General features: G+C 38.8%; 2 protein-coding genes across 2 annotated transcripts in view; both read right to left on the bottom strand.

Moving 5' to 3' along the window:
• The window catches only part of LOC137618032 (5-phosphohydroxy-L-lysine phospho-lyase-like), a 55,790-nt gene extending 54,118 nt beyond the window's left edge, over positions 1-1,672 (bottom strand). Inside the window, exon 1 of the mRNA XM_068347952.1 lies at positions 1,342-1,672. Within this exon, the coding sequence (XP_068204053.1) occupies positions 1,342-1,436 (95 nt within the window). The 5' untranslated portion in view covers positions 1,437-1,672. The remainder of the gene's footprint in view (positions 1-1,341) is intronic.
• Positions 1,673-20,805: 19,133 nt separating this feature from the next.
• On the bottom strand, positions 20,806-71,714 carry Vha44 (V-type proton ATPase subunit Vha44). The gene is made up of 10 exons (XM_068347949.1): positions 71,556-71,714; positions 60,536-60,692; positions 57,553-57,706; positions 47,809-47,995; positions 47,589-47,687; positions 34,952-35,113; positions 30,795-30,888; positions 28,933-29,030; positions 25,651-25,780; positions 20,806-22,197 (listed from the first exon to the last, which is right to left on the bottom strand). Exons 2-10 carry the CDS (start codon positions 60,671-60,673, stop codon positions 22,099-22,101), a joined length of 1,161 nt encoding a protein of 386 aa, XP_068204050.1. The 5' UTR covers positions 60,674-60,692; positions 71,556-71,714; the 3' UTR covers positions 20,806-22,098.
• Between the last annotated feature and the right edge of the window lie 375 nt (positions 71,715-72,089).

Raw genomic sequence — 72,089 nt, 5'->3', positions numbered from 1 at the left:
TCTCTTGCTTGAGGGTACACTCGGACACATTATTCTATCTTACTTCTCTTCCTCTTGTTTTGTAAAGCTTTTTTTAGTTTATATAGAATATTCTATTTTTCTATGTTTCCTTTCCTCATTGAGCTATTTTTCCTGTTGGGGACCCTGAGCTTATAGCATCCTGCTTTTCTAACTAGGGTTGTAGCTTAGCAAGTAATAATAATAATAATAACCTGGAGATAAATCCTGATTTAATCATAAAAGCTGCATGTATGTTCAATATATAAGACATCTACCTAACTATCTAATAAATATTTTCAATATAAATTTCTACTTTTTTCAATATTTAACAAAGCTAAAGACTTTTCTGTTGCGTCATCACAATTTTTACTAGTGTACGCAATCCGACAAAATGACATCAACATTTTGGATAGATATCATCACCACCATCTCCAACGCTTACTGACGCAAAGGGCCTTGGGTAGATTTCACCAGTCGTCTCTATCTTGAGCTTTTAAATCAATACTTCTCCATTCATCGTCTACTTTACGTTTCATAGTCCTCAGCCACGTAGGCCTGGGTCTTCCACCTCTTCTGGTGCCATATGGAGCTCAGTTGAAAGTTTGGTGAACTAATCTCTCTCGGGGAGTGCGACAAACCTGACCAAAACATCTCCATCTACCCCTCACCATGATCTCATCTACATATGGCACTTGAGAAATCTAATAGCCCAGGCCTTCATTCAACTAATCATGAAACACTGCAAGGAAAGGTTGGACTTAACAAAGCATATTGCCATTTCTCATACAACCACAGGGAAACTATACACAATGTTGTTTTGGAAGGGCCAAAATATAAAGATCTGTTTTAATAGGGTCAAAATATAAACATCAGTTTTAAAAGGGTCAAAATATAAACATCTGCTTTAGAAAGGCCAAAATATAAACAACTGTTTTAGAAGGGCCAAAATGTAACCATCTGTTCTGGAAGGGCCAAAATATACATATCTGTGTTAGAAGGGCCAAAATATAAACACGTTTTAGAAAGGCAAAAATATACACATCTGTTTTAGAAGGGCCAAAATATACACATCTCTTTTGGAAGGGCCAAAATATACACATCTGTTATAGAAGGGCCAAAATATAAACAGCTGTTTTAGAAGGGCCAAAATATACACATCTGTTTTAGAAGGGCCAAAATATACACATCTGTTTTAGAAGGGCCAAAATATACACATCTGTTTTAGAAGGGCCAAAATATAAACACCTGTTTTAAAAGTGCCAAAATCTGAACAGCACATCCACAGCCATATCGAAAGGCAAAGCATCAATGCATTTCTCAAAAAAGCCAAGTCGTGCTTACCTTCTCTTCCTGTTGGTACCATACGGTTTTTGGGACTTGCACATCTCCATGATTTTTCTATAAGTCCCATTATAGCCAGTGACAGATTTCATCATAGCATTATCTATCCGTCTCCCAGCTATATATTCCAAATTCTATTCTGTACTTTTTATCTGTCCTTTTTTAGGAGGATTGGTTCACTGTTCACAGTTCAAAAAGTTCTTCTTCTTTTTGTGTTCACTTCACCTTGCATGTGTTTGTCCACGCATCAGTTGCAATTTAATGTTGACATGTGATAGAGTTTTTTTTCACTATCATATAACCATTGAACTCATTTCATTAATAAAATTAACTGAAATAATTGAAAAATATCATTAAAACGAACACTAAAGTTGCATTATATATAAACAGTATATTGTAAACAGTACATACATACATAGGCTACATATCTAATGTGTATATATATATATATATATATATATATATATATATATATATATATATATATATATATATATATATATATACAGACACACACACACACACATATATATATATATATATATATATATATATATATATATATATATATATATATATATATATATATATATACTGTATATATATTTGTGTGTGTGAATGAGTGAAATCAATGGAAATAACGCATTATGGGGATAAAATAGGTATCAGAAAATGAAAATAAGAAACTTGTTTGAAACCAGTACTGTACGTTATCGTACTGACATCCTTAGGAAAAGAAAAAAAAATATTCTTACGGACTGATATCGCACACATATACGTTTAATATCTAATTTAATATTGTTGATGTTCTTGTGATATTTTATTTTGATTGTTCATTGCTTCTCTTGTAGTTTACTTATTTCCTTGTTACCTTTCCACCAGGGGGGATACTTTTCCCTGTTGGACCCCTTGGGCTTATAGCATTCTGCTTTTCCAATTAGGGCTGTAGCTTACGTATATAATAATAATAATAATAATAATAATAATAATAATAATAATAATAATAATAATAATAATCTATTTGATTTTCTGGCGTACGTAATACAATAAACATATTAAATATGACGGTAAAATCAATCAAACGTTTTAATCATTTATTAGAACGTGTTAAAATGAGAGAGAGAGAGAGAGAGAGAGAGAGAGAGAGAGAGAGAGAGAGAGAGAGAGAGAGAGAGACATTTTGGTATGAGTAAATGGAGTGCTGTTTACATGGTTGTTAGAAATCTTTATTGCTAAAGTGATGCAAGCGGTCACGGAAAGGAAATTAAATGTAGGCCTACACGCTCAAGAAGCCAATATTAGAATGCATAAAAATACTGCTGAACCAACTCTTGTTTATGGATGTGAAGTGTGCATGCAGTGTGAGAACAAATGATAATACCATAAAGGTTTAAAGGCCACTCATGAATGGCAGAGGCAAGGGACAGTGACACTGCCCTCGAGATTGACCATACAAATGATCAGCGCCCAAGCTCCTCTCCACCCAAGCTAGGACCAAGGCAATGGCTATTGATGACTCAGCAGATAGACCAATAAGCTCCCCCAAATGCATCCTTAGCTCACAAGGATGGCGAGATTGCAGCGACCAAAGAAATAACGAGTTTGAGTAGGACTCGAACCCCAATCTGGCGTTCACCAGTCAGGGACGTTACCAAATCGACCACCACAACTCTGCCTATTCATGAATATCGATCATGAGACCGGGCTGATCTGGATTAAGAGGCCATACAATACCAAAGGGCAGCTAGATGAGTATCCCACTGCCATATCAAGCAAAATGAAGATGTTGTACAGCAAGACAAATGAGAGAAAGCGAGAGTGGAGGAAGGGCAGAAGGATAAAGTGGAAGTGTAGCTGATTGTCCAAAATGACATAGGCCTAGTGCACTACTCTCCTATTGGGTGCTAAAAGAAATTATATTGTAACTGTATGCAGACAAATTAGTAAAAAAATTACTGTATGAATTATAAGATGACTTAAAGAGTGTTTTGGTGCTGAAAAGTTTATAACATTTGTAAGTTTAAAAGAAGTAGGAAAGAAAACCCTTAAGAGTGTTCTATAGATTACGTGGAAGGCGCCATGAAAATTCATAACTCATTATTATCATCATCATTCTTACTAGCTAAGCTACAATCCTGGTTGGAAAAGCAAGATGCTATAAGCCCAAGGGCTCCAATAGGGAAATATAGCCCAGTGAGGAAAGGAAATAAATAAACGACATAAGAAGTAATGAACAATTAAAATATAATATTTTAAAAGAATTAACAACACTTAAACGGATACTTCATATATAAACTTATTTCAGCCTGTTCAGCTTAAAAACATTTGCTGCAAATTTGTAGATGAAAAGGAGCATCTTGGCAGTGCTGAAAAGGGACATTGATAGTGCTGATCAGACTGAATGGATGTTATACTGATAATTCAAATGTTTTACGAGCAAAGCAGAAAAGAAGACCTTGAGAGCCCTACGTATATTGAGTGGAATGGATGAAAATAACTAGAAAATGTTTGGAGAAAGGAGCAAAGGGAAACATTGAGATTGCTGGATAGATTTAAAGGAATAGGCCTACTGTACTGATATTTATAAGTGTTTGTTAAAACAGGATTTAAACTCGACCATGTACCCTGTAGCCTTTACCTTGAATGCTGCTTTTTTTTTTTTTTACCTTAGATTACCTTAAAACCTTTTCCAATTTCCTTGACATTTAAGCTAGTAAAACCGAAATTACCTTAGAATTACTTCAAACTAAGGTAATTACCTTAAAAAGTTTAAACTCTGTGTAGAAAGCAAGAAAGGAAAACACTGACAGTGATGGATTAAATGAATAAAAGGAACATTGATAAATCCGCAATGTTTGGAGGAAAGGAAGACACTGGAAATACTCGATCAATTCAAAAGGGGAATTTAAAGTTAAAAAATGTTTGGAGCAAGGAAGAAAGGAAGATTTGAAAGTGTTAGGTATATTGACAACTAATTAGTGTTTTCAGAAAAGTGATAGGGACACTAATTCATGGGGTGTTTGGATGAGAGAGAGAGAAAAAGCATCTTGAAAATATTGCAAAGATTGACTGGAAAAGGCACTGATATTTCCTAAGTGTTTGAATTGGTCCTACCAGTATTAACTTGTGCTTCAGAAACTTGGAGCCTTACTAAAGCCTTAGAACATGGCTAGTAACAACTCAAAGAGCAATGGAAAGAAAAATCATGGAAATAACACTAAGAGATAGAAAAAAAAGCAACATGGATACGAGAGCAAACTAAAAACAGGATAGTTTAACATGTAAGAAAAAGAAATGGACATGGGTAGGGCATATGATAAGAATGTCAGATAATACACGGATATTAAGGATAACAGAATGGGTCCCTGGAGATTGTAAAAGCAGCAGGGGAAGAAAAAGAAGACGATGGATCAACGAACTAAGAAAAATTGCGGGTGTGGACTGGTACAGAAAAAATCATAAACAGACGCAAATGGAACATTTAAGGGAGTTCTGAGTGGACTAGTAACGGCTGATGATGAGGATATATATATATATATATATATATATATAGGGCCTATATATATATATATATATATATATATATATATATATATATATATATATATATATATATATATGTGTGTGTGTGTGTGTGTGTGTGTGTGTGTGTGTGTGTATGTATGTATATATTACATCGAGAGCAAAACCATAGAATTACACAATGAGGAAAAAGTTAGAAGCGTTTAGACAGAAAAATGGAAGAAAACAAACAAAAAAGGTTAAGCAGGATACATAAAAGAACAGCTAGGATACGAAGGAACTTTTATAAGACCCTTTAAACGACGCCTACAGTGGGCTGAAAGAGGTTAATTGACGGAGAGACTTCCTACGACTTTTATAGCTTTTTATTAACCCGCCCCTATCACCAAATTATATTTGGGAAATTACATAACAACCTCATTGGATCATTCAACATTTAGGTATTAAGATGCAAATGGTACTTTAGTATTAATATTGTGAAACACACCATAGACCTATGCCTGTCTCAAGGAGAAAATACTGTAAATGCACTAAAGGGAAGTGGCTGCATTTACTTCTGGCTGGAGTAGCTACCTCTGCATACGGCTCCTATTTCTAGACTTGACTCACTATATGCTAGCTAGTCTCATCAACAAACTGCCTTCCAAACAGAATAACTTGTTACATAGGCCTAATCCCATCATATATGATACACCTCGGGCTACGCTTCAGAGGAGAGAGCGCGTGGAAACCAGAGTTGCAAATATACGATTAAACTTTCTTTATATATATATATATATATATATATATATATATATATATATATATATATATATATATATATATTGTAATGTCAATCACTTGTAAATTGGCAAATATCTAAATATAATTCTTATCACAAATTCTTTTACTCTTTACATCACTTAAACTTTCATAAAGAAAATGCTTCGCACTGCAAGAACCTACTCCCTTTTCTGACAACGCACACAAGTCATGGATGAAGAAGCCATGCTGTAGTAAATACTTCCATATCTAGACAGATGAATCATCACTATTTGCAAGTTCACTCCTTGCCTTATTATCATTGAATACTTTAAAATTCCTACCTACTGCCTTTTTGATCTCGTGTTATATGGAGGATTAAAATTTAGTAAACCGCAACTTACACCTATTCAATAGTTAAACTGCTTATTACTTCTCTTGTAGTTTATTCATTTCCTTATTTAATTTCCTCACTGCAACTATTTTCCCCTATCGGAGCCCTTGGCCTTATAGCATCCTGCTTTTCCAATTAGGGTTGTTGCTTAGCTAGTAGTAGTAGTAGTAGTAAAGTAAATCTAGGTTCTAACCTTCCAACACTTCAAGATTAAGGTAGTAGGTGTGAGCTGGAAGCTGCTTTCCACGAGATGAAACTATCAAACTCAAATTCTCAATATCAACATTGACTTATGGAAATACCACAGTTCCTGGTCATCATACACACATGAAATTAACCACTGCGTCACTAGCTAGTCATTATTATTATTATTATTATTATTATTACTTGCTAAGCTACAACTCTAATTGGAAAAGCAGGATGCTATAAGCCCAGGGCCCCAACAGGGAAAATAGACCAGTGTGGAAAGGAAACAAGGAAAAATAATATATTATAAGAACAGTAACATTACAATAAATATTTCCTATATAAACTATAAAAACTTTAACAAAATAAGAGGAAGAAAAATTAGATAGAGTAGCATGCCCAAGTGTACCCTCCAGTAAGAGAACTCTAACCCAAGACAGCGGAAGACCATGGTACAGAGGCTATGGCACTACCCAAGACTAGCGAACAATGGTTTGATTTTGGAGTATCCTTCTCCTAGAAGAGCTGCTTACCATAGCTATAGTCTCTCTTTAGACAGCCAAGGTAGAGCTATAACTGTCATTACAGCCTACAACCAATATCATAATCTAAAACCAAGCGTCACCCATCATCTTAAATAGGCTACATGACTGACACCACGTAGAGGCTCTTCAAGTCAGTAGTGTAGAGAATCCTAAGAATTTTATTTTTCCTTGATTCTTATCCTCACTGGGCTATTTTCCCCGTTGGGGCCCCTGGGCTCATAGCATCTTGCTTGTCCAACTAGGGTTGTAGCTTAACAAGTAGTAATAATAATAATAATAATAATAATAATAATAATAATAATAATAATAATGGAAGATACCATTTATCTTGAATGCCAATGCCTAAGGGTAGAGACTGTTTTGACTCTTGCTTTGTAAATTTGCATTTGTTTATTGAAAGTAACTTGATCCCAGAGAGTCATGAGAACGAAAACACTCTTGTAAACAGCAATTGGCAACTCAGAGCTTTGAAGTGATAGAAGAAGTTTACCAATGTTATCAAGTTCACGAAAGATGAAAAGACAAGAAATTTGGCAATGATCTAATTGGTCATATCAACTACATTGGGAGAATGAAAAAGAAGGTTTGACGGTGTTCGAAGCTGTAACATTCAATAATGATATTTGGAGAGAACCAATTTGTATAGTGTTTCCATTATAATCACTAAGAGTTGCGAGAGGTGGCAGGGCGTTGAATAACTAGCGATTAATACTTAAATTAAACTCGAGATAATCCTCATACAATGTGTCTACATCACATCTCTGTAAAGGGAGATCAAGGTTTTGCGCAGCTATAGTTTCATATTAATATATTACTTTCTTGTTTTCCAAGTGCTTCGATATATTGTGGATTTGACAATAAACGAGCAATATGCGGTGTGGAATGCTGAATGGTTTGGACTTCTTATTATTGTTATTATTACTTGCTAAGCTACAACCCTAGTTGGGAAAGCAAGATGCCATTAAGCCCAGAGGACCCAACAGGGAAAATAGCCCAGTGAGAAAAGGAATCAAGGAAAAATTTAAATATTTTAAGCACAGTAAAATGTAAAATAAGTATTTCCTTTAAAATCTATAAAAACCTTAACAAAATAAGAGGAAGAGAAATTAGATAGAATAGTGTTACCTGAGCGTACCCTCAAGCAAGAAAACTAACCCAAAACAGTGGAAGACCATGTATACGGTAAAATGAATGTGAAGGTCTTGTATATTAAGGCTCCACTGCAGTATAGAACCATAGCAACTATACCGATTAATCTAAGTATTTATAAGGAAAATAATGCATTAACCATATGACGAAAGACCTTTAAATCCTCCTTCGAACAATACAAAATCAAACCATTGTTCTCTTGTCCTGGGTAGTGCCTTAGCTTCTGAACCATGGTCTTCAACTGTCTTGGGTTAGAGTTCACTTGCTTGAGGGTACACACGAGCACGCTACTCTTAATCTTATTTCTCTTCCTCTTGTTTTGTATAGGAGATATTTATTTTAATGTTGTTAATCTTCTTAAATTATTTCATTTTTCCTGGTTTCCTTTCCTAATTGGGGTATTTTCCCTGTTGGAGCCCCTGGGCTTGTAGCATCCTATTTTTTTCAAACTAGGGTTGTAGTTTGGCAAGTAATAATAATAATAATAACAATAATAATAATAATAGCGCCAAGGAGATAATAAGCTAGGCCTATATTTCTTTCTCCAAGAACAATAATGGGAGATAAATGGCAGGACAGGATTAGAAATTAAACTATAAGAGAGATGATCTCATAAGTAGATGAGATGATCTCATAAGTAGATGAGATGATCTCATAAGTAGATGAGATCATGGTGTGGGGTAGATAGAGATGGTTTGGGCATGCTCTTCGCACTCCCTAAAATAAATTAGTTCACCACACGTTCAACTTTGCTCACACAAGGTACTAGAAGAGTTGGAAGACCCAGGCTTACATGGATGAAGACTATGACGCATAGAGTAGATGATAAGGAATGGAAAAGTATTGAATATCTAGAGATGACTGGCAAAATCTAACCGAGGCCCTTCGCGTTAATTGGCGTAGAAGACGATTTTACGTAAATCTCAATTTGAAACCTATTTTAATGATAGCTTTCGGTATTATTGCACTGTATTACAGGGTAATGTAACCTAGGGAAAAAACTACTATTTGTTCTATATAAAAAGGTCCGTTTTCTTTTATATATATATATATATATATATATATATATATATATATATATATATATATATATATATATATATATATATACACACACACGCCGTCAATGGGGGACCCAGTGAGAACTCGATGTTTTGGGTGGGGAAAATATACTGGGGAAACGGTATATAATGGTAAAACAAGCCTTTTCTTCTCTTATACATTGCCTTCTTGGATGTATAATAAACCGATGAAAAAATACGCTAATTATCTACATCCTAGTAATGTAAAAACTTTACCTAATAAACTATATCAACCTTAGTATCTACTGACAATTTAGGCAACTCAACCTTCTGCAGTAAAGTGCGTAAGTGTTTCAGTTTAATAAAATTTATATCGGAAATATATTAATCATCTTTTCACTTTGTGTATAATCTTAACTTAATAGTACCTTGTGATAGACATATGTCCGTGACGTTCTTATAACAGAGGAGGATAAACGGATGAAATGCTAAAGTACCTGTCATTTTTTTCTGACATTTAAAACCACCTCTCAGCCAATTCACCCTTATCCTGAGGAAACATCCTCCTTTAGAAATACACTACCACTGTATGATTGTAGCATTCCTATACTGTAATCTTCCACAATAGTGATGCATTTGGGTTGATAGAGATCACTCAATGTTCCATGCCAAGCAAAATCAACACAAACATATTTTGTCCAATAATTACAAGATAAATCAGAGTGATAACCCGAACACACACTATGGTCGCAGGCCGCAGCCTGAGTGAGTGACTGGGGGGTCGCACTGTTGCCAACTGTGTTGGACATAAATGAGCTAGATTGAGGTCTGAAATGCGCCATAAATGCGCTAGGAAGAGTTTTCTCCCTGTATGTGAATTTTGGTGATGATATACTTCGCACACAAGATGAACGAACACCAATAAAGTCGAGTAACAACTATGGTTTCATTAATTCCACAGAGAGAGAGAGAGAGAGAGAGAGAGAGAGAGAGAGAGAGAGAGAGAGAGAGAGAGAGAGAGAGAGAGAGATTGTACAGAACAAGTTCATTTTGGGATATTCAACTTCACCTTATTAAGAATTGATTGCGCCTTACCTACACACATTATACCTATCTATCTATCTATCTATCTATCTATCTATCTATCTATATATATATATATATATATATATATATATATATATATATATATATATATATATATATATATATATATATATATATATATATTTCAGAAATGCACCGAACCAATTAAATTTGCGACAAAAAATGCGCTATGCGCAAGAATACAAAATCTATGCGCTGTTTGTGATGCCAATGTACTGGATCTAGCGCATTTCGTGCTAAGTTGGCAACACTGGGTTGGGCGGACAAACATACAGGATTGCCAGATGTATGAGCAATAAATGGCACAGACACCGCAGAAATAGGACAGAAAAAGGACTAACGCATTTTATATTTATTTCAGCTTCCATGTTATTTTAATATTTGTGTGTTTGTGTGTGTTGACATTTTAATATTTGTGTGTGTGTATTATTCCTAAATTACTCTTTCCTTTTTTTTAATAAAAGAAAATCCAGATTGCAGTATGCTATTGATAATTATTAGCACAATAAGGGTATTAAACTCGCCTGTCGATTATTTGTATGAGGATATGATTAAAGATACGCTCATATAATTAAAAACCTGTATGAGAACATGATTAGAAATACGATCATATTATTAATTACCAGTTTTAATATTGATACTTAACTGACAAAATTTCCTCAAACGAACATCTTCACTGTATGAAAAGAGACATTTTGTTACTTCAAAGCTTCGTTCGTTTGATTTATATTGCCTTGTCGTATGTAAGACACAGGCTCTTGCGTTGGCAGCCCGTAAAACTTCGAAGCTTTCGACAGCACCTTTCCTTATGGTGCAGATGCGTTCTAAAGAATGGCCTCAAGAGAACTTGTGCTTTAACCCATACCTTGCCTTAGTTTTATTTAACACTGGTTACATAAGGAAAACACCCGTTCGATAAACGATGCGCTGGAATATAGTATGAGTTCAGTACAATAATTGCCAGTTCTTTATATTTTTTTCTCTCCAATTGTAATTTTATGGTACAATACCTTCGTCTATAATTTTATAGGTTCAGTAGGTATTTTGGACTGGGGTAATTCCTCTTTCAATGAATCTTTTATTATAGTGGTTTTCAACTATGTGGATATCAAAACCCTGTTCTCATACTAAATTTCTTAGGGGGTGATAGTGAAACTAATTTCATTTGACTAAGGCATTTTTCTGGACTTAAATATTTGATTTAGTTAATTTTCATAGTAGTTGAATCGGGTCTTTTATCCATTTGGCTTTTGGCCTCGTGCAAAGAAAAAAAAATAAGATAGCGTCGCTAATTGCTATTTTCTTCTTAACAGTTAGAGAGCTAGGCCTACACAGCATGTCGTACTCAAACTTATCCCAATCATCACTGAATAACCTGGGAAACTGACACTATCGGATGTCTATGTACAATTTTTTGGAGTAAAAACTCTCGAAGATCTTCCAGTTCTGAAAATAATTTAGTAGGATCAGGATTTAAGGCTTGGAAAAAAGCATTGAGTGTTTCAAAATTTTGGATAATTGGGCAAGCATAATTTAAGTATAGTTTATTAGCTTCATCAAGAAATATTTCTCTTAATATTTAGGCATTATAGCTATTGTTTACAATTGAGAGACTGTATTCCTTCAGGTCTTCCCACTATGTTAGAATTTGATAAATACACTTCTCCATCACTGTGCTTATTCAGTGGTTACTTTCCTCTTGGAAAGGGAAGGAGAGACTTTAGCTATGGTAAGCTGCTCTGCTAGAAGGACATTCCAAAATAAAACCATTGTTCTTTAGTTTTAGGTAGTGCCAAAGCCTCTGTACCATGCTCTTCCACTGTCTTGGGTTAGGGTTCGCTTGCTTGAGGGTACACTCGGGCACGTGGTTCTATCTTATTTCTCTTCCTCTTGTTCTTTTTAAGTTTTTATAGTTTATATATGAAAGATCTAATTCATTGTTGTTACTGTTCTTAAAATATTCTATTTTGATTGTATTACTTTTCTTGTAATGTATTCATTTCCTAGTTTCTTTTCCATACAGGGCTATTTTTTCCTGTTGGAGCTCTCGGGCTTATAGCATCCTGCTTTTCAAACTAGAGTTGTAGCTTAGCTTCTAATAATAATAATAATAATAATAATAATAATAATAATAATAATAATAATAACAACAAAGCCTTTTCTGTAAGCAATGCCAGGCTTTGACAAGTAAATTATATGAATTTTATATGTGGGCAAATATCTCTGAATCTTAAAAAAAAAAAATCACCGGCTTCATTGTTTAGCCTCAAACCAATGCAGTAGTATATATCAATGTGGTTTGACTTAGGAAAATCAACAATTGCATCAAATAAACTCTGACCCGCCGTAGAGACATGTATTATACTTAGAAAAGCAGTGAGAACTGTTTGCTCTTTTTTGTAGAAACACTTAATAGACGCGTAAATGATTGGTAACACTGATGTATGTGAATTCATCTATCTGCAGTGCACATTTAACAACGCGAACATCATCAAGCAGTTCTTCAAATAATGGTACAGATAAAATATTATTTATCAAGAACATGCATTTTGTCTTATGTAATTGAACATTTTACAGTGCACTTCCTTTGCCATATTTTATATTATTTGTTCGGTTTGATGATTTTCTGACTACGCACTGCAGTGGCAAGCTGTTGATATGCTGTACTTAATTTCAAATTCTTTACATTCTTTTGGAGGGTCTGATTTTTTCTTGAAAGTATCTATAATCTTCAGAGAACTGTCGAAAGAAGCCGCGCATTTATTTTCCTGTAGTTCAAATACCGATTACTTAGTGTTTGATAGAGAACAGCCGGATCTCAAAATGGACATTTTGAGATCGATCTTTTTTTCTTTCGAGAAAACTTGAGGACAGCCGCATCTCTGTTCTGTTCTGTAAAGATGCCTTGCCTTATGCAAGACACGGGCTCTTGCGTTGGCAGCCCGTAAGAGAATTTGATTGGAATTTAGTTCAATTTACTTTGAAAGAGGGAAGGCGCATCTCAAAAAGGCCAGACTGTTCTTAAAAGGACAGACCTGGTAACCCTGGCCATTGGTAAGTTGGCTGGACTAACCAGGTAACTTAGCCGTAACTGTCATTCGTTTGCTATATTTCTAAACATTTCCTTTCTCTTCTCTTATTTGCTTTTTATTTATCACCCCAAATTGTGCTATGATAATTCTTCTTAATATAAAACACCCGTTATTGTGTATACACGCATTGTTGATGTGGCAAATTAAAATAATCGGTAATCGAGTTTATCTTCATACGGCTGCCAGCGTCGCATGCTTCTCCAGAATCAAATCTCATTTATATTCATTTATGCTGTTGATCATACACAGTATATATATATATATATATATATATATATATATATATATATATATATATATATATATATATATATATATATATATACTGTAAATAATGCTTTCAACACCCACATCAGCTCTAAGAAACATCATTAAAGAGGAGGGAACATTGTTTGTGTCTGAACATCACGTGACATCATCATCACGTGCAACGGTGCAAGGTGGAGGCCGCTGCTCTCCCTTGCTGGGAATCAGGTGCCTGTGGAATACTAGGAATCGGAACTCCTTGCTTTTCAAAAGGATTGTTATTTTTAGTCATCCGTTATTCCGTGATGAAGGGCTATCTATCAGCCGCCAAATTTATCTCTCATTACTGTTTTCTGTTTGTTTCGAGTCAGTAAGTAAGCAATGTAACAGAAAAATTAATTTATAGTTTATACATGTCTGTTTTTTCTCAGAACACAGATAACATACAGTGAGAGTTAATATAAAGTAAAAAAAATGTATATAAAACCCGTATTTTGTGTTACCCATTGCTTGGGTAACATCGACCAAAATTATTCTATTAACATAGATTTGACTTCATTGTAATAACACATAACATTGCGTTTTTTCCCGTAAAAATAAAATACAATATTCATAGAGAAACTTCATTGTAATCTGTAATCATTCCGTAAGAATAATTAAATATTGAAATAAGAAAATAATATTGGTTAGAAAATTTGAAAGAATAATCATATTTCCCAAAGATGTTCTCAATACTTTCGATTAGTGATAAATTACTTCCTGGGTTTTCTAAAAGGCTTCTTTAATATTTACTCTGTCGGTTAATTTCTTACCTTAACAGTAATTACTTCAAAATCATGGCCAGATAGAAATGGAGGGATCTCATTTTTACTTAAGGGGGTTTATGTTCCTCCTATTTATATAATCAAAGCTGTTTACTATGTGTATGATATCTATGATTTTCTAACATATATTATGTGGGCACCATAATAGCTTCGTTACTTTGATCCTCTTTAAAGTTAACTGGGTCTCTTACCCAAAAATTACCTAACAACTTTGACATGAATATTGTTGTAATGCTATTCTTGTGTCTTTTGGTTTTCTTTAATTTTTTGAATTGGGATTGGTTCTGGGATCTTAGTATCAGTATTTTTCGAGATGTAGAGATTACCGTATGCGTTCGTTGGGTATATAGTAACTGTAGGATACAGCAAGGTCTATAGATTAAGGCAGGACTCGCTTAGCTACGTTACATGACTGGCATCTCCAACAGGATATAGAGTATTAGAGGGCTTTGGAATACATATTTGCTATCTCTATTTTACATTGATCTGTTTAAAAGTCTAGGAGTGTCTTACAGCTACAACATTACTTTAGTTTGCGTGGTGCATAGGCCTACCATACTTTAAAAAATAAATCTCAAGCCATTGACTGTACCCATTATTACTATGTAGAGATTGTGGAAATTCCATGCCAAACAAATGAGCGTTTACAATATTTAATGGCATTATTTGCATTAGGGATTTCTACCTCATCAAATATCAATCTCCCCTATATAATAAAGAGCAAGGACAGGAATCAGGATTAGAAATGAAACTAAGAGCTTACTCAAGTGCCATATGTGGATGAGATCATGGTGAGGGGCAAATGGAGATGGTTTGGGAAAGTTCTTCGCACCCCCCACCCCCAAGAGAGATTAGTTCACCAAACGTTTAACTGGGCTCAACAAGGCACTAGATGAGTTGGAAGACCCAATCTTACATGGCTGATGACTATGAAGTGTGAAGTAGATGATGAATGGAGAAGTATCGATTTAAAAGCTCAAGATAGAGACGACTGGTAAAATCTAATTGAGGCCCTTTGCATCAACAGGCGTAGGAGGAGATAATGATAATACCGCCCCCCCCCCTCTCTCTCTCTCTATATATATATATATATATATATATATATATATACTGTATATATATATATATATATATATATATATACAATATATATATATATATATATATATATATATATATATATATATACATACTGTATATATATATATATATATATATATATATATATATATATATATATATATATATATATATATATACTGTATATATATATATATATATATATATATATATATATATATATATATACTGTATATATATATACATATATATATATATATATATATATATACTGTGTATATATATATATATATATATATATATATATATATATACAGTATATATATATACATATATACAGTGAACCCTCGCTACTTCGCGGTTCGACCATCGCGGATTCACCACTTCGCGGATTTTTTCCATAACCCATATATATACAGTAATATATATATATATATATATATATATATATATATATATATATATATATATATATATATATATATATATATATGTATGCATGTATTTATGTATATATGTAGGTATGTATATGTGTATACATATAAATATATATATATATATATATATATATATATATATATATATATATATATATATACACACACACATATATATATATATATATATATATATATATATATATATATATATATATATATATATCTATATATCTATATATCTAAAGTAGGAAGATGTGATGTAGTTCTAAGGGAAAAGTATGGGAAATATGTCTGGGTAATAAGCAAAGCTCTACCTCCAGTTTGTTTCTACATTATGATCAGAGATAAATGTAAACAAAACATTGGTTGCCATTTTTTATCGTGCTTTTTAGCATGTTTAGGAAATGCATGATATAAAATCACCTTTAATATTTGTGCCTGTTTTAGTTTAGGGTACTGTAGTACATGTATTAAGTGTTCTGTACATTAAAGGGTAGTTTGTTAACAGTACTACGTACAAGGGAAGGTTTTAAAAGTCTGAATATACATGTTGAATAAATAGGTAAATATGGTGTCACTACTTCGCGGATTTTCACCTATCGCGGCCGCGACTGGAACCTATCTACCGCGATAAACGAGGGTTCACTGTATACATATATCCATCCATCCATATACCAAGGCACTTCCCCCAATTTTGGGGGGTAGCCGACACCAACAATGAAACAAAACAAAAAGGGGACCTCTACTCTCTATGTTCCTTCAGCCTAATCAGGGACTCAACCGAGTTCAGCTGGTACTGCTAGGGTGCCACAGCCCAACCTCCCACATTTCCACCACAGATGAAGCTTCATAATGCTGACTCCCCTACTGCTGCTACCTCCGCGGTCATCTAAGGCACCGGAGGAAGCAGCAGGGCCTACTGGAACTGCGTCACAATCGCTCGCCATTCATTCCTATTTCTAACACGCTCTCTTGCCTCTCTCACATCTATCCTCCTATCACCCAGAGCTTTCTTCACACCATCCATCCACCCAAACCTTGGCCTTCCTCTTGTACTTCTCCCATCAACTCTTGCATTCATCACCTTCTTTAGCAGACAACCATTTTCCATTCTCTCAACATGGCCAAACCACCTCAACACATTCATATCCACTCTAGCCGCTAACTCATTTCTTACACCCGTTCTCTCCCTCACCACTTCGTTCCTAATCCTATCTACTCGAGATACACCAGCCATACTCCTTAGACACTTCATCTCAAACACATTCAATTTCTGTCTCTCCATCACTTTCATTCCCCACGACTCCGATCCATACATCACAGTTGGTACAATCACTTTCTCATATAGAACTCTCTTTACATTCATGCCCAACCCTCTATTTTTTACTACTGTACTCCCTTAACTGTCCCCAACACTTTGCAACCTTCATTCACTCTCTGACGTACATCTGCTTCCACTCCACCATTTGCTGCAACAATAGACCCCAAGTACTTAAACTGATCCACCTCCTCAAGTAACTCTCCATTCAACATGACATTCAACCTTGCACCACCTTCCCTTCTCGTACATCTCATAACCTTACTCTTACCCACATTAACTCTCAACTTCCTTCTCTCATATACATATATATATATATATATATATATATATATATATATATATATATACTGTATATAGAGAGAGAGAGAGAGAGAGAGAGAGAGAGAGAGAGAGAGAGAGAGAGAGAGAGAGAGAGAGATATGTATATATATACTGTATATATATATATATATCTGGTCACATCCAGCAACCTTGCCAGACATATAACTTTGATCTCTCTCCCCGTAACTCGGGTGAAAGGGTGTGCGTGTGTGCATATCTATTTAGCCGTCATTTTTATGGGTTGGATACACTAGTTACTGTATATATATATATATATATATATATATATATATATATATATATATATATATATTATATATATATGTATATATATATATATATATATATATATATATATATATATATATATAGCCTTACAAAAATCAAATTAGAATTTTTAGTACACACACACATATAAGTTTGATAAGATAACTGGCTGGTAATGGTGACTCATACGAATTTCAGGCATCAGTCATAAAAATGCAAGTCATCAACATTCAAATTGGTAATCATCGAGATAAGGTGGAAAGTGGCTTGTGAAATGTGCATTAACGTTATATTCCTATTTTCTAATTCGTCATAATGATCGACTAAATTTGATATGTATGAAGATGCAATGGCATCTCATATTGGAGCAAGTTATTTCGCATGACATTCTCATAATGTATAATCAATAGATCTTATTGGGTTGCCTGGTTGGAACATTTTGATTAAGCCATTTACTTATTGAATCAATTGATGATTTTTTATGCTTTAAAATTTATTTCATTTTGTTAAAATTCTTGATACTACACAGGCAGGTTAATAGAATGCACTAATTCCCATCGCTTATATAGGTTAATACCTTGAGAACCCCAAAGTGTATGAAGCTATGCAGGGGCCACTACAATCTTAAAACCAGTACCTAGCGAGCGACAGTGTCTGCTCGTACATACCTCTTACCCATTATGTACCTATTGTGTGAAATGCAAGCAAGATGTGCATCTGCTTGATCAGCTTGCAGAGGGGACATGAAGCCATGGCCCCATGCTTGTAGACGTAGGCTACTACAGTGGTGTTCTCACTCACCAACACTACTGAATACCTCTTCAACATTCTTGGAATGCTCACAGAGTTTTTCCAGCACTTTGATGAGAACAATAGATGCTATCTTCTTCTGATCAAACTCCTGAGATAATCAGGTTGCCTAGGTGTGTGCCCCATCCCTCCTTTGATGTATCCAAGAATAGCTGAATGCCTGGAGGTGAGAGGGACTTCCCTAATGAGGTTTTTCTTGTTCAGCTACCAGACAAGATCATGCCAAGCCTTCTACCCCACTGGAGCAGGCAGATTTGGTGATCCCTGTAGGCTGACCAGTGATCCTTCCAACACCACTAAAGGAATCCCTGATGAAGCACCCATGAAGAAAGAGCTTCTCCAGCGAGGAAAGGTGGCCAAGAAGACTGCCATCACTGAGCTGGGAGTACTGTCTTGAGCTTGCTGTTGTGATTGTCTGAAGGAAAGAAAATCACTGCTGTGTATATCAGCATGCCCAAGTACTTCAACCTCTGCTTGGTATTGCGATATTACCACTGGTCAGGACACGATACAGCTTGAAGGGAGGCTATGGTAGACAATTCCATGGCTGCCAACACAAGAGGCTGGGAAGGATGTGCCTTCCATCTTGTGTGTGTCAAAGGAGAGACCCCGTTAGTGCATACACTGACAGATCAACCTGAAGAGGTGAAAAACACAGCATTCTCTGGCACATATAACCTTCTCTGCTTTGTGAGTGGAGGGGGCAAGATCTTGTTTCACCAACTTGAATCGAAAGAATTCTCAGATCCACAGATCTGATCATCAATTCGCCAGGCGAAAACTAATCAGATCTGACCAAGGTAGCTCCAGAGATCATCTCGACCCTTAAGGGGTACCGAAGTGCCGATCAATAACCAAAGTTCTCTGTGAATGAGGAGCCAACGTTGCCTTGCCAAGTACATAGCATTAGGCAATGAGTGCATGAACATCAATAAAGGAACACTCCGACCCCGGATTGTCAGTCTCCATCAGTACACCATAAAGGTACTATCTGGTACCTTAAAGGTAGACACATCCTGAGTATCCTCATACCTAGCATAGGTAGAGGGTGTGGGAGGCTGCTCTGGAGGCTCACTCTCTCCTCATAAATACTGTACATGCACTTTGATCCAAGGACAGACCCAGAAGTGTAATAAGGGCCTCATGATGGACCAGGATAGCTGACAACAACAGGGGAAATATCTCTGGTCTTAGTCATGGCTCCTTCATCCCTAGCCCTGTGTATGGAAAAGGGACATTTGATTCTCACTCCAAGTATGGAAGATGGCGGCTTGGCACAAATTAGCACAGGAGTAGAATGGTCTCCAACATTAGTATTGGTTCTCGGTGATAAAATTTTATTGGTTGCTAGATGATTTTCAGCATGAGGGGCTATGACACGTTCAATATAGCCTGAAACCGTCTCACCCTTATACACATTGATTTGTACCTAGTACATTGAAACTCTAGTCCTAGAGGATGGGAGAATATATTTCTTTACTACCTTTATTGTGTGTTGGACTCCCTATCTTAGCTTTTTACGGGAAACTCCTTGGAAACCACACATCACTTTCCCCAAAATTGGAATTCTAATAAATTTGTTATTTTTTCCCCCAAAATGGAATTTTGATAATAAAATTTGTTATCTTTATACTCGTTTGATGTTCATAATGCTTTGTCCCTGAAGCCTCAATGCGATGTTAACCTCCCCAAAAGAAAAAATTTTCTCATTATTCTCAAGAGGACACGCCTCCTGCCCACCAAGGCGGCATCTAGCGACTGATGGAAATTCAAGGTAAAGCCTTGCCTTAACTAACAGGTCACTCTCAAAGTCGCAACTACAGTAATATCCTGTCCTATTTGAGCTCGTTAGTCAGTGGGAAGGAGGGTGGGCATGTACAGTATATGAAAATTAGGAGAGTATAAAAAATAAATTCTACCATTAAAATTGAATTTTTTTTTATGAATCTCCCCTAATGTTCATATTTCTGACTCCCACTTTCTGACAGAGGTGGGTCATGAAGGAAAAAGGAAGAAAATTAAAGTCCTAAAATAACAGAATATTAAGAATGAAATTTCTCATTTCTATACTCATGTGATATTCAATTTATTTTTGTCTCTGGAGGATTAGAATGCGAATGCTACTCCTGAAGGTAAAGATTTTTTCTATTTTCTTTCCTTCCGATACTCTAGTTCCTCTAGTAAAGCAATGAGATCAGCATCAAGCAACCACAACATGCTGCACACGTCTGATAGCTTCTTCAGTCAAACTTCAAAGTCGAAATAGGACTACTTCCCTATACTCATGACACCACTAATCACTGGTGTAAAGGTTGTGCATGTATATGAACATCAGGCAAGTATAGAAATATTATACCAGCATATATGGCAGTTTTCTTGGAAATATAAAAAAGTACAGTTCTTTTACCACTTTATTCACAACATTGATTATCAACTATTGACCAATCTGTACATACAAGTCTGTAGACTGTTACCCAACATTAAAATGTTCCAAAAGTCTACTAATATACATAAAATATACATCCAGTAATATGGCCTTCCTCAAGATATCACCACAGTTAGATAGTTCATGTATACTCTTTGAAATTTTATATAAAAGTTCAAAAAATTATTGAAACCTCTATAATTTAGTAGAGCAATTCAGTCTCAACTTATTTACTGAGAAAAATTCACATAATATTTTTTACTAATCAAAAATACCTTATCATTTCTATAATTAGAAGCTTAAGTGAAACACATTGTTACATCATTAAAGGTAGTCTTAGAACTTCACCAATAAAAATATTTTCTTTTATCAACAGAAAATTTCCATAGTTCATACGACTACGTACGATAAAATCATATATAGAAAATGTTCAAGAATCTGGCTGCTTTTATTGGCTAAAAATTACAGAAAAACGTACTGTACTAAAAATACACATTACGGGTAAATCAGCAGTGTACTATATCCAGAAGATATGGTTATTGTAATAACAAGTTCTTATGGCTGGTATTAAGTTTTTAAGAATTAGCTTAGTGATTGCAAAACCACTATTTTTTATTAAGGTAATAGAATTACATAAATACAAATGTATTAGTTCAGTATTTCTCCTCTGCACTCTTAGTATTGTCAAGTACAAATTTTTTATCTTGCTGAATTCTAATAATTTTTTCATTACTGATGATCTTTCTTTGCTACGAGTATAAAATAATCTTTTCAATTTAATTTACAGTAAGTAAGCATTAAATACTGGAACAGAACTTTTCTAGGAATGTAGGGAAAAATATCTACAAAAAATTATTCACAACTATCAGAGGCCATATTTTTGTTCGTAAAAGGGAATGTACAAAGTAAAAGTATATTACACATTAAAATGTCCATGACAGCATGAAAGGCAAGTTTTGAAATAAATTTTTAATCACACGATTTAGGCTTTCACAACCTATTGCTAAAATTCTCCGTCAACTTGAGTTTGTGCATGTTATCATCAAGTTATCAATATACCAAATCCTCAAGAAGTTGCACATCTATTTACATTTTTCCCTTTAAATACATACAACTGCTTTACATAACTTGATTTCAAACAAATTTAGTTACATCTGTTTTATGCAACATGTTAAAAGTTAATAGGAAAATGAAAACGGAATATAACATATAAGAGCTCTGGACATATAACAACACATGTTTACTTGAGTATTGCCAGGATTTTTCTATGGCCTATGGTCACCAATCATGTCTGTATTGATCTTGAAAGACACATATGGGTAGTATTCACTCGTGTTGAAACCTAACCCAGGGATGTCCACACTCTGCAACAAAATGAAATATTGATATTGAATCAAGTCGTAAGTTTTAACAGAAGATATGTATACCTACATGGTTCTATGTCCTGCTTTACTTTTCCTTTTCTATCTATTAAAAAAATACTGTACATTATTCAGGATGGAATCTATTTTTAAGAACAATGTACAGTATTATATTACTATTAGATACAGATATTACTCACTTACTATGGGTTTCACAGACAGTGCAAGAGCGATTTTTTGCAATTATTCTGTAACGAACACTCGTATCAGTACGAGATTTTACTATAGTGTATTACACCCAGTAATGAAATTTATAGGAGTATCATGAATCATTTATTGTAAATAATAAAGACTTTTGTACCTATACCAAGAGGCAAAACTCATTAGCCAAGCAAGAAAACGAACACCAGGTTGGAAGAGCTCCGCCTGCCTACAACCCCCTTCACCTCCAACCCCCATTTTCTTCCTCCCCTCTCCTTTCTTTCCTCACCTGCCCTACGTCTTTCCTTCTCTCTTTCTCTCTCTCTGAATGTTGCTTTGATTTAAACATATTTTTTTACGATTTTTTTTTCTATCAATCTAATAATTATTTACATAACCAATACCATAGAGAGAGAGAGAGAGAGAGAGAGAGAGAGAGAGAGAGAGAGAGAGAGATGAGCAAACCAGTGAATAAAGCAGTCAGTCATCTGATAGGTAACAACCGATTGAATTGTTCCATATCTACAACAATAAATATTATAATTAGATAAGATAGATAGATAGATAGAGTGCTTGATATAAAAAAAAAAAATCATACAAAATAAGTTGCAACTTAAGCTACCTTCTCAGAAAGAGAGCATGAAGGGAAGGGAAAGAACGGAGAGGGATGGATGGCGTGGAGGTCGAGAGAGATAGCTTGAACCAGGGGGAGAGCAGGTGAGGGATGAAAGGAGAGGGAGGGAGGGGGTGGAGGTAGAGGTTCTGTATATTATTGTTCGGTTTTGTGACTGGATGATTGAGATTTTACCCTTTGGCATAGGGGCAAGTGTCTTTATAATTAATAATTAACGATTCATTATACCCCTATAAATTTCCTCACTGGGTGTAATACCCTATAGCAACATCTCGTATTGATACGAATGTTCGTTACAGAATAATTGCAAAAAATCGCACTTGCACTGTCTGTGAAACCCATAGTAGTGGTTTATTTGTTTAACATCTGCCCAGAGTTACGACGAGTGTGCACCGATGCACAAGACTCTTCTGCCAACTAGGGCCTGATTGTCTGCAAGCCGTAGCAATGAGGATAAGGACACAAACACTCCTCAGGGAACATGCACAAGGTTGACGAGCTGCCCTACGTACTCCTACAAAAGGAGGTACGCACTTGACTGGAAATATGCAAGGCAGATGAGGGTTGTCTCCGAAAGCGAGCTTCCATTGCTTGCGAACGTCCGAATAAGCAAGCCCTATCCTATAGGGACTAAGGCCTAAGGCAATAACCCTGAAGGATTGTATCTCTCGAGATTCCTCTCGACTCTTTGTGCACTGAGTGCGCGATGGCAAGGAGCTGCGTCTGCACGCTCCTAAGAGCTCAACTCCGAAGAGCTAGAGAGAGACATAGATAAGTTTAGCGCCAACTTATGAGGAACTTCAGGAGACCACTCAAGAGAGGAAGTCCTTTCGCGTTGGCGAGAAGGGCGACCTGCCTCATAGAGTGGAGCAACAGTTTGAACGCGTTTCTCTTGGTGAGGGAACTCAGTGCGCTGAGTGCACAGAGAATACCGAGCAAGATCAGCTGGCACGCACACCCCAGGGGGATCGCAAGCTGAGCAGGCACTCCAGGGAGATCCTGCCGACAACTCCTCAGGTGGGCAAGAAGTTGTGGAGGATAGACTCCAGAGGTTCTGGAGGAGAAGGCTGTGGCCAACCCTTACAGAGACAGATGTGCGCCTCCGCTGTGCTCCAATCTTCAGCATCTCCAAGACCTGTTCATAGAGGGGGAGCCCAAGACTCGAGATCTCCAAAGAAGGCCAAAGTTGACGCATGGCATATAAAGTAGATAATACTCCTCTTCAGCGGTGGGTGCTGCCAACTCACTAGAGAAAGCAACAGGTCCCTCCGTACCCAAGGGTTGCCCAGGAATCAAATAGTCATTACTGCTACTCGTTCGTCCTCCGGAAGAGACCAAACGAACAGATGGACAAGACGCTAGATTAAGAAGTCGGGATTTCTTCGAGCTCAAGGACGACCCTGAGGGAGAAGAATCCCTTTTAGACTACTTCTACCGTCACTTACCGTACTGCTCCCCCTGGGAGGATGACCAATCTCGACACTTTTCACTAGGAGACGCCTGAGTGCATGAGTTTTGTTAACACCCAGGAAAAAGAAAATGAGAATTAGTTTTCTACTGCGACAAACAGTTGCCACAAGAACAACCTTTGATGCCAGGGCAAACCTGCCTCTTAGAAGTCCTCAGTAAGACCAGATACACCTGAAATAGAAAAAGGAAAAAGTGAGTTTATGGCCAGTCTTTAAATAGATTTTTAACAGGAGAGAGACAGCAAGTCTGCTCTTCACCAAGCCAAAAACAAAAGTGGATAAATAGACTAGCGGAGTGCGTGAGTAGGGTAGTTGGTCTACCCCTGCTTACAAGCGGCGGGATGTTTACCCCGCGCAAAAAGATTAGGGATAGTTTCTAGCTACACCGGAACAACATATCCTTAGTAAAGAGTGAATGGTTTGTATTTGTGTGGGAACAAATATATATCTTGTGGATACATAACACCATTCTCTAAGGTATCAGCAGCAGATTTACCTTTGAGATGGCATTTCTGTTGCTGATCTATGTATTCCTACCTCTGAAAGAATACAATGTATGGCCTTCTACCATTTCAAGTACAAGTTTTTAGCCCCCCAAGAAAATTTTATTGAATGCTTTAAATGACCTTTGATTAATTTCTTCAGGGAAGTATGAAATATCTAAGAAACATGAAACTAAAAAAATTTAAGGTTATAAACCTATTACAGATCACACACTTCTTTTAGGGCTTCACAAGTGAATCATAACTATTATTATTATTATTATTACTAGCCAAGCTACAACCCTAGTCAGAAAAGCAAGATGCTATAAGCCCAAGGGCTCCAATAGGGAAAAATAGCCCAGTGAGGAAAGGAAATAAGGAAATAAATAAATGATGAGTTAACAATAAATCATTCTAAAAACAGTAACAACGTCAAAATAAATATGTCATATATAAACTATTAACAATGTCAAAAACAGATATGTCATATATAAACTATTAACAATGTCAAAAACAGATATGTCATATATAAACTATAAAAAGACTCATGTCAGCCTGGTCAACATAAAAACATTTGCTCCAACTTTGAACTTTTGAAGTTCTACTGATACAACTACCCGATTAGGAAGATCATTCCACAACTTGGTAAACTTAACTAAAGAATACTCACTTCACCAGCACCACCAGTAGCTGAGGAGTCAAGATGAGAATATAGCTGATTCAGTACATCTCTTAATCTTTTCATACTTTTCTTGTGCGGATGAACTAGGATGGCTTGGAAGTTTACAGGTAATCCATACCTTTGGGGATGAAACAATTTCATAAGTTACTTTCAAGAAAAAAAGATAAAATTTATTTTCAATACCGGCTAGAGAGTCACAGGGCTAATATCTATGGAGCAAGAGCTTATTGACCTCAATAAAAAATAAAACTTTACTCTCTCAGTACCTATACTGTTTCTTTCCCCCTGGAACCATCCAGCACAGTATTCGGACTCATATTGCTGGGTTAAAACTGCACTCGGTGGTCCAGGAGACCTACCCAAGCCTTCCTTCTCACACTATTGAAACCATTAAGGACCTGTCACTCAACTACCATATATCAGAGTAAGTGACTCGCAATTAAGTTTAAACAAATTTTTTTTTCACTATTACAAAACTTATTTCAGTGAAACTTACCTTTCATTCAAAATGCTGATTATCACAATTCTTAGGTGGAAAGCTGATATAAAATAGTCATACGCTTAAATTTTCAAACAAAAATTTTGTTACTCATCTCAAAATAGAAAATAATCATACTTTTGAATTTTCAAAAACGCACTTTGTTAAATCTCACCTCAAGAAGTAAATCTTTTTCTTGGCCAAACATCTCATCAGGAAACAATAATAGAGTTAAGCTATATAATTTCCCTTTCCAGATTTGATGGTACTTAAACATTTCCGCCCTACAGAATAAGAGCTCCATACCAAAAATCAACTGAAGCTTCAAAACCACCAAAAGTAAAATAATGTACTAATACTCACATTACAGGGAAAAGTCATTTTAACCTCAACTTTGTAGCCCATATGAGGAGAAGAAAAGGAAATGCTCTCGAACAACAAATCAGTAGATGAGGAGTTGGAAATAATAAGAAAAGAAACTGAGGATGATTGCGTAAGGTAAGGGAATTGTTCCATACATGAAGCAATTTGCAATTGAAACCCAGCAATTTCTATTTCTTCTTCTCCACCTCTATCCCTACAGCAAGGGATTGGTTGCCTGATGCGCCCTCTCCAATGCCTTCTATCAAAGGAATCCTCTACCAACCCTCTTCTCTCCATATTCACCTTATCTCACCATCTAATTCTCTGCCTACCTCTTACTCTTCTTATCCTAACAGGTTCCTCCTAAGCACTCCTCACTACCTCCCCATCATCCATCCCCAAAACGTGTCCATATCATCTCAAATTCTGCACTTACATGCAAATTCTCATATTTTACTTTAATTCAAGACTAACCCACAACATACCTTGGCAATGCTAGAAGACAACGACAAAAGTTTAATACAGAAGACAATTTAAATCACCCAGAAATACAATCCTCTTTTTCATTTTCTTCTTTCTATCCATCAGCTACTAAATTTAATTAAATATGGCATAATCCCTCAACATATCACAGTTTGCCTATTGCTTCCTCTGTATAATGCAATTATATATATGTAAATCTATATCGCGAGTTTCTGAGGGAAAATTTATGTAATTTTATATTTCTGATTTTAGCAATCTAAAAAAATAGTAATTTTTAGCCCTATAAATTAATAAACTTAACTAAAATAATAAAGGAAAGCACAGAAATTCAGTTTGGTGGCAATAAGACGAAATGCGTATGTGCCGGTTACAGGAATCGCACATCTGTGAAGAAAACAAATGTTGTGAAGCATGAGGAGAGTAATCTAGCTTGCCTAAATGATTCATACAAGGCATACTAATGGCCGGTGGAGGAGATACGATCAATCAGTGCATAATGATCAATAACTTGGCCACTGATTGGCTGTCAGACCACAGAACCACTGTAAAGTAAACTACAGCATTAAGTAACTTATGCTGTCAAATTTACTACAATGCATACATGTGGACATCACTCTACATATCTGGCTACGTTGTGGTGTTTTTATTAGATTTTTGTCTAAAATTGTAAATTGCTTTCAAGCCATACAAGGTCAGCTAAATGGTCTGCACCTTCAAAAGTTTCAAGCAGTGAACCCAAGTTCAGAGGAAGATGACTGCTACAGTGGAGACGAGGAAACTGATTGACATGCTGAAGAAAGGGAAAAGCTACGTAGATGTAAACCACTCTTACATCATCAACGAATCTCTCGTTCGCTACATTAAGAAGGACCAAACGAATATAAGGACAACTGCAACTGTCAATTTTAAAAGGACAGCAAAAAATACTGATAACGTCTAGCAATAAGGCAATCGCAAGGACAGAATTTATGTATCTTCAATAGTATGTTCTGATTTTAATTTTTACATTTACGTATACAGTATGTAAGAATGTGTCTATAATAAAAGTAAGTTTTATTTCAAAGTGTTTAAGTGTATAATGTGTTTATAAGACTGTTAGGAGGATTTATAAAGTTATAATTAATAAGGACAATAAAAAAATATGAAAAATAATAAAAATGAAAAAAATATAATGTACAATTTTGCAGCTACAGTAATATGCATGTTTTAATCAATTAAAAAGGGGGAGTGTCTTGGAACATAATAACTTCGATACACGAGGGATTACTGTGCTCTGTTCTTTGTTTATTTCAAACAAATGGAGGATTCTGAACACCCTTTGTCAAGATCACACTGTTGAGCAATGCACGTGAAGCAGCATACACGGTATGAGTGTCTATATCTCCAAACAACAATCTATTTAAGGAGTATCTAACACAAAATATGTTATATTAGCAGAAAATATATTTAGTATATTCTGAACAAAGTCCTATATACGTAAAACAAATCAAAAGAAAATTAACACCAGGCACGGTGAGAGGCAAAGATTGACCTGCACAGATATGAGGAGGGCTTAAGTAGGATTCCTGCAGCACTGAGCATGCTTTTAACAGAGCAATATAATTCATGATACTGAGGTAGTTGATTCCTGGAGGGGAGAGATGTAAGGGCTGAGGGAGAAAAATTTTCATATTTATTCTAAAGTTGAGAACCTCATGCCCTGTAGATATTAGCCTTGTGACTTATAGGTAAACTTCATCATAATTATAAAACCTATTATTATATGTTTCACTTCCTTTGAAAGTACTGTACTGTATAGTATGCCAACAAGAATATTACACATAGATTCTTGTACAGTATCTATTGTTTATCCAGCATACTTCAGGTGAAAAATTAAAATCTTAATAAATCAACCAAAGTGTATAAAAAATGAGATTAACCTGAAAACTATAAATAGTAATACAAACCTAAGAACTGATTCAACAAAGACTCTGATGGCCTTTACATGTATCCAGCATATGAAGCATTCACTGAAGTTTACTTTAAGCCATCTTACCAGGGGACCCTAGAAGAAAGTAAGTTTCTCATTACTGAATACAGCATATATATACAGAGTTTAATACATACACAGATATAATTTCTTAAAAGCAGATTTCCTTTAAATTAATGAAAATGCTATTAAGAATAAGATATATACAAAAAGATAATGAAAAAAAATCTATCTTTCATTCAATGAGACTGATTTTAATGATTGTTTCTGTTGTCCTATATTTCTGCTTTCTCTATTCAAATCTTCTATTATCTTTTGTTATTCCAATGACACACTAAACAGAACTATGTTATCTGCAAATCTCAAACTGGCACAAAAACTAGATGAAAAAGTCTCTATGGTGATGCTCCCTTTAGTCTAATTGGAAATTATGAACGATATCCATGTCATTTCTCATGCAAGCATGATGATATACTTATGAGTTGTTGTTGCTGTTGTGATGGATCGCTGGATTGATGGTACCCTGTACATAGAGCCTCCTGGATTGGCATGCTGGGAGAATATATCCCTCTGGAACTCTTTGTAAGTGTAATAATCATGCATGCCAGTGTTCCCATACAATGGCTACTATTGCACTTAAATTTCAGCTAGTTTCTCTTATTTCTCTTCCTCTTGTTTTGTTAAAGTTTTTATAGTTTATATATGAAATATTTATTTTAATTGTTGTAATTGTTCTTAAAATATTTTACTTTAATTGTTAATTACTTCTCTTATTTCCTTGTTCCCTTTCTTCACAGGGCCATTTTCTGTAAGAACCCCTGGGCTTATAGCATACTGCTTTTCCAAATAGGGTTGTAACTTAGCAAGTAATAGTAATAGTAAGAGTCTTGCTAGGTGGATTGATATGAAGAGTAGTACGTAAATACCACTCTCATCACCATCCCCTTCTACGCCTATTGACGCAAAGGGCCTCAGTTAGATTTCGCCAGTCATCTCTATCTTGAGCTTTTAATTCAATACTTCTCCATTCATCTTCTACTTCGTGCTTCATAGTCCTCAGCCATGTAGGCTTGGGTCTTCCAACTCTTCTAGTACCTTGTGGAGCCCTGATGAAGGTTAGGTGAACTAATATCTCTTGGGGAGTGTGAAGAGCATGCCAAATACCACTCTACCCATAGTTAATTTACTAATACAAGTAAGTTCTTTTGTAAACCTCAAATCATGATTACCATAACACTGCCATTTTCTATATTTCTTCTTTACACGCTTATGACCATTTTTCGTTCTACAAAATACATAACGGTTTTTATCCATTACCTCCTCTAAACAGAAATTATAATAAAAAAAGAGATGTTACCAAGGACCAATGCCCAATCATCTTTTAGAAATACATCTAGTTTAAACCAATTGAGCACATACACACAAAAGGTAATACTCTATATAACACAATACTGTATATCATTCATAAAAACATATCTTAAATCATATCTAATATTTAAGGCATATTAAATTGAGACTTGCAGTTAGTATGTACAGTATTCCATTTCACCAAGAAAATTCTACTCATAGTGGAATAGTCTCATTTGAACACTACTTGTCCACCAAAAATGCATTAGTACATAACGTGTCCACCAAAATTGTGCAAAAAGATGAAAATTTTTGCTCGCAGATGATACAATGCTCGTATATCATTTTGAAATTTAATACTGTACTTGTAATAGGATTTTCTCAGATTAAGTTACATGTGAACCGCGGTACTACTGTTGCATACAGTATATATATTTCCTATCTTGGCTACGTGAAGTAGTTGTTCATTCAAAATAATAATGTAAAACTTACAAAGTGCCTTTTCTTGTCATTGATGAGTTTGGAGAGTTCATTCTTACCAGCAGTCAACTCTTCTTCATTGTAAGTAAAATCTCGCACAACAAATCTGGAAAAAAAAAAAAATCATTATTTCCTTGTGTATATAGTGAATTTGAAAAACCATAATTAAAATCTTGGTTCCACCATAAAAGATGGAAACTTGAGTAAAATTATATTTCAAAAGAAAAAAATGCTGTAACGTGGTCTTCCACTGTCTTGGGTTAGAGATCTCTTGTTTAAGGGTACACTTGGGCACAATATTCTATCTTGATTCTGTTCCTCTCATTATTTTGATGTTTTAATCCTCTTTTTATTTTAATGTTTTTATTATTTTTAAACTTATCTTGTAGTTTTTCCTTATTTCCTTTCCTCACTATACAGTATATCTCCCTGTTGGAGCCCTTGGGCTTATAGCCTCCCACTTTTCTAACTAGGGTTGTAGCTTAGGAAGTAATAATAATAATAACAATAATAATAATAATAATGATAATAATAATAACAATAATAATAATAATAATAATAATAATAATAATAATAATAATAATAATATCTTCAATACAAAAAAGTGGAAAATTTAAGAAATTCCAGAACATAGCAGCATAAGTAAGCACAGATTAAACCAAATAAAACAAGACTTAAAATTAGGAGTAATTCTTTTATACTATTAAAGTAGATCATTATAATTTTACAATATCTACTGGTCATACAGAAGTGGTCACTCAGTTGAGGAGGATCTCAACCCAATGACAAAGGTTAATGACTACAAATCTTGAGTTACACTGCCATTTTAATTAGCATGGACAGAATTAGTTTTAGCTGAAATATGTCTATGAAAAACCCAACATTGAAAAAGTTTCATAAATTTTAGTTATCTTAAAATTTATACATATTTAGATATTCTTTATGGGCTGATATCAATTAACAAAGAAATGGAAATAAATATTCATTCAAACATAGCCTTGAAGAAAAGAAGAGTACAGTTCAATGAACTCTCGACCAGTTTCTTATTAAAAAGTTGTTGATGCTGACAATCCAACAGCCATCAACGTACGTGATGTAAACAAGGATATTGAATGTAAATATTGGTAAATGTAACACCTAAGTTTATTTCATACATATACCAAGGCACTTCCCACAATTTTGGGGGGTACCTGACATCAAACAAATGAAACAGAAAAGGGGACCTCTCCTCTCTACATTCCTCCCAGCTTCATCTGTTTATTTCATACTATTGTAAATTAATTTTAATAACTTAATTTGTTATTGATCTTATAAATTCTTTCCATTTTATACTATCTTAGAGCAAATCACATTCACAAACAGAGGGCTTGCAATGTACTGTAAATGTGCTAAATTGAAAACATCTACATTTACAATTACAGATGTACATTTATACGTAACATTAGATTACTTTTTTTGGTACAACATTAAAAACTAAAATTTGTTTGGAAGCTTAGATTCTTATTAAAGATATATTATTCAAATTGTATTTATAAAAAAAAACAGAACTGGAAATGGTTATTTGTGGTTTAGCCTAGTGACAAGTAAATTTAGACAAGTAAATTCAACTAAAGTCGTTTTTAAACTTGAATCGCGTCTCCTAGAACCAATTACCAACGTAAGGTGAGGTATACCTGTACAAGAGTATCTACTACTGTATTCAATATCAAAGTCAGGCAAACTAATGCTTTCTGAATCGTTCCAATTCTAGTACATTTACTGACAAAGCAAGTGCCGGTAATTAGTGGTTTTATAGATCACAGAGATGAACAGTATATTGGGAGGAGAGTGATGGAAATGGAGGTACAGGGAACGAGAAGGAGAGGGAGACCAAAGCGAAGGTGGATGGACTGTATCAAGGATGACCTTCGATCAAAGGGATTAACCGGTGATGAGGTATGGGACAGAGGTAGATGGAGAAAGCTGACCAGAAACATCGACCCCACATAGAAGTGGGAAAAGATGTAGACAAAGAAGAAGAAGAAGATAGATCACAGATAGTTTTGAGAGAAAAAAGTTTTGCACATGAGCTAATAATTAATCATCTTTGTCTATAAGATTATAGAAAACTGTACACAATAAGCAGTCTTAGTGGATCATGAAGAGACGACACAAAAGACAAGTAGTACTATAACTTAACTCATACAACTTATTTGGATACCTTCTAGAAATAAGTTTCCTTAATGATTAGATACCTCATCAGAGTTGATGCCTTCCTTGGTATTACCCTCTCTTCGCCTTCCCGAGAACCACTAGGCAAAACTTGAGGAGTTGTGCTATGGTCTAACACTGGGCAAGTTAGGCTAGATTTTCTGCCTTTGTCCAAAGACTCACTGGCTTCTTAGATTGACCAAAACAAGCCAAAGATGATAAGATCTTATGAAGCTCATTACTATCAAAGTTTGAAAGCTTGTTAACCCTTATACCCCCAATGGACGTACTGGTACGTTTCACAAAACTCATCCCTTTACCCCCATGGACGTACCAGTACGTCCTTGCAAAAAATTTTTTTACATTTTTTTTGCATATTTTTGATAACTTTATGACAAACTTCAGGCATTTGAAAAATAATAAGACCAACCTGACCTCTCTATGACCAAAATTAAGGCTGTTAGAGCAATTTAATAAAATATAATGCAAAAAGTGCTTGAAAAAAAAAAAACACCTGGGGGTTAAGGGTTGGAAAGTTCCAAATATCATTGGGGGTAAAAGGGTTAAAGGCTGGAGGGGCACTATCATCAGCTTACTCTTCTATGGATTTTTCCCCAAATTAAAAGTTAGTTTTATTTAATGTTTGGATCTTTCAATCTCCTCAGCAACTATTTAAATATAATTTTCCATAAGAGGAATAGAAAGGCTTTTGCATTCCTCACAACAATTATCTTAAATACATCACTCTTGCTGCTACAAGACATAAAGGATAATGATGCCCCAGATATAACTACCTTGAAGAATCTGCAAAGTAATAACTAAAAAATCCAGAAGATATCCGATAACTAACCACTAATAACCTAAATAAAAGTTATAAATTCTTCACAATCTGCAGGAAGATAAATTGGTGCAGCGCCAACTTATCATGCATAAGTCAACAAGAAGAATGGAAAACCGAAACACATACAACGTACTAACACCGGGGCTAATGCCATTAACCGCTAGATTATCTCAATACCACAATAAAGGTCTAAGCCTATTGAAAGGAAAGAAAACATGAAATTTTTAGTCTTTAGGCAAAGATTGATATAAGCCAAGCTTCAGGAGAAAAGCAGCAAAGTATGAGCATCGAGGGAGGTTCATAGAAATAAATACAACTTGTGACAGGAAAGTCAAAGGAGACTACCTTTACAGATGTCTCATACTGTAAACTGTATACCAAAGGTTGAAGCCTATGATTTGGCAAATAGAATGTGGATATATTTGTTGCCTGTACTGTATAACTAAAAGCTAGGAATTGACTCACCCCAGTTATCTTAAATTGGTTTTGTACAGTATCACTTCCTTGCATCAACAACAAAAGCATTGCAGGATATGAAAAAAAAAATCTAACTAAAGGAAAAGGTTTCCCCCCTAAACATAAAAGGGAATGTACTTTAAATACATTACTATAATTTCCCCGTGAACTAAAAGAAGAATCACTAAGTGGTGTACAAAATCGACCTAGTTAGTGATTAAAAACTTGTTTTAGTCTATTTATGCACTAGATGATAAAAAGAGAAGAGGATAAAGCTAACAGCTAGTCTTGTGATTAATGTGAAAAAGTATACAAAGAAACTAGGGGAAAAGATCAGTTGAATGTTGGATAAAACTTGAATGTTCACACTTAATTTGTAAACACATTGAGAGAGGCTCTTTCTTACACAGGACATCAAGAATTACATTCCTGAAGTGTCCAGGATTTGAGAACACTAAAATGGGGGATAATTACTATTAATGGTTTCTATTCTTCTGTATTTTAACATTTTCTAAAAGTTTATGGGCAAATCTCGATTACACAGAGCTTCTGGAGCAATATGAACAACAGGTGAGTATAGAAATAAGAAATTTTATTGTTAAAATTCCATTATTTCTATCAAACAAAAACAAGTCCACAACATTTAGCCTATTCAATTACACATAGCAAAGCCCAGTCTTACTTGTTCTCACGAGCATGAAGTTTGTACTCGTCCACCACTTTTGAAAAGAGTGTCACGGTATACAAGCCATGATCCTGATCCTCGAAGATTAAACGTGAAGAACGGGGAACAACCATATCTGCTAAATTCTCATACTTAGATTGCCAATCATGATAAATAGCCCTGTAAAGAGACAATTTAAGATATAAAAAATATATATCAAAGCTCTGAAAAACCTGAAATACAACTATTAATGAGTGAACATATAATTATTATGGAATGAAATTTAATTTAATGCAATAAGTAACCCCCTCATAATCAGATATTTTGAGAGATTGTCATTTTGATAAGTAACAAAATTAGATAAGGAAAAATGAGCCTATAACCTACAACTGAACAATCAAGATGTCTTTTGAAATTCAGGAGAATCCTTTTTTGAGATTACTTGAAATCTCTAGGTCTAGTTTCTCATCAACTTAACAAGGATCTCTAATGATGGTGTTTTAATTTTTACAGCCAGATCTCACTTACTCTTGAAGAACTGATTTTATTATACTGCAGTATACCAATCACTCGTTTTATTTCTTTAAGACAATTTCACTACTCGGCAAGGACATATTTATATTTCCATTATACTACATTAGGAAAAACTACAATTCATCTATCTCACGTAAAATTTTCTAATAAACTTTGTTGCAATATAGAACTGTAGGTCTGTGAGATTTCCATTTAGCTTTTGGTATAGCAACAGGAGTGCTGTTTAAGGTTAATTTATTAAAGGGATTTTGACGTAGGAAAAATCTATTCAGATAGTCGTTTCCGGGGGTTGGAACCCTGTGATACCTGATAACAATTCTCTTGTAATATCAATCGCAGAAATGTTACACTGTAGAAGTTGCCAGAAGGAACTTCCATCAGGACGACATGGCTCGAGCCCCCCCAAAAAAAATTCATAGGCATCAATATGATTTGAAAGATTAAAATCTATGATAACTTAAATGAACTTGCTTCAATGTGCCTCATCATCAACCTTCCATTCAGGATATTCAGTTGGAGTGGATTCTAACATGTTCCAAGTAAATTGGAAAATGGTCCCTTCCATTCAAATAGCTATCAACTGACCATACAAAATCTAATTGGATGCTATAAGAGCACAAACTTCAGATAGCCATTTATCCTATGGATTATGAAGGGTATATCACCCATCAATATGCAATCATCGGAAGGAGATGTCTAATTGGTGAGGGATCTATGGTCGTGGTTCAATCACGCCCCAGTTTTCTATACCGACACTCAATGAGTGAGCGAGCTAGGTTTATTCCTGGCATTCCATGCATCTCTTTTTCTCTGGTATATTCAGCAATAACTATGCCTAAGAAATGGTGCTAGAGGAGCATTTCACTGGGCGACACAGGTTCCTCGCCCAGAAATAGATTTTTCCTTCGTCAAAATCCCTTTATTACATAGAACATTTTATACTATTTTACCTCCAGAATTCAATACATCACCATACTGTAGTACAATGAGCAATTATGAAACAGTCTAGTAATAAGTAGAATAATTAATTTTTAATATCTTCTCATAAGCCACACTTGGGAGGAAGGTTGAGGGAGAAAATGGCCAATTTCTTGTCTAAAATTACATTAACGTCTATAGCTCACAAATTCATGTTAGAATGGTGAAAGGACTTGCGTACAATGATAGCAGTACCTCCACTGACAAGGTCCAATACAATCCAGAATTGATTGGAAAAATAATCTACCATGGTCTCCAATAACAACAGTTCCTGGATTTCATTCATAATTCAGGACCTTGAATTGTTTTACTCTGGCTTCCAAACCTTTGCCTTTTCATCGAAAAATATTGGAATTGAATTAAAAATATTACTGAGTTTGAATTTTTTGCCAGATACACTTTGGTTTAACTTTCCTACTTATGGAGGAAGAAGAACTTTGGTGATTCTTGTGTAACCGAGAAAGAAATTTTGACCCCTGGCTGTAAGAGGTTTAGGTAACTAAATATTTTAGTCCTCTTCAGAAATGGGATTTGTAGTAACAGTAGCATATTCAGCAAGCATAGCAAATAAATTTGAAGTCATGGGTTTTTGTATCTAAGAGGTAGGTGGCAAATCTTACATGCCTTCTTATTACAAGGAAATACAAAACTATATTTCTAGGTTTTACTTGCAAAGATGAAACAAATTCTGAGCTGTTGGATTGGTCATTCTTGTTTGTAATATCCCAGAAAATGTCAGGGAGTAGTTCAGCTAAATTAAATTTCATTGGGATATGACCTTCCCTATTTCAAGAAAATTCAAGTTATGAGCCAGAGATGCTCAGAAAGAATTCAGTTACAGGAAAACAAGGCTTAGAAAAGGGATTTTGACGAAGGAAAAATCTATTTCTGGGCGAGGGACCTGTGTCGCCCAGTAAAATGCTCCTTACAGCACCATTTCTAAGGTATAAATACTGCTAAATATACCAGAGAAAAAGGTTGCATGGAATGCCAGGAATAAACCCAGCTCGCTCACTCTAATAGTGTGTCGGTATAGTAATTGGGGCGTGTTTGAACCACTACCAGAGGTCCCTTACCAATTAGTCCTCTCCTTCCTCAATATCCCCCGATACTACGAGGTGCCGTTCTACATCCGACTACTGCCCGCTACTGCGACTACCTTCCCCCTACCCCTACCACTACCCTCGCTTCTACCTTCATGATACTGTAGAAGAACCAGGATTGAAGAACAATTTAAATGCGCTTAAAAAATCAAAATTTTTTAAAGTAATTTGTATTTTTCCTAGCTATACAAGTTGGGCCCTTCAATAGGGAGATAGCTTCAGCATAAGCAGGAGAAAGTCGCTAGAACTGTTCAACAAGTAGTTGAATAACTGGTGGAGGGTTCAAGCGAGAAGCCACGTCCTGCTCACAAGTCTGAAAGCTTCAACTTTGACCTTTCGGCCCAGGAGGAAAGTTGGATTAAAGGAAAAACCCCAATTACTTTAAAAATTAGTGATTTGTTTTAACACGACATACAAACCGCCATCCTTTAATGGGGAGACTCACTATTTGGTGGGTTGAGTCTCCCATATTACCAAAGTGGATAATTCATTTTACTCACTGGAAGTATGTAATTGCTTGGTCCCATACGGAGCAAAAGTAGTGACTTCAGCAAACTCTCAACTGTCTTTCATTGGGAAGAAAAGACTAATATGACTTGGCCTGTACAGTACTCTGTCAAATGAAGGAACCCTTCCCCCAAAGGGGATATTATTTTGGAATAAATCATCTGTTTGATAAACAATGAGTTGGTTTATATTCCATGATCCTTCGCCTTGTTTAAGAAGGACAGGAGATATACTTCTTCAAAGATAAAGACTGAAGCTACAAAGTGTAACTTATCAGCATCAGGTCCTTGAGAGGGGGACAGAAAAAATGAAAGAAGAGCCAGTCATTCTATCATTCATTCCACACTTACATCTACATATTACCATAGACGAGATATTTCCTATCCAATGTGGGAGCTGGGCTGGTTACATAACTACTTGAGTGCCCACTACAGTACCAAGCACAAAGGTGTCAAGGGACTTGTGAGTATACTCCTGCAAATATAATGCCTTGAAAGTGGCCTGACACATTTCCATTCCAGCCTTCAGCACTTGGCCCACTGACAGGTTTCTCCTGAAAGCTAGTGTGGGGCCTATATAATTGACTTTGCGAGATCTGGTCTTAGCTGGTACCTCAACTCTCTCTGCAGTCAAGGTGTATGCTCTACGGATTGTCTCACAATGCCAGAAAGACATAGCGTTTCTTTTCTTGGTCCAGCCAGTGCTAATTGCTCTTTAACACTAAAGTTTGAGGTGTTGGATCTTATTCAAATATTATCATTATTATTATCAATTGCTAAACTACAACCCTAGTTGGAAAAGCAGAATGCTATAAGCCCAGGGGCCCCGACAGGGGAAATAGCCCAGTGAGGAAAGGAAACAAGAAAAAATAAAATATAACATTAAAATAAATATTTCCTATATAAACTATAAAAACTTTAACAAAACAAGAGGAAGAAAAATTAGATAAAATAGTGTGCCCGAGTGTACCCTCAAGCAAGAGAACTCTAAACCAACACAGTGGAAGACCATGGTACAGATGCTATAGCACTACCCAATACTAGAGAACAATGGTTTGATTTTGGAGTGTCCTTCTCCTAGAAGAGCTGCTTACCATAGCTAAAGTCTCTCTTCTACCCTTACCAAGAGGTGCAGTAGCACCACAGAGACTTCATTGGACAAAAAAGCATGTCCTATCGATCACCACCCGATTTAACGTGGAGAGGGAATGGAGGGTCTTGAACCTGGGGTCATGTGCTGACAGATTCTGAGTTTTGTCCAGGATCTCCAACACAAAACTGAAAGAGACCTCCTTCCAACCCCCAGCATGGTTGACTAGATAAGATTGATAGTGCGCAACTTGCCTACTCTCTCCACCGATGCTAAGGCTAGCAAGAAGACAATCTTGAGTGTTAGATCTCTGTCTGATGACCTCCTCAAAGGCTCATACAGGGTACGAGTATTTGCTTTGAAGGCAAGGGTTATGTCCCATTCAGAGAGCCTGAGTTCCCTGAGTCTGCAAGAATTGCCTGAAGCTACTCATATGAATAGACAACTTCCACAAGGCGGAAAGGTGTACTTTCTTTGTCCTCAATGAAGGGCTGGTTAACCCTATTTCTTCCAATGGAAGAGGCAGATAACTTTAATGTACAAATGACAGTTCATCCAAAGGAAGACACTGTGCATATAGGTTTCAAGAAACTGAATGCGAGTGAAGAAACAGATACGAAAAAAGGAACATGATCTTGATGCAGGATCAATTTCATGCCATGATTAATGTTAGGAAAACACTTTACCACTGTACTAGTGCAATTTGGAGTTTCTAAAGCAATTTCTATTTCCTTCACACAACTGAATTCTGAACCCTCGAGTAAAGCCATCAGAACGAAAAATTTCATAACCTGTATAGGCTAACCCAGAATTTTTTTTTGTTATCTTACATGAGAGAGAAATTAGTAAGAAAACATCAAATCCTCTAAAAACTTTAACTCTTACCCTGCGGCACAGATTCGGAGTCTCAAGGGCTCTCACTTTTAAAATGTGAACACCAGATAGCATACACAAGCATGAAATTAGTTATCCCAGTCACACAGGTCTCTCGATAATAAAACATATCCTTCAGCTCTTCCGTTCGAGTGATGCCTGTGCACAAGTGATAAATAAACCATTTACTGTATTCTATATTCCTAACTGCTTCACGAACTCAAAGAGCATTCAAGGGAGACCAAGTGCTCAGGAGACCCAAACAACCACCTTGAGTGTTGTGATGCTCTGCAATCATTCAAATGAACACTGAGAATGCATAACATGACAGAATCTCTAACCCATATAGGATCATGATCTGCCTATAGGTAGAGCAAGCTCAGAAGGGCAAGACTAGAAACAGCCGTGTGATCCAAATTCGCTGTGAGTCTGAATCGTGCTGCGATCCTAATCACATCATGAGACTAGGATCGTACGACATTGACAGTGTTTCAAGCCAAAAGCTTCGGTGAAACATGATATTTTGATTATAAAATAAATTTTTGAATATACTTACCCGGTGAATATATAATAGCTGACGTCTCCGGCGGCTCGACAGAAAAACACAAAAACTCGCGAGCGATCGCTATGAAGGTTGCGGGTGTGCCCACCAGCGCCAACTATCGGCCAGATACCGCATATACATGTAAACAGCTCCAGTTCTTCTCATCCCGCTGGGTCTCTATCGGGGAGGAAGGGGGGCCTTTAATTTATATATTCACCGGGTAGGTATATTAAAAAATTTATTTTATAATCAAAATATCATTTTTAAATATTTAACTTAGCCGGTGAATATATAATAGCTGATTCACACCCATGGTGGTGGGTAGAGACCAGAATTAATAAAGTTTACAGCGTATATGCTTAGAGTTTTTGACAGTTATATCATAACAAAACCCAAATATATATAGGTACCTGGTAAGGAAGTTGACTTAGACGATTACTCTGCCTTGTTAGTCTGTCTTCCTCACGAAGCCCAGCCATCCTCTTAGGATGCTGAAAGACTCCCAGGAGCTGAAGTATCAAGGGCTGCAACCCATACAACAGGACCTCATCAAACCCCTAATCTGGGCGCTCTCAAGAAATGACATTTGACCACCCGCCAAATCAACCAGGATGCGAAAGGCTTCTTAGCCTTCCGTACAACCCAATAACAAGATTAAAAACATTTCAAGAGACAGATTAAAAGGATATTGGAATTAAGGGAATGTAGTGGTAGAACCCTCACCCACTACTGCACTCGCTGCAACGAATGGACCTAGTGTGTAGCAGTCCTCATAAAGCGTCTGGACATCTTTTAAGTAAAATGACGCGAATACCGACTTGCTTCTCCAAAAGGTCGCGTCCATAATACTTTGCAGAGATCTATTTTGCTTAAAGGCCACGGAAGTTGCTATAGCTCTTACTTTGTGCGTCTTAACTTTAAGCAAGCATCGGTCTTTTTCATTCAAGTGAGAATGAGCCTTTCGGATTAAAAATCTGATAAAATATGACAAAGCATTCTTTGACATAGGTAAAGATGGTTTCTTAACTGAGCACCATAAGGCCTCAGATCCACCTCGTAAGGACTTAGTACGAGCTAAGTAGAACTTAAGAGCTCTAACTGGATACAGCACTCTTTCAAGTTCGTTGCCTACGATCTCTGACAGGCAAGGTATATCAAAAGACTTAGGCCAAGGACGAGAAGGCAGTTCATTTTTGGCCAGGAAACCAAGTTGAAGTGAACATGTGGCTTTCTCTGTAGAAAAGCCGATGTTCTTACTGAAGGCATGAATTTCACTGACCCTTTTAGCCGAAGCCAAGCACACTAGGAAAAGCGTCTTGAGGGTGAGATCCTTCAGGGAGGCTGAATGTAATGGCTCAAACCTGTCTGACATGAGGAACCTTAGGACCACGTCTAAGCTCCATCCAGGAGTTGCCATACGACGTTCCTTAGAGGTCTCGAAAGACTTAAGGAGATCTTGGAGATCTTTATTGTTGGAAAGATCTAAGCCTTTATGTCGAAAGACCGAAGCCAACATGCTCCTGTAGCCCTTAATAGTGGGAGCTGAGAGGGAGCGAACATTTCTCAGATGTAAAAGAAAATCTGCGATTTGGGCTACAGAGGTACTGGAAGAGGACACAGATGCTGACTTGCACCAGTCTCGAAAGACTTCCCACTTCGACTGGTATACTCTGATGGTAGAAGCTCTCCTAGCTCTCGCAATCGCACTGGCTGCCTCCTTCGAAAAGCCTCGAGCTCTTGAGAGTCTTTCGATAGTCTGAAGGCAGTCAAGACGAAGCGCGGGGAGGCTTTGATGAACATTCTTTACGTGGGGCTGACGTAAGAGATCTACCCTTAGAGGAAGACTTCTTGGAATGTCTACCAGCCATTGAAGTACCTCGGTGAACCACTCTCTCGTGGGCCAGAGGGGAGCAACCAACGTCAACCTTGTCCCTTCGTGAGAGGCGAACTTCTGCAGTACCTTGTTGACTATCTTGAATGGTGGGAATGCATATAAGTCCAGATGAGACCAATCCAGTAGAAACGCGTCTATGTGGATCGCCTCTGGATCTGGGACTGGTGAGCAATAGATCGGTAACCTTTTGGTCAACGAGGTGGCAAAGAGGTCTATGGTGGGTTGACCCCAAGTCGCCCAAAGACTCTTGCACACGTCCTTGTGGAGGGTCCATTCCGTGGGTATCACCTGACCCCTCCGACTGAGACAGTCTGCCAAGACGTTCAAGTCCCCCTGGATGAATCTCGTCAACAGGGAGATGCCTCGATTTCTTGACCATATGAGAAGGTCCCTTGCGATCACGTACAGCGTGTGGGAGTGTGTGCCTCCTTGCTTGGAGATGTACGCCAAAGCTGTGGTGTTGTCTGAGTTGACCTCTACCACTTTGTTTCGAAGAATGCTTTCGAATTTCATCAAGGCCAAGTGGACTGCTAATAGCTCCTTGCCGTTGATGTGCATGCTCTTCTGACTTGAGGTCCACAGACCTGAGCATTCCCGACCGTCCAGGGTCGCACCCCAACCCAAATCCGACGCGTCTGAGAACAACACGTGGTTTGGGTTCTTGACTGCTAGGGATAGTCCCTCTCTCAGACTGATGTTGCTGTCCCACCAGTTCAGGCATGCCTTTACTGGTTCGGAGACTGGGATTGATACCGTCTCTAAAGTCTTGCCCTTGTTCCAGTGAGAGGCTAGATGGAACTGGAGAGGCCGAAGGTGTAGTCTCCCTAGCGAGACAAACTGCTCCAGGGATGATAGAGTACCTACGAGACTCATCCAACTCCTGACTGAACAACGTTCTCTTTTCAGCATTAGTTGGACTTTGAGCAGGGCTTGTTCTATTCTGGTGGCAGACGGAAAAGCCCGAAAAACTGGACTGCGAATCTCCATCCCCAAATATAGAATAGTCTGGGATGGGATCAGTTGGGACTTTTCTAAGTTGACCAAAAGTCCCAACTCCTTGGCCAGACCCAACGTCCAATGTAGATCCTGCAGACAGCGATGACTGGACGATGCTCTGAGAAGCCAGTCGTCCAAGTACAGGGAGGCTCGGATTCCCGATAGATGGAGGAATTTTGCCACATTCCTCATGAGCCTCGTAAACACGAGAGGAGCAGGAATGAGGCCAAAGCACAGGGCTCGAAACTGGTACACCACATTCCTGTAAACAAACCTCAGAAACGGTTGGGAATCCGGGTGTATAGGAATGTGGAAGTACGCATCTCGTAGGTCGAGAGAGACCATCCAGTCTCCCTCTCTGACCGCTGCTAAGACGGACTTCGTGGTCTCCATCGTGAATTTTGTTTTTGTAACAAAAACGTTGAGCGCACTGACGTCTAGCACCGGCCTCCAACCTCCTGTATGCTTTGGGACTAGGAAGAGACGGTTGTAAAACCCCGGTGATTGAAGGTCCGAGACTTTCACCACCGCTCCCTTCTCTAGCAACAGAGACACTTCTTGATTTAGGGCTTGTCTCTTTGACTCCTCTCGGTACCTGGGAGAGAGGTCTATGGGAGTTGTTACTAGAGGAGGTTTGCGTACAAACGGTATTTTGTACCCCTCTTTGAGCAACAGAACAGACTCTTGGTCTGCGCCCCTCTTCTCCCAGGCCTGCCAGAAGCTCTTCAATCTGGCACCTACCGCTGTCTGAGGCTGTGGGCAGTCAGACTCTGCCACGGGAGGACTTGGCTCCTCTCTTCTTACCTCTCTTTCCCTCGGCACGAGAGCCTCCCCTGCTGGGAGCTCTGCCACGAAAGGGCGGGATAAATCTAGACGCAGGAGTCTCGATCCTGGGTCTCACAGCAAAGGATGAAGAAGGAGCCCCTTTGCGAGCAGAGGACGCCATCAGGTCATGTGTGTCCTTCTGCACAAGCGAAGCAGCTATATCCTTAACCAGCTGTTGTGGAAACAAAGCCGCTGATAAGGGAGCAAAGAGCAGTTCCGATCTCTGACAGGGAGTAACTCCTGCCGAAAGGAAAGAGCAAAGGGTTTCTCTCTTCTTTAAGACTCCCGACGTAAAGGGGGAGGCGAGCTCATTGGAGCCATCGCGGATGGCTTTGTCCATACAGGACATGATAAGTAAGGAAACATCTTGGTCGGCAGACGAGATCTTCTTACTTAATGCTCCTAATGACCAGTCAAGAAAGTTAAACACTTCAAAGGCCCTGTATACGCCTTTAAGTAGATGGTCAAGGTCCGAGGAGGACCAACAAATCTTCGAGCGTCTCATGGCCAGGCGACGGGGAGAGTCTACGAGGCTTGAGAAGTCACCCTGGGCAGAGGCAGGGACTCCCAAGCCGAGAACTTCTCCCGTGTCATACCAGACGCTCGATCTAGAAGCAAGCTTAGAAGGTGGGAAGGCAAAGGCCGTCTTCCCCAAACTCCTCCTGGTATACAACCAGTCGCCTAGAAGACGTAAAGCCCTCTTAGAAGAGCGAGAAAGCACTAGCTTAGTAAAGGCTGGCTTGGTAGCAGCTAAGCCTAGAGCAAACTCAGACGGAGGCGAACGAGGAGCAACAGCAACAAAGTGATCTGGAAAAAGATCCTTGAAAATCATCATGATCTTCTTAAAATCCATCGAAGGAGGAACAGCCTTAGGTTCATCTACATCTGAAGGATTATCATCAGGATGAGGATCAGCAACGTCCTCATCTGAAGGAGCTTCGTCCGACAACTGATGAGTCTCAAGCAAGGGAGAGACCTGCCTTGGAGGCAATGCTTGACAAGCAGAGTCCACACGCACCGGAGCATCAGTAGCAGTCCAGGACGCTACGTCATGTAACTGCTTAACAGACTGACTAGCAACAACAACAGGAGCGGGAGGACGCTCGACGTCAACTCGAGACTGCCTTGACTGCCTAGACTGAGCAGTCAAAACAACTCTTGACTGCGGTGCTTGACGCTCAACGTCAAAACAAGTCAACTTCGCTGGTTGGCGAACGTCCTGAACGTCAACACGAGCATGCGGCAGCGGCTGAACGTCCACAAGCGGCTGAACGTCCACAAGCGGCTGAACGTCCACAAGCGGCTGAAAGTCAACACGGGACTGCATCGAGTGAGGCTCTACAAAACGTGACTGACGTGACTTTGTAACGTCAACGTCAACAGGACGAGCAAAGGCTCGTTTGGGCGGCTGACGGCCAGGATCTCGATCAGCTAAGCGGCGAGGATCATCGTGAACCTGCTCAGCAGAAAAGTCCTCCATAAGAGAGGCAAGCTTATTCTGCATGTCTTGCAGTACAACCCATTTAGGATCAACGGGAATGGGTACGGTAAGAGACGAGGGTAACGTCTGTGACGGCAAAACATTGCCTACACTAAGACTCTCGGAGCCTGTGTTACGCTTCTGTTTAGGCGGCGAGCAGTCTTCCGATGACTGCACAGGGTTAGAGCTGTCCCAATGGCTACAACCAGGACGCTGGACCTGTCCTGAAGGGACTGACCTTCGCTTTAAGGGTCTCGAAACCTTGCTCCACGGTTTCTTACGCGATAAGCCTTCGGATGACGAGGAGAAAACCGTCTCGCTCGTCTTATGGTAGGGGCGGTCTTGACGAGACACGCCTGAAACCATAGAGGGAACGTCTGTTCGTTGGTTAAAGCCTCTCGAACCCATAAGTCCTACGACATTACTTCTCCCTGGGGCATGGGAGCTTGCAAGAGGTCTCGGACTAGGCGAACGACAGGCACGAACAGACGAACCCTCGGTCGCAACACTGATAACACTTTGCGCACTAATCACTTCCTCCCCACGATTTTCTAATGTGGCACTCTGACACTTTAACTCTTTTACATCTGCCATGAGTTGATTACGGTCCGTAGCTAACGACTCAACTCTCTCGCCCAAAGCTTGAATGGCACGTAACATATCCCGCATTGATGGTTCATGAGTGCTAGTAGAGGGTTCAGGCACAACTACTACTGGGGAAGGATTAGGTTCAAGGGCATGGGAGGAGGAAAATTCTAACGATCTAGAGGAACTTCTCCTCACCCTATCTCTCTCTAGTTTACGAGAATACTTATCAAACTCTAGCCAGTCGAATTCCGAAAGGACCACGCACTCATCACACCGATCTCCTAATTGACAGGTTTTACCCCGACAATTAGAACACACAGTATGTGGGTCGAGAGAGGCCTTTGGAAGACGTTTATTACAATCCCTAGCATTACATTTACGAAATTTAGGAATTGGAGAAGGGTCAGCCATTTTGAAAAGTCAAAGAAAGTCCAAAAAACAATCCAAAGTCATCAACAATTAAATCTATCCAAAAAAGAGTTCAAGAGTTTAAGTTGAAGATAAAACACCTGCACTGCGAAAGCTCAAACCAAAAAGAAGTACTTCACCAAGACTGTTGAAAAACTCCAGGTTAACAGCGAGTAATGGAATCAACTTGTCGATCAGACCGACAGAGAAGAACTGGAGCTGTTTACATGTATATGCGGTATCTGGCCGATAGTTGGCGCTGGTGGGCACACCCGCAACCTTCATAGCGATCGCTCGCGAGTTTTTGTGTTTTTCTGTCGAGCCGCCGGAGACGTCAGCTATTATATATTCACCGGCTAAGTTAAATATTTAAAAGATAGCTTTCACCATAGGCATTGCAAATCAAGATTACAGAGATCCTTGGTTGCAAGGTGCTGAGAGACCGCTTGTTCCAAGCAATTCTCTTGGTAGGTTGTTGACACTTAGTTGAAAGCTTTATAGCTGTATACTAGCTTATACTAACATCTATATCCATAGTAAAGAACAAAAGGTTTGTATTTGTGTTGGAACAACTTGTTTTTAATAAAACAATAATGTCATTGAACATTAGAGATGGGATTTGGAAAAAAATGCATTTACAGAGGAAAACATATGGGTAGTATAGATACGCAAGAGATTATTACATACAGTATATATAAATTTTAATATAATCATTTTGCTGTTTACAGAATTACATCTGTTGTTATATCTATTTTTAATCTTCATTATGGCAATATAAAGATTTGAATCTTTTGGAGGAGAAGCACTACCATGGAAAACACAAACAATATACTCACTTTGGCACTACAACAAGTAGAGTCACGAGATACTCGCTATTTTGTACAAAATCTTCCTTCTTGACCAGATCTCCTAGATTACGTGTGAGAAGGCTACCACTGAGAAAGAAAGAAAAGAACTAGAGCATAAGATTATCATACCATCTAACCAAATCATTTTAGATGCATTAAAAATCCTTAAACACATCCAAAAGTATTTCAGCTTTTATGACATGCTTACGTTTGTTTCCTCTCCATGTTTGCCAAGTTTGACTTGAGGTTATTGTAGTTACTGGCCTTAGCTTTCAAGTCATTCTCAATCTGAGTACACTGGTTATTGATGGCATCCACAATCCCTCGAAGAGATTGCTTGATCGGAAACTTTGCCATGTCCCACTGAAATCTTGTTAAGTACACAGGCAATGTCACTGGAAAGAGTAAATGCAAATACAATAACAAATTTAAAAAGTAATGGCAGTTAGAATACTTCAGGTGAAAAATAGTTTTGAAATTTGGGGACTTCATAAATAAAAAACCATTTAGTTGGATTTTCTTTCTTTTGAGATAATAACTGTGCTAATAATATTATTTTCAAAGCAAATCCATTACTTATAATTAGCCTACATTTATGACCATGAATTTTGCAACTTCTGTTTTGATTGATAAAAATTGTCTGTTTACTCGTAGCACTGCACAATTGCTTTATAGATCGTGCCATCCTAGGTAACAGAGCACCTCACTTTCTTCTCAACAATGTGGGTAAAGATACTTCCATTTCATCAAAACAGTCTATTTACCACCTTGCAGATGACCCACAGTAAAATAGAAGTGTCACAAAATGTGTAAATTAAAATGGAATAATTTTCCTATAATAGTGTTTTTGAATTAACTAGATTCTGACGAAGTGATACGAAGAAATAAGCAATAATATAATCCTTTGAATAAAATTAATTACAGGTCTTTCAGTATATACAAAAGTTCATTTCCTTCTCTAGAATGGACAGACTCAACTCCTGAACTTAATACTGAAATATCAAAACTGAACAAAATTAATGGAAAAAAATAAGTTTTGGGATAAGAAAATTTTAGACTGACCAACACCCTAAAGAAGACCCCACAAGCCTTTCATGAATTAATTCCAACAACAATGATACCAGAGAGAGCTGACTCCCAAATATCCACTCCCTACCCTCCATTGAAGAGATAGTAACACCATGATTAGAGTGTAAGCAAGAATATAATCATAACCACTTTAATCACACAGAATGCTAGTCCCCTATCTGTAAAAACCAGCTTAGCCCCTGGAATCCATGAACCAGTTTTTTAATATAGTTCTGCATATCAAAATGAAACTGCCATTTCTTTGGTCCAAACATTATCGCACAGCTGCCAAAGCCACCACAGCTCCACAATTCGTTTAAGAAATAAACTCCGATCACACCAATGGTATCCCTTCCCCGTATACTAGGCAGTAAAAAAAAGAGGTTGGACAGTAAAATAGGAGACTTAAATTATAGAGGAAGTTGAAATAATTGGACATAGAAAAAGTATTTGAGAGACATTTTGAGTCAAACTGAGGAAATAAGTACTCCACTATTCGAGAGCACTCTTGCCCATCACAAGGCTTCAACTCAGCAAATAATGTTCCATAATGAAGCCATGCAACAATTTAAGGCCCCCTTCTCATTAAAAGGGTCTGATTTCATAAGTACATAACACACGCAAATTCAAAATTTTCTACAGTTTACATAATCAAGTTCCGGTAGGCCCTGCTGCTTCCTCCGGTGCCTTAGATGACCGCGGAGGTAGCAGCAGTAGGGGATTCAGCATTATGAAGCTTCATCTGTGGTGGATAACGGGGGAGGGTGGGCTGTGGCACCCTAGCAGTACCAGCTGAACTCGGCTGAGTCCCTTGTCAGGCTGGGAGGAACGTAGAGAGTAGAGGTCCCCTTTTTGTTTTGTTTCATTTGTTGATGTCGGCTACCCCCCAAAATTTGGGGAAGTGCCTTGGTATATGTATGTATGTATAATCAAGGATACACTTAAAATTAAACTGACCAATGCACAAAAAAATACACTAATAACAACTTAATTCTCATATTTCTAATTCAACACTGACAACAAACAGTCGCCATAATTCCATATTTCTCAGTATTGAGTATATCGGTATTTTCCATGCAACAAATGAGTGAACATTGTACAGTATCTGCCTTTGTAATTCAAAATGTTATTTTCCTTAGTAAAATAAATTTTTGAATATACTTACCCGATGATCATATAGCTGCATCCCTGCTGCCCGACAGAAAAAACCTACGGGCGGAATACGCCAGCGATCGCTATACAGGTGGGGGTGTACATCAACAGCGCCATCTGTCAAGTAGGTACTCAAGTACTCGATGTCAACAAAGAACCAATTTTCTCCTCTGTCCCACTGGTTCTCTATTGGGGAGGAAGGGTGGGTCCTTTAATTTATGATCATCGGGTAAGTATATTCAAAAATTTATTTTACTAAGGAAAATAACATTTTTCAATATCAAACTTACCCGATGATCATATAGCTGATTCACACCCAGGGGGGTGGGTAGAGACCAGCATTACAAGTTGACATTATGAGCTAAGTATTCCGTATTTCATTTTAGCAGTTATTCAAAATAACAAGCATAAAATAAATAAGTACCTGGTAAGGAAGACGACTTGAACAATTACTCTGCCTTTCTAAGTACGTCTTCCTTACTGAGCCTCGCGATCCTCATAGGATGCTGAGCGACTCCTAGGAGCTGAAGTATGAAGGGTTGCAACCCATACTAAAGGTCCTCATCAAAACCTCTAATCTAGGCACTTCTCAAGAAATGATTTTGACCACCCGCCAAATCAAGTAGGATGCGAAAGGCTTCTTAGCCTTCCGGACAACCCAAAAATATTTCAAGAGAAAGATTAAAAAGGTTCTGGAATTAGGGAATTGTAGTGGTGGAGCCCCCACCACTACTACACTCGTTGCTACGAATGGTCCCAGAGTGTAGCAGTTCTCGTAAAGAGACTGGACATTCTTAAGATAAAAGACGCGAACACTGATTTGCTTTTCCAATAGGTTGCGTCGAATATATTTTGCAGAGATCTATTTTGTTTAAAGGCCACGGAAGTTGTGACAGCTCTAACTTCGTGTGTCCTTACCTTCAGCCAAGCTTGGTCTTCCTCATTCAGAAGGGAATGAGCTTCTCGTATTAACAGTCTGATAAAATAGGATAAAGAATTCTCTGACATAGGCAAAGATGGATTCTTAACTGAACACCATAAAGCTTCAGACGGGCCTCGTAAAGGTTTTAAAATAGAACTTAAGAGCTCTTACAGGACATGATACTATTTCTAGTTCATTTCCAACCATACGATAAGTTTGGAATATCGAACGATATTGGTCAAGGCCGAGAAGGCAGCTCGTGTTTGGCTAGAAAACCAAGATGTAGAACATGTAGCCGTTTCGGATGAGAATCCGATGTTCTTGCTGAAGGCATGAATCTCACTGACTCTTTTAGCTGTGGTTAAGCATATCAGGAAAAGAGTCTTAAAGGTGAGATCTTTCAGGGAGGCTGATTAAAGTGGTTCGAACCTGTCTGACATAAGGAATCTTAGAACCACGTCTAAATTCCAACCAGGTGTAACCAAACGACGCTCATTCGTGGTCTCAAAAGACTTAAGGAGGTCCTGTAGATCTTTATTGTTGGAAAGATCTAAGCCTCTGTGACGGAAGACTGATGCCAACATGCTTCTGTAACCCTTGATAGTGGGAGCTGAAAGAGATCGCTCTTTCCTCAGATATAAGAGGAAGTCAGCTATTTGAGTTACAGAGGTACTGGTCGAGGATACGGATACTGACTTGCACCAGTTTCGGAAGATTTCCCACTTCGATTGGTAGACTCTAAGGGTGGAAGTTCTCCTTGCTCTAGCAATCGCTCTGGTTGCCTCCTTCGAAAAACCTCTAGTTCTCGAGAGTCTTTCGATACTCTGAAGGCAGTGAGACGAAGAGCGTGGAGGCCTTGGAGTACCTTCTTTACGCGTGGCAGACGTAGCAGGTCCACCCTTAGGGGAAGAGTTCTGGGAACGTCTACTAGCCATCGAAGTACCTCGGTAAGTTATTCTCTCGCGGGCCAGAGGGAAGCAAATAGCGTCAACTTTGTCCCTTCGTGAGAGGCGAACTTCTGCAGTACCTTGTTGACAATCTAGAACGGAGGGAATGCATATAGATCTAGATGAGACCAATCTAGTAGAAAGGCATCTATAAGAACTACTGCTGGGTCCGGGATAGGTGAGCAAAGTATTGAGAGCCTCTTGGACATCGAGGTTGCGAAGAGATCTATGGTTGGCTGGCCCCAGGTGACCCAAAGTCTCTTGCATACATCCTAGTGGAGGGTCCAATATGTTGGAATTATTGTCCCTTCCTACTGAGACAATCTGCTAAGACATTCAAGTTGCCTTGGATGAAACTCGTTACTAGTGAAAAGTCTAGACCTGTTGAACAGGAGAGGAGGTCACTTGCGAACTCGTACCATGTCAGAGAGTAGGTCCCTCCTTGCTAGGAGAAGTACATCAAAGCAGGGAGTTGACCGTGTTCACCTCCACTACTTTGCCTAAAAGGAGAGACCTGAAGCTTTTCCAGGTCAGACGTACTGCCAAAAGCTTCTTGCAGTTGAAATGCATTGTCCTTTGACTCGAGTTCCATAATCCCGAGCATTCCCTACCGCCTAAGGTTGCACCCCAGCCTACGTCCGATGCGTCTGAGAAGAGAACGTGGTTGGGAGTCTGAACAGTCAGGGGAAGACCCTTTCAAAGGTTGATAAAGTCCTTTCATCAAGTCAGACCAGACTTATCTTCCGGAAACCGGGATCGAGACCGCTTCTAGCGTCTTGTCCTTTTCCAGTGAAGAGCTAGATGATACCGAAGAGGACGGAGGTGTAGTCTTCCAAGTGACACCAATTGAACCACGGATGACAGTGTCCTAACCAGACTCATCCACAGCCTGACAGGGCCGTGTTCCTTCTTCAGCATCTTCTGGATGGATAACAGGGCTGGGGGTTGATCGTCTTGTTCAGCCATGTCCTCATCAGAAGGTTCCTCATCCGAAACTGATGAGGAAACGGCAACGGAGTGGGCAACGTCTGACTCGCTGAATCCGGTCGCACTGGTGGATGCGTGACGGAGCCGGACACAAGATCATGGTACTGCTGCACAGTCTGTGAACTGTCAACCATGGGGACGCGAGGAAGTACAGCGACAACCCGAAACTGTCTAGACTGTCTGGGTTGTGCAGACAACCCCTTATCGGGTTGCTGAGGTTGCCGCACTGCGTCACAACAAGTCACCTCTGCTGGTTGTTGAACGTCTTCCTAGTGACACACTGAACGTCCACGACCACCTCCGAGAGTCGCTTAACGTTAACGTGCGACTGGCAACCCACACTGGGTCGCACCGGTGGAGGAACCATCTCAACTGGCGGACGTGAGTAGGATACCTCAGCGTCAACAGGGCGTACAACCAACCGGTAGGAAGGTTGTTGGCTAGAAGGTTCTTCTCCGTAAAAAATCCTCTATCAAGGACTAAGCTTGGACTGCATGTCTTGCAACAAAGCCCAAGGTCTATGGGAGCAGGTGTGGCAACAGACGGGGTTAGCGACTGAAGCGGAACCATTTACCATCCCTGGAAGCATGTTATGCTTTAATTAAAGTCCATAGGAGGCTAAGCAGCTTAAGGCTCCTCTCCAAATGACAGAGTCCTCAAGGGAAAATCAGAAGGAGGGAGAACAGCACTTTCTCATCTACAGGAACCATGTCCGAGAAAAGCTAGGTTATCTCAGTGAGGGTTTCACTGGTGCAAAAGCAGCAGACCAGAAGGCAAAGTTATGTAACTGCTTGACAGTCTGTGAACCGTCAAAAACTGAACTGTCAACCACAACAGGTGCGTGAGGACATACAGCACTGGTGCATAGTAGCAGACCAGAAGGCAACGTCATGTAACTGCTTGACAGTCTGTGAGTTGGCAACAACCAAAGCTGTGTGGGGAAGCCTCAACTCCTGACTGACTAGTCTGCTGCGGGCGAGTGGCGGTAACCACAGTGTGTTGCGGAGGCTGACACACCGTGTCAAAACACGGCAGCTTGTGGTAGCTCACGCACGGCAACGGAGTGCTCCGTGTCTCTGTGGGAGTCAGCATGCGTCTGGCAGGGTCGACTGCGCATGGGTGGAGGAGCTCTCACAACAAGAGTGTGGGAGCAGGCAGCCATGCTGGGCGCACAACCGTGGCAGGCTGTAGGCCAACGGGTGCATCGTCAACCTTCTCCGCAGTCGGAGTGTGGGAGCTGGCAACAACAAAAGCGGAGTGCTGGTGCGTGGGAGGGACTGCCGTGGTTTGCGGAGCATGCCGCATTGCGTCAAAACACGGCAGCTTGACAGCACCTTCCCACTGCTGATGCGGTAGCTCACGCATGTCAACGGAGGGTGCAGCATGAACATGCGTCTGGCAGGGTAGACTGCGCATCGGTGGTGGAGCTCTCACAGGTGGAGTGTGGGAGCAGGCAGCCGCAGTATCTGCTAAGCGCACAACCGTGGCAGGTTGTAGGTTAACAGGTGCAGTGTCAACCTTCTCAGCACGATACTCCTGCATGAAGGAAGCAAGCTGAGACTGCATAGTCTGCAGCATGGACCACTAGGGTCTAAAAAAGACGGCAACAAACGGAGCTACTGTCCGTTGTGACTGAGGGTCTAAAACAGCTGGTGCGGCAACAGACGGAGTTACTGCCTGTTGCGGTACCACCTTGCCTCTCTTGGGAGGTGTGCAGTCGTCGGATGACTGCAGCGAGTCCGAACTGACCCAGTGGCTACACCTAGGCCGTTGGACTTGCGCGGAAGGGACCGACTTGCACTTAAAAAGCTGCAAGATTTGGTCCATGGTTTCTGCGAGAAACCTCTTCCGCAGACGAGGAATAAATGGGCTCTCTCGTCTTTGTGTGGGTGGGGTGATCACGTCGGCAACGTGTGTAGATACACCCGAAACCACGGAGGGAAACGTCTGTTCGTCGATCAAGGCCTGTGGAACCCATAAGTCGTTCGACATTACTTCTCCCCTGGGCTTGGGAGCTTGTAAGAGGTATCGGACTAGGTGAACAACTGGCACGAACAGACGAACCCTCGAACGCAACACAGTAACACTTTGCGCATATCACTTTATCACTTTTGATTTTCTGTTTGCACTTATTTCACTGAAATCGAAACTTTAACTGATTTCTACCTGAAACACGCAATCCTATCCTTCATTAAAAGGTAGTAATTGCGAAAACAGTTTTACAATGCAACAGAAAAACATAATTAAAGATAAAGAATTCAGTGGCTGGAAAAGAGACTAAACACTAGATCAAATAAACTACGTTTAAAATCTCTCACCGCATAAAGCCTGGGAACAAGAATAAAACTCTAGAAACGTTTTACCTTCTTCCCCTACAGCGACTAGGGAGAAGAGTAAAAAACGAGAACAACGTTACCCGCTTGAACGAAACGTTTATTCTCCTCTCTCTCCCTCCGTCTCTATCTCTCCCTTCTCTCTTGACTTAGAACCTGAGAGAAGAGCCCAATTATATATCGTTAAAACATATTATTTGCTAAAGGAAAAAACTGAAAGGTTTCCCAAATAAAAAGATCCTTTATTTAGAATTTAAACCATTTAAGCTAAGAAAGAATGAACGAAACGCTAGAATCGGTTTACTCTTACTGCAACGTGAAACCGTGAAATACTCTCTCTCTATCGTAACGATAGAGCGCAAGTTGAACGTTCTGAACGTCAACAACTGCGGAGACTAAACTAAACGTTAGTTCATCTTTGAAAACAGTACGAGACTATCAAAGAAATTCTTTCAAAAACATTAAAATTGAAAAAGTATAAATTCTTAAAAGGTAAATACGATATGACGGGCTCAATGTTAATTAACTTCGGTTCCAAGTAAGGACCGCCTACTATTAGGAAAGGTCGCATATAAACAAACATAAAAATTAATTTTTATAAGTTTATAATAAATGGAAAGTTAATCGAAGAGGCCTATAAAGGCGGAGAGATATAAAATAAATAGATCTATAACTTGTTAACAAAATACCAAAAACCTAAACACACTTCCGTCTAAGGGAAGGGTCGGCCATTTAAAAGTGAAAGAGAGTCCATACTCTCTTCGTCACCAACACTTCCGTCTAAGGGAAGGGTCGGCCATTTAAAAGTGAAAGAGAGTCCATACTCTCTTCGTCACCATAATTAAATCTATCCAAAACGAGTTCAAGTTTTGAAATGAAGATAAAACCCCTGCATAGCGAAAGCTCAAAACTGGAATAGTGTACTTCACCAAATCGTTGTGAAAACAAATCCAGTTAGGGACGGCGTATTTAGTAGGTCTTGCCTGTGGCACGACAGAGGGAAAATTGGTTCTTTGTTGACATCGAGTACTTGAGTACCTACTTGACAGATGGCGCTGTTGATGTACACCCCCACCTGTATAGCGATCGCTGGCGTATTCCGCCCGTAGGTTTTTTCTGTCGGGCAGCAGGGATGCAGCTATATGATCATCGGGTAAGTTTGATATTGAAAAATATATCTTGCGTGCTATAAACTTTCCCCAATGATGTAAGTTGTGTATAAAACTAGGCGTATTTTCATAGATTACACAGCTTTAAAGTTCACTGTGTAACCTACAAATATACACATAGTTTTATATACGTCTTATATCATTATGGAACCTTTTTTGCATAACAGGGAAGTAAGACATTGTACCTAATTGCACCATATACTGTAGCTTGTATGTTAATCAGTACCATAGATACATAAAAAAATCTTGAAAGAACTGGTTAAAAATAACAAGGAAAATGAATATATGAAGCCCTTAACGCTATTAAAAAGAAATTGGTAAAAATATAGACATATTTCAATCAAATAACTGAACTAGTAAATTCTTCTATTTATTATTCATGATCTTTAATAAATTATGTTGAAGCTGTGATCCACTTTCCAATGAAATCAACATTAAGGTCCTCCAATAAAAAAAAGAAAAGGACAACACAGCTCTAAAGCATTGGGTTTCATTATTTATCTTAAAGAGTCCCCAGAAAATTTTTCCTACTTGAATTGCAATTCAGGCTAATTGCAAAAAAATGGATTTGTTGTGAAGCAAATACAACTTCTATAAAGCTGAATTTTCATGCAAACCTTTTACCTAAAGTCAAAGTTCCAGCCTCCCAAAAACTACTGTTCTTCTGGCAGCTATCGGTACAGGTATGATTGGAACCTCAAGATCTATTAGACATTTGTGTGTTGCTGCTGGACTAGATAACTTTCTTTTGAACAAAGAATAGGTATTAAATTCATAAGAAAACAAATGTGGGTTACTATAAAGACTATAACAAACCTTAAACTTTTTTTTTACCGATATTTAGATATCCAGCAATTTTTATTTCCTATCTTCACTTCCTTAAAAGATATATGAAGGACAAAGCACACAAATACCAAGACCTTATTCATGATGATTACAGTATATCTTGAATAATTTATAAGTGAAACAATGAAAATAAAATCCTGTTAAAAGATAGCTTAACCCTTTTAACCCCAGGCTATTTGGAACTTTCCAACCCTTAACCCCCAGGCATTTTTTTTTTCAAGCACATTTTGCAATACATATTTTTTAAATTGCTCTAACAGCCTTATTTTTTGTCATAGAGAGGTCAGGTTGGTCTCATTCTTTTGGAAAATGCCTGAAATTTCTCATAAAGTTATCAAAAATATGCAAAAAAAAAATTTAAATAGCAATTTTTTGCAATGACGTACCAGTACGTCCATGGGGGTAAAGGGGTGAGTTTTATGAAAAGTACCAGTACGTCCATTGGGGGTAAAAGGGTTAAAAGATCTGATCTAGACTAAGGATATTCTTTACAGGAATTATTTATGGGCAATGACATAATAGACATACTTTGATTTGCCAAAAGATTTTCAGGTAGCTTGTCACGCTGGTCTTCAAGCACCTCTGCTAGGTAGTGGGCCATTTTTCTCGTAACAGTCTCCACATAGGTATCAAGCTTTGCCAAGTCATCACTAAGACCAACCAATTGGTCCAAAGTACCAACCTGGAACATAGGTACAGTATTGTAAATGAAAACTTGGGTAATGAGCATAATATAGTGCGACCAACGCAACTACATAGAAAATTTAGCACAACATAACACTGCATTATGGTATTACACTGAAAAAGCTGATATTTGTATTTCCCTGAAAAAACTGTTAATCGTATTACACTGAAAAAGCTGTTATTCATAATACACTGAAAAAGCTGTTGTTCGTATTACACTGAAAAAGCTGTTATTCATATTACACTGAAAAAGCTGTTATTCATATTACAATGAAAAAGCTGTTATTCGTATTACACTGAAAAAGCTGTTATTCATAATACACTGAAAAAGCTGTTGTTCGTATTACACTGAAAAAGCTGTTGTTCGTATTACAATGAAAAAACTGTTATTCGTATTACACTGAAAAAGCTTCTATTCGTATTACACTGAAAAAGCGGTTATTCTTATTACACTGAAAAAAGCTGTTATTCGTCTTGCACTGAAAAAGCTGTTATTATTATAAGGGGGATATTATTTAGCCTAATGATTCGAACTAGACTCTTACACAGTTTGCCCAAATAGATTGAGAGAGAAATAATTAAATCAGTGATAAAAAATTCCATAAAAACTGCAATAAATAGAAATTTAAATTATATTGATAAAACCTAACCCCCACTAACTAGTGTTGGGCTCTTGTTACCTCGCTAAAAAGTTTATAGCTAGTTTCAGCTTTCACGGAATTGATATATCCATAGTAAAGAGGTCAAGGTTTGTATAATTAGGAAAATACAAATTAATTCAATTTCTCTTATTTACAATTGAACTACCAGCCATTTTGCTGGCAATTAACATTGTTAAAACAAATGAAGATTGAGTTAATCTTAAACTTGTCATTTGAGAAGTGTGAAGAATTGAGAGATTGCTTGTTTCAAGCAAACCCTCTCAGTTAAAAAATAGCTTTCCCTTTGGTATCGCGATACAGGCTTGCTAGAGGTTGAATCGCGTTGCGAGGAGGTGAGAGATCACTTTCATTAGGCAAACTCTCAGGTGAAAGGCTAGCTTTCACCTTTGATGCCCTAGGCCACTGAGACAGCCACCTGGTTCCCCCAGCAACTCCAAAGAGGTAGATCGCTCTCACATCAAAACATGAGAAAGCTTCTGAGAAGCCTGGATAGCTAGACTACAGGCTAGGACAGCAGTTCGCGCTAGCAACTGCTTCTGCTGAAAACGCCAAAGGGTTCAGTAGACTCAGAGGGATAAAAAGGAAAGCATATCTCTCAAATGAAAGACTAACTTCCACTTCGAGTGCCCGAAGGGGCCAAGAGGTAGCTTGAAAGGCGAACCTCCTTGATTGCTGACAAATCAGGTGATCAGTTGCAATGCAACTGCTTCCAATAAGCGACGCAAGTTGCTCACACGTGTCCGCCACTAGATCGGCAAGCACAGACGGAACAGACGTCCTCTTAGATGATTTCTCATACTAAGACTTCTGGGAAGTCTAACTCCTAGGTGGTAAAGGTAAGCTCCTGGCTACAGTTGCTCATCTTTAACCAACCTAAGGAGTTAATGGAGTAGCCTTAACCACCAGCTCCATCCAAAAGACACCAAGGGCCTACCCTCCTGGACCTAAGGAAGGCCGAGACTTTCTTAAGTCAAATACTGTAGAGTACATTGTTGGCGGTGTACATGGCAACACAAAAACTTCAAGTGACTATTAGGATGTGGTGATCACTAGGAGATCAACAAACTTTACCAAAGCTTGAAAAACTGATGTTGGTCCAAGAGTTCTCTGCTCCTGCTGCATACAAATTAGGACCAATTCAGGTGCGTATGCATAGAAGTTTCAGTAACAGGTATATTCGATAAGGCATCATCTTAGGCATTGCCTTGATTGTACATGAAGCCTTAGCCTTCTTCTTCTTCCTCCTCAAAGCATAAGCCTACCACTGAACAGGTGGTCATGATATGCACTTGGCACAAGGGATGACTGTGAATAGTCATGCCCACTACAAGAACTGCAGTGTGTGTGGGTCTACATCATGGCTTACCATGAACCCATATCAAGCGATCAACATTCGATAAAGATTAAGAAAACAAATAAAAAACCAAGGATAGGTCACAACAATATGTCTGTACGTGTTGCTAACGAAGAAAAAAATAGTCTTTGACAGGTGGGTAAGCATGGCTAATTGCCCGCACTCATCACCTGTCATTAACTACCAAATAAACAATTTTAATGGCTGTTTCATCCCTGCTGAAGACATTCTGTATTTCAAAGGATGTAGGGTTTGTATTAGCATGGTGTAGTCATAATACAGTGTTCATTAATAAACAAAAAATATTTTTAACATGTGTGGAAGTGACGATGGATTGTGAACTACAGCTACAAGAAATATAAGGGCAAATATTCGAGCATGGAGAAGTCTTGAAGTTCCAACAATAGGGATATCTAATATCAAAGAAAACTATTCCAAACTGATATTTACAATACATACAGTATGTAAAACAATTATTCATTTTCAAGTTGGGATAGCTTTCTCACTTACTGCTTACAACTACAGTAAAGATATTACCTTGACTTCATGTGAAATGAGGTTCTTTCCTGCAAAGAATCTTAGGACCTTAAAGGTGCTGCTATCCCAGCCAGCAGACAACATTATTGCAATTCAGAAAATGATTGTTTAGAATTGGTGATATGTAAACTGGGCTACGTAAACTATAAGTTTGTAATGAAAACCTATTTTGCTTAAATCCTGCTAACAACAATTTCTCTATTCTAAAATCTATTCAATTAAGTTTAGATTTTATAGCTAGCTAAATCTAAACATCTCATTTTATTTATGTTACCTTAAGGTCAGGGAGATGAAACTTGTGGTTGACACACAGCTGGTGTTGCACAGCTGTATTGTTGTTCATTTTCTCCCATGTTTGCTGACATGTTTTATCTCCTGGGGCAGATATAAGCCAGTACTCCGTGGAAGTCATCGTTGATTATGAACCACAGCTAGAACAAAAAAGACAATATTTCAGCATCTAGAGTTATGGAAGTTCACAAAAATTTTTTACAGTGTACTTTACTATAAAGTAGAGTAAGTACCTAGGGCAAAATCTAACAAAGGAAATATAGTAAGAAAATAAATGAATATGGTATTTTTATTATAAAATTAATTTTTAGATATACTTACCTGGTAGTTACATATATATATAGCTTAAATCCCGCGATTAGTCGCGCACACGGCAGAAATTCAAATTTTGCGGCAATCGCCGCCATGACAGTAGGTGGTCATACATGAGTGCCATCTCTCATAGGTTACCAGAACCATTTCCAACATTCCTCAGAAATTCCATGCCCCTGTTTTCAGAAGGGAGGAGGGAGGGCCCTTTTATATATGTAACTACCAGGTAAGTATATTTAAAAATTAATTTTATAATAAAAATACCACTTTTAAATATGTAACTTCCCTGGTAATTACATATATATAGCAGATTGACGCCATTGGTTGTGGGTAGAAAACCTCATCCCATCGGGAATTCATATAATTATTAATAGCTACAATTAGTAGTACCAACAAACTGGTTCTTACCTGATAAGGAAGCTGGCTTCAAAGTTATCCTGCCTCATTTCACCTGCATTCCTTAAGAGACTCGGCGATCCACTCAGGGGGTTGTAAAAGTCTCTGTGGGGCTGCCACAAGGTCCTTGCCTTAGCGTGGCTAGATCTCCACCCTTGCAAACCTGGCATAGCCATGGATACTGATTCTGACCACCTACTCCAAAATTTTAAAACACACACCATAAATTGACTTGCATCCCAGACTGTGTAAGGCTGCAACAACCTTCACAGACAACCTGTGAACACAAGTACAAGAAAAAAGGAAAAGGTATATATAAAAAAGGTTATAGGGAAGAGACAGTAGACCCTTCTCCAACTACGACGCAGGAGGTAACGTACGGACCCAGGGAACAGCAATCCTCATACTGGGTCTGGACATCTTTGAGATAACAGTCCGCGAAGATTGATTTACTTCACCAGAAAGTAGCCTCCAGAATTGACTTCATTAACTTATTGTGCTTGTAAGCCATAGAAGTTGCAACAGCTCTAACCTCATGTGGTTTCACCTTAAGGATTGGAAAACTCCTTTCCTCACAATTTTGGTGAGCTTCCCTTATCAAATCCTTGATGAAAAAAGCTAAAGCATTCTTTGATAACGGTAAAGAGGGTTTTTTAACTGAGCACCAGAGGTTGTCAGTTTGTCCTCTCAGGTTTTTGGACGTGTGTAGATAAAATTTCAGAGCTCTCACTGGACAAAGGCCTCTCTCCTTCTCCCGTCCAACCAAGTGAGATAGCCCTGGGATGGTAAAAGATCTAGGCCAAGGTAGAGAAGGATTCTCGTTTTTTGCAAGAAAGCCCAGCTGAAGGGAGCAAACAGCATTGTCTCCATTAAAGCACACCTTCTTTCTGATAGCTTGTAACTCACCTACCCTTTTTGCTGTAGCCAAAGCAACTAGGAAAAGTGTCTTCTTGGTAAGATGCTTCCAAGACGCCTTGTCGAAGGGTTCAAACCTACTTGAGGTTAAAAAGGCTAGGACTACATCCAGGTTCCAAGAGGGGGTTGGATTGTCCTTCCTCTTAGTCGTCTCAAAAGATATAATGAGATCTGAAAGATCCTTGTTACCTGACACGTCAATGCGTCGGTGACGAAAGACAGAGGCTAGCAGGCCACGGTAACCCTTGATGGTAGGCACAGCCAGCTTCTCCTTTGTGCGCAGATACAACAGAAAATCTGCTATATTGGCTATAGAGGTACTGGTAGAGGAAAGCTTGTTATTCTGCACCATACTCTAAATATATCCCACTTGGATTGGTAAACCCTGATAGTGGACGTCCTTCTAGCTCTGGCAATAGCTCGTGCAGCCTCCCTTGAAAAGCCCTACGTTCTTGCCAGCTTTTCGATAGTCGAAAGGCAGTCAAATTGAGAGTGAGGAGATTCTGGTGGTACCTCTCTAAGTGAGGCTGTTTGAGTAGATCGATCCGATTTGGTTAATGTTCTGGGGGTATCTACCAGCCACTCCATCATCTCCGCAACCCAAGGTCTCATGGGCCAAAATGGAGCTATCAGGGTCATGCGGACGTTGGGCGATTCCCTGAATTTTTTCAAGACTCTGTCCAGGATCTTGAATGGAGGAAAAGCGTACACATTTAGACCCTCCCAGTTCAGAAGAAAAGCGTCCACTGCGGCTGCTTCCTGGTCTGGGACTGGAGAGCAAAATACCGGCAACCTTTTTGTCATTTGTGTGGCGAAGAGGTCTATCGAGGGTTGACTCCACAACATCCAAAGGCTGGTGCACACCTCGTGATGCAGGGTCCACTCTGTAGTTAGAACTTGCCTTCTTCTGCTGAACAGATCCGCCCTGACGTTTTTCTCCCCTTCTATGAAGCGAGTAATCAGGGTTATATCCCTCGCTTTCGCCCAGAGAAGTAGATCTCTTGGAGCCTCGTAAAGTGAGACTGAATGAGTGCCTCCCTACTTTTTGACGTAAGCCAACGCAGTGGTGTTGTCTGCGTTGATCTGAACCAACCTTCCTCGGACTTCCTTCTGAAAGTGACTGAGGGCTAGGTGAATGGCCACTAGCTCTTTGATATTTATGGCCATTTCCTCTGAGACTCTACCCACAGACCCGATATCTCGGCCTTCCAGAGTGTTGCACCCCACCCCATGTCTGACGCGATGGAGTACAACACTAGGTCGGGGTTCTTCTGATACAGTTCAAGGCCTTCCTGGAGTTTGTTGGCATCGTCTCACCAATCCAAGTGATTCCTGATCCCCAGAGGGATCCGCATCCACTTTTCCAGACTTTGACCTCTCGTCCAAAACTTTGCCAGATGAAATTGAAGAGGCCGTAGATGAAGTCTTCCCAGGTTCACGAACTGTTTGATCGATGAGAGGGTGCCCAGGAGACTCATCCAATCTCTCACCGAGCAGGACTGTAAGTCTAGGAAATGTTGCACCTTTACTAGGCAAACTAGAATGCGTTTCGGGGCTGAAAAAGGCCGAAAAACCACTGAGTGAATTCTCATCCACAGATAAAGGATATTCTGTGAGGGTGTTAGTTGAGATTTGTCCAGGTTTACCATCAGATCTAACTGTTGCGTTAAGGACATTGTCATTTGAAGAGCCTCCAGACACTTTACTTGTGATTCTGCTCTGAGTAGCCAGTCGTGCAGGTACAAAGAAATCCTTACTCCCTTTAGGTGAAGCCAGCGAGCCACGTTGGACATCACTCGTGTAAAAACGTAGGGAGCCGTGCTCAGTCCAAAACAGAGTCCTTTGAACTGATAAGTGGTCTTGAGGAACACGAACCTTAGAAATTTTCTGTGGTCCGGGTGTATCGGGATATGGAAATACGCGTCCTGCAGATCCAATGACACCATCCAGTCTCCCTGTCTGGTGCCTGCAAGGACTGACGCTGAAGTTTCCATGGCAAATTTTACTTTGCTGACGAACTTGTTCAATGGACTGACGTCCAGAACAGGTCTCCATCCCCCCGAGCTTTTCGGAACTAATAAAAGTCTGTTGTAAAACCCCTCCGGGGAGGTGTCCTCTACCACTTCTATGGCTGATTTCGACAGCATAAGGTTCACCTGCTCTTGAAGAGCTGCTGCCTTGTTCCCTGAGTGGGTTGTTGTCAACTCAAGGGTTTCAACGACATAGGAGGCATTCTCAGGAAGGGGATCTTGTATCCCTCCTTGAGGACATTGATTGTCTAGATGTCCGGCCCCCTTTGGCTCCACTCTTGCCAAAAGTGGGAAAGCCTGGCTCCCACTAGTGTCTGGAGATTGCATGTCTCACTTTCTTGATTTGGTTTGCTGTCTTGGGAATCTGCGAGCTTGACCTCCAGCCACAATTCTCTGAGGTCCCCTTGAAGGGGCTCTCCCATTAAAGGGCTGGCGAGTGGGAGGAGCCTCCTTCTGTTTCCTTGCTAAAAAGCTAGCTGGGAGGACTTTCTTAGCAGTCTTAGAGATAAGATCTTGCGTAGCCTGTTGTGCCAGAGCTGCTGACAAATCTTTCACTAAGTCCGGAGGGAAACAATGATTACCCAACGGAGCAAATAAAAGTTCAGATCTCTGAACAAGGGACAAACCTGAAGATAAGAAGGAACAAAGCATAGCCCTCTTTTTAAGAACTCCTGCCGTGAAAGGGGCGCAAAGTTCGATGGAGCCATCCCTCATGGCCTTATCCAGACAGGCAATCAGATGCATCTGAGCCTCGTTCTTAGGGTCTGTGGCCTCTGCGGGAGCTCCGAGAGTCCAGTCCATAAGGCTGAAGACTTCTATTGTCCTAAAAATTCCCTTCAGCAAATGGTCCATTTAAGAATTGGACCACATAATCTTCGACTTGCTCATGGCTGACCTGCGTGAGGAGTTAACAAGTCTGGAGAAGTCTCCCTGGGAGGAGGCAAGAACTCCCAAACCGAGAACTTCCCCAGTCGAATACTACACACTAGATCTGGAGGCCAGTCTAGTTGGAGGAAAGGAAAAGGAGGCCTTCCCTAGATCCTTCCTCTTGGACGTCCATTGGTTGAGAGTTGAGAAAGCTCTTTTAACCGATCTAGCAAGAACTATCTTGAAGGAGGATGTTTTTCAGGGTCTGCCCTTCAAAAACTGAGAGGGCGGGATCTGAGGCATAGGCTGAGTAAAGTCCTCTGGATACAGAGATGTTAAAACTGTCAGTAGCTTTTTAAGGTCAGCTACCTGCAGCGAATCCTGAGATTCGTCCTCTAAAACTTCGGCTAAAGGAACATCGATCTCCTGAGTCGAATGGGTAGGAGACAAAATCGCATCATCCTGTCGGTTATCGTCTTCCATAAAGAACTCATCCTGTCCTGATGGAACATCGTGAAGGATACCATCCAGTTGTGAAGAAGCATCACGTTTACGTTCTGCAAGTCCCGAGGGAGTGACAGGTTCCAGTGCTTCCAGCATAAGTCCATCATGCTATAAGGAAGCATCAACATTGTGACCCCCATGCTGCGAGGGTAAGTCCTGCTCGCGTGCATCCTGCGTGCGTTCAGCATGCTGTATGTCAACAGCGTGACGCGAGGGAGCATTAGCTGCGCGTCCAGAGAGTTGCGAAGGAGAGACAACAACTTGTCTATCCTGCTACGAGGACAAGTCCTGACTGCATGCGTCCAGATTGCTGCATGCGTCCAGACTGCTGCATGGGTCCATGTTGCCGTGAGGTTTCAGCGTGTTGCATGCGTCCCGCATGCTGTAAGCTTATAGCGTGACGCGAGGAAGCGTTAGTATCGCGTCCAGCAAGTCGCGAAGGAGAGACAACTGTTTGTCTATCCTGCTGTGGGGACAAAATCTGACTGCATGCATCCAGCATACGTTCAGACTGCTGCATGCATCCAGGTTGCCGTGACCTTCCAGCGTGCTGCATGCGTCCCGCATGTTGTATGTTTACAGTGTGACGCGAGGAAGAGTTAGTCGCGCGTCCAGCAAGTCGCGAAGGAGAGACAACTGCTTGTCTATCATGCTGTGTGGACAAATCCTGACTGCATGCGTCCAGCATACGTCCAGACTGCTGTTTGCGTCCAGAACGCCGCGAGGGAGAGACCAGAACCTTGTCGCTTCCCGCAACACATCCCGAGCGCTGCGAGGGAGCGTTGCTGAGCGTAGGAGAAATACGCTGTCTGATAATGCCTTGGTTAACGGCAGTTCCTTTCCTTGGTCTGTTGATGTCTTTAGGTTCTTTTAGACGAGACTTCTCTGTTCGAGAATCGTATGCATCAAACAGGGACGAAATCGACCTCTTTAGTTCAGACAGATCAGACACATGATGCGCGCCGTGCGCGCGAACTGAACCGTGTACTGATCGCTACGAGGGATCGTCAACCGTAGTCGGGTGACCACCAGGGGAAAGTCCTTGCGACATTTCCGGCGCGCCTTGTGCACGAGCTGAACCGTGTACTGATCGTTGCGAGGGATCGTCAACAATAGTCGGGTGGCCACCAGGGGAAAGTCCTTGCGACATTTCCCAATCTGGGGGAGGGGAAGAAGCGTGTACAGAAGTAAACTGAGCACCTTCTTCCTTCGACGAACTATGTGTCTTACGCGAATGTTTTGGCACTGACACGTCGTCTTCTTCCAAAAGGAAAACCTCCGACGAACACCAGTTACTGCAGGATGGTTTAGTAGGAGACATACGTCTCTTGAGAGGTCTTGAACACAGTGGTTGGCGCCAACAACGTTGCGGTTTTGTGTCATCCGACGAGGACCCACACTTTCTTACCTCGCCTTTCCAGCGGCGAGGGGGAGCGACCTGGGGATCGTCAACAGAATCGCTCGAGGGGACGTCCGTTCGCTGATCAAGGTCTGACATATCTTTTGGCCTTTCAACATTCCTTCTCCCAGGGGTTGAGGAGCATGGAAGAGGTCCCGGGCTGGGATTATGACGGACACGAACGGACGCACCCTCCACTTCACTGTCAATATTCATAAGCTTGCTTTGCAAGCCACGCACTGCACCCCACATAACTTCTTTTTCAGAAGTCAGGGAACGAACCTGTGCGCCTAAGGCTGAAATAGCAGCCATCACATCCTTTAAAGAAGGTTCACTTACCTCCGACACCATAGCGGGGTCTGGGACTACTGCCTTAGAAACAGGAATAGGAATATTAGAATGATGTATAGTAGAAGGAATATTACTATCAGAAGATCTATTTGAAAGAACACTGGTCGATCTAGCCCTTCTAAGTCTATCCTTCTCTAGTCGCTTAACATAGCGATCAAACACATTCCACTCTGAATCAGACAAAGACCGACATTCAACACATCTGTTACTATAAGTACAAACCTGACCTCTGCAACCACTACATATTGAGTGAGGATCAACAGAGGCCTTAGGCATACGAGTCTTGCATCCTCTAATACGCTTTCTTATAGAGTCTGCCATTTTGTAATCAGAAAACAAGTCCAGGTCAAAATCCAAGAGAGTCTATCTAAATCTATAGTGAAAAGTCAAAAGAATATCCAAAAACAAGCAGCAAAAGCCATTAACAATAATCAGACAAAAGGTACTTCACCAAATTGTAGAATAAAGTAATATCAGCGAAACGAATTTCCTAGGTGTTGACTCGACCAACGGCAGGGAATTTCTGAAGAATGTTGGGAATGGTTCTGGTAACCTATGAGAGATGGCGCTCATGTGTGACCACCTACTGTCATGGCGGCGATTGCCGTAAAATTTGAATTTCTACCGTGCGCGAAACGCGGGATTTAAGCTATATATATGTAACTACCAAGGAAGTTAGATCTCTAAAACTATTCAATTATGCCATTTCTGAAGTCATAACTAATATTGTACTATACTATAATAAAACCGAAGAGGCTAAGGTCATGGTGTCCTAACACACTTAACCAAAAGGTTATCATGCATAACATTGGGCCATTTGCTTAGGGTCAAACAATTAAAGTAAATCAAAGTTAGTATATGATTCACTAAGTTCTAGTGAACTGGAGTTCACTATAAGAAATGGGTAGCTTGGTATTTTTCACTGTACAGTATGTCTAATAGGAGCTGGGGCATAATGACTTGCAAATTGATCAATCAAAATGTGAACACTATTTCATTGTCTAAGTCCATTGTTTTACTCTTGAAAGCCAGATGATGAGTTACTGTGTACAGTACATGTTGTTTGCATATGCTTTTGCCAACTGTAGGTTTTGTATGACATTATAATCTGTTGGTTTTTTAACCAATTAAGAGCTTCCAAATATTTCTGCACAAGTTCTCGGAGGTTGTTTTAAAAGTAATTTTTTCCACCTCCGCTTCAGTTCCTTCACGACATCAATCTGAAGAGGATGTCTCCCATAGAGAAGTTCGATATATTTCTTAGAGTAAATTCATCCTATTTCAATAATTGATTATTGAAAACGAAGTCCATTCAGTATATGGCTATTTTTGCTCATCTAAAAGTAAAACATATACACAAAATAATGACACATAATTGTTGTGCACCACTCATCCCTGTACTGCATGCCAAAACAGAAGAGCAGTGTGGTAATGTTTAAATGCGAGCAAAGTAAGCCACAGCAGAGCAAATACCATTTGAAGGACGTGTTATGAATTATAGGTATATAATTATGATAACTTAATTTCCCGCCACTTACATAAACCATATATTTTTCCAACTGGTTATGTGTTTATTATACATTTCTGACCATAATTACTGCTGCAAATCCATTATTTTTGGTGTTTCCCCACCCAAAAACCTGGTTTCCCACTGGGGTCAGCCATGATTGTTTATATAAAGGGTGGTATAAAAACTCATAAACAAGTGGTCTGCCCAATATTCATGGTCAGAATTGGATAAAATGTAGGTCTATTCGACAAAAAAGTAAATAGTCACATATTTACCTAAATTACATTAGAAACACCACCTGTTACCAGTACTTATAAACTGAGCTCCTATCCTCCAGAACAGGGGCGTAAGTAAAAATGAAACGTCAAATTTAGTACGGAAATATTAGAAATTGAAACTTATATTACGGATATGTCATCATTAGATCATCACAACGATTTTGATGACACTGACCCAGTTTAACTTCGGTATACAACAATTAGTTGCGCAAGAGAGAAATTTAATGACCCTTTGTCATTCACACTACCAAGAAATGTAATTTAACCATTACTTACATGGCTATCATTTGGGTAAAGTTGTACTGTATTACAGATTCTCATTTCAAACAGAAAATATATGCTTTCCTGTAGGAAATGAAGTGATTTAACAGAATTTGACCTTCAATTCAACCGCAAACAAACAGAACAACCAGTTCGACTAACTTCAAGTAGCCAAACTGGTTGCTGTTGTTGCGGATGAAATGAAGGTGAAAACCGGTTAAATCACTTTATTTTTTACATGAAAACATATATTTTCTGTTAAAATGTTTAAAAATAATGGCTCTTGTTCAAATTCCGTCCTCACTTCACTCATCAAGAACATATGTAATGCGCGCGATAACATTAGCAATGATACGCTAACATTGCTAACGTTAGCATGTGTATTTTAAAGCATTTTTCCATATACCCTTTACACAATACAATATATAAAAGGGTACAGAACCTAACAAACCCACCTAACCTAATCTAGTAGTTACCAGGTCACAACCCCTAGCCAGGGGCAAGCCTCTGGACCCCCTTCCCAGGTCACAAACTGGTACTGGCAATCGGTAATGTTGAGCAGCGCACGCTAAAAACATTTAAATTAAAGAAATTAATGACTTACTTTTATGACCCGGACAACGAAACTTGTGGGTCACCGGGGTGTTGAGACTGTGGCGTCTTAACTTCTATGAACGGCACTTGGGACACTGTAAACGTTGGGGTATTACATTATGTGATTCAAGGAAATTATCAACATTGGTTGACATATCAAAAAATTCCCCATGAAATTTAGCAAATTCTTTTAAGCATGGAATACTGCAGCCTTTACAAGTTTCTATAACTTCCACCACAAAATACGAAAAAAAAAACCTCACTTGAAATAACAAAGACCTGACTAGGACAAAGGTTTCCATGGAAAAGGATTTGTTGGAATGGGTATGAAGAGACCACTTAAGATGAGGGAAGGGGGTAGGGAAATATTAACCTCCACCCCCTGTGTAAACTTTCCATACGTATGGGTTCGTGATTGGTTAATGGAAAAACAACGGAGTCTAGAGAGTAAACATGAATGAACTAGAATGGGAAACTTGTCCAGAGCAAGTATTTGTGTGAAATCCGGGCGTGACAAGGTAATAACAAAATGCATAAAAGTAATATAGCAAGATAAAATGGAGTGTATGATAAATAATATTTAATGGGAATATAAAATGAGGTATTTTAATAAGGTATCGGATAATAAAACGAGTAATACTGGGGTCAAACATAATATGTACACGAGGATATCACATAAAAGGAATGGTATAGTTGTACTGGATCAAGTCATATACTGTACTTGAATAAAGTTGGTGACGTCGAATAGTTACATTTGGCGGGTAGAGAAGAAGAAATCCTATTGGTGAAGAAGGAGTCTATGCGCAGGGGGTAGGAGTTTATGCACAGAAGGTCAAAACCTGCTATGTACAAACAAACGAACAAGAGCGACTACAACCAACCAGTAGAATGACAAAAAATTATTGAAAAACACTGCTAATGTTAGCATATTACGCTAACATTGCTAATGTTAAATTGCGCAGCTCAACATTACCGTATTTTTTCATCGGTTTATTATACATCCAAGAAGGTAATGTATAGAGAAGAAAAGGCTTGTTTTACCACTATATGCCATTTCCCCTGTATGTTTTCCCCACCCAAACCTAGAGTTCCCACTTGGGATCCCCCATTATCATTGGATATAGATATATATATATTTCTGAAACTATTCATCTGCGACCGGAACGAGTGTCATTTTCGAAGAGCGGACTTTCTAAAGGAAAAAAGTATTTTTTCCCCTATGTTACAATGCCCTGTAATACAGTACAATAATACCATCATTTGTTTTCGAGTATTAATTATGAGGTTTAATAAGATGTTTTTCAAGATTTATTAAAGTACAGTATGTCTTTTCCAATCTCCCAACGAAAAATGCTCTTATGCAGTTAACCGTGATTTATTCTAATTAACTCTACGCTATAATCTTCCTATACTAATCCCGATTCAGATACCATACCCTAAGCAAGCGACGGTGTATTAGGGGTAAGTTACCCAGATTCTTCTGTCCTATTCCAATGAGCCGAGATTACAATTTCACTCCAGCAATGCAGTATGCACAACCTTTAAATTTAATATAAGGCTAGAAAAAAACATTATAAGTAACTTACTTCAAGTGGAAAATAAGCCACAAACTATATACAAGTAAATTTAACCAGTTTTGTTGCCTCGTCCTGTCAGTTCGAGTTCGATCACATCACATGATCCACCAGAGACACCTAGTGGCAGCCAAAGGAATCTGGTTATTGACAGATTAACTAGACTTCTCAAGATTTGTGAGTTTTTACCAGGATATAATAATATTTTTTGGCAATAATTTCTCTCGTTTTAAACATTTATTTGATCATTTAAAGCATTTAAAATATATTCAATAAGTAAAATTTTGTTTTAAAGATTTTTGTTAAATTGTAGTACCGTTCCGAATTATGACAATCAGCTGCTCACAAGATGTAAACAAACTGACGACTGACCCCGCTGACTATACACAATCAAGAATAATGCTCCCAGTGGTGTCGTTTATTTCACTTCCAAAGTTTGAATCTCTTGCATTACCCCTACTTCCAAATGTTTAACATTGAACATAAATCTATCTTTAATAATAAAATGTTAATCTGATATTTTTTTCATACTAAGACATGCCTATA

The sequence above is a fragment of the Palaemon carinicauda genome, chromosome 24 (assembly GCF_036898095.1).
Source record: "Palaemon carinicauda isolate YSFRI2023 chromosome 24, ASM3689809v2, whole genome shotgun sequence".
Lineage (NCBI taxonomy): Eukaryota > Metazoa > Arthropoda > Malacostraca > Decapoda > Palaemonidae > Palaemon > Palaemon carinicauda.
The sequence above is the reverse complement of the archived record's forward strand: the minus strand, read 5'-3'. Positions and strand labels throughout refer to the sequence as shown.

What these genes read in the sequence shown, in the direction of transcription:
- Vha44 (XM_068347949.1), bottom strand. Translation starts at nt 60,673, where the DNA reads ATGACTTCCACGGAGTACTGGCTTATATCTGCCCCAGGAGATAAAACA. An exon ending in TTCATCTCCCTGACCTTAAG is followed by an intron (nt 57,707 to 60,535) that starts GTAACATAAATA and finishes CCTATGTTCCAG; the next exon opens with GTTGGTACTTTGGACCAATT. An exon ending in ATGACAAGAAAAGGCACTTT is followed by an intron (nt 29,031 to 30,794) that starts GTAAGTTTTACA and finishes ACTTTCTTCTAG; the next exon opens with GGTCCCCTGGTAAGATGGCT.